We start from the raw sequence: 72,089 nt of genomic DNA, 5'->3' as shown, positions 1-72,089 counted from the left end.
TACTCGGATTTAATAAATCTATATTATAATCCCCACAGAAATAAGCAACCTTCTGCTTGGCATTCAAAACCAAGGCCTCAAACACTTCTTTAAAGCTTTCAATACCAGAGTTGGGTGCTCTTTAAACACACCTAATGACAACATTCTTCATTTTACCCATATCGATTTCCACCGTTAAACACTCACAAATATCATCAATAGCAGTCGTCATACTTTCAACAATCATATGCTTTAAACTATTATCTACAAACATTGCAACTCCCCCACCTCTTTTGTTTACTCTATTCACATAATGTAATTGATAACCTTCTAGTTCAAGTTGAATTCCTTTATCATGACTGAGCCAACTCTCAGAAATAGCAATTATATTAAATTGCATGGTATTATGTTGCAAGTAGTCTCTGATCTTATCAAAGTTTGCATATAGACTCCTGCTATTGAAATGTACAATTGATATACCATTCTCAAAGTTAAATTTTTCCTTAAATTGGTGTTCAGTATAATAAAAACAATTTCTAGTAACTTAGTCAAAAAGATTACTTTCCGGGTCTATATCTCGTTCCTGCATAATAATTGTTCAATATGATCGCAAACTTTCTTCCCAATCTCACACATCCTGATCAATGCATATACACACCAGTTAAAGTGATAATAGAGCAATTCATCCAAGAAAAATCCAACAACAATAACAAAAAAAAACAAAAAAAAAAAAGATTTTTTTTTTTCTTTCTTTTCCCTTAGAAGATATAATATTAAGTTCCGACAGGTAGGCATATTGTAATAGGAAAGTGGGTTCAATATAAGTCTCTGGAACACGAAAAAAGGCACTTGGAAAAACAGTAAGTCAACCATCAGTCTCAACCAAAAAGGAAAAAAAAATACCTTCATAGTTTGTAGCAGGGTTGTTCCAAATAAATGTAAATCTGCTCACCACCACCAAGTTGGACGCTTTATGTCTGAGACAAACCTCTATCAGATAGATCTGGGCCTCAAGAGAATGTTCTTGTTGGCTAAACAATGCCATATTTGTCCAGAGGGGTATTGCACAAAAGCAAGATAAGGGATTAAGCTGGGATTTTCCAGTTATCCTGGCTGAATTTAGCCCTGACTCGGTTGCATGAAGGGAGGCTAAATGAATCTACATTCAGTTACTATGGAGATTTACACTTTGCAGCTAGCCTGCTCCGGAGCAGGCTAACAACCAGGCTAAGATTAATCCAAGTGATTTATCGGCTAGTTCCACCCTAAATCCTACTAGATATTAATGTGTTTTAGTCACTTCATGGTCCTGCATTAAAATACTAGATATACTGTCATTCATCTAAGTATGCGTACTGTTATTTTAGTTATTATTGAAAACTGCTGTTCATTTCACTGTCAGAGGTTTGATGAATATATATATTATTCGAGATTTAAAGCGTTTATTGTCATACACCCAGTGAGGAAAGCAGATTTTCCTGAGCAATTATTACTTTGCTGTCCACAATGAATGCCAACACAGTGCAAAAGAACTATAATATGAGAAACAGAATATAGACTATGTATATCTATATATGCAAGTATAGAGTAGAAATGTACTGTTGAATGAGAAAAAATATCAATATAATATATTTTATTGCAGTTGATGAGATAATAATTAATGGCTCATGAAGTTGCAAATGTGGTTTCAATTAAGTCCGTAACGAGGTTACGCCCAGCACAGCAAGCTTACAACCATGCCCATGCCAAAACCAGGGCTCGAACTGAAATGACCTTCGGCCTCCTGAAATCACGATTTCAGTGCCTGCACCACCTGAGGGTCTCCCCAGACAGAGCATGTGATGTGACTGTTGCCTGCACAGTGCTGCACAATATTGCCAGCCTAAGAAAAGAAAGGGCTCCCAGAGTTGCTTTGGATGTTGATTGGGACAATGCTGCCATATTCCCAGATAACAGAAATGGTAGACTTGTTAGAGAACAATACATTGCAAATTATTTCAGTTAATTTAGTTTTGATTTAGCCCATCCCTTAATAAAGGATAATGTAGGCTATATAACTTTTTCATGTGTACATGCATTTTATTTGGCATCGGTAGCACACACTGTGGTTATCTTCCCAAATTCTAGTTCCACTTCACTGGATCAATAACTATAAAGTGTACTTGACATTCATAAAAAAAAAAAAGTTACAAGACCACAATGGTTTTGGAATATTTTTCTTGTATTATTTTGCTGTTATTACTTGTCAGCTTGGAGCTTTGGAGAGAAAAAATTATGATGTTACAGTCATGGTTACAGTATGAACTGTAGTCACTTCTCTTTCTAGTTTCTGGATTTCCAGTTCTAGTTTCCTCAGTGTCTTGCGTTTAATTTGCATCTCAAGGTCCATGTCCTGCAGCTTTCTTTTGTTCACATCAATCTTGACTTCTGACAGCTCGATCTGTCTCTTAAGATGCGTTGTGTAGAGATATCTGACAGTTTGTGAATTCTGTGAACACCTTTTCATTAGCATAGCAGAATTTTTGCATAATGTAAATTTACTTTAGGCAATACTCACTATGTTATCAGGCTGCCCAGTGTCAGGATCCTGTAACAAATGATATTTTCTATTAGTACCACTTCCCTGACTTCTTATCTATTATGAACTTAAATGTGTCCATTTCCACAAAATTGACATGATACCTCGAGCCTTCTGGAGTCCAGCGACACGGTCTCATCATCGGCAGAAGTGCACTCCACTGCTGTAGATGTGGCTTCCCTCTGCCATATTCAATACTTGTATTGATATTTTTGACAGGACATGCAAAGCCTATGATTTAATAAAGAGTACTCACCGGCGAATCATAGTCTGGTGGCTCCAAAAGTGTAAGGGTGTTGCCAGCCACTGCAAGGTAAGGCAAAGTCACACAGTCCACATAGCTAAATATATTGGATTTCAATATTTTCCATGTGCAGTAGTATGGCAATAATGTACCTTGTATGAAGAGGCCAGTATCCCTTGCTGGGCCAGAGTCAGTGGCTGTCCCTCCCTGGATCCCTTCAATCACTGGCTTCCCTTTATTTAAGTCCAGGGCCAGCTCCTCTGCTGTGGTGAAGTCTTGGGTTGGAGGGCCACCCCCCGTACCAGATATGACTTTTTTTTTTATTGCTAAAATCAGCACAGACAAAAAAATGTCAGCAAACATGTCACCTATGTTCTCCACAAACAAGTCACTTCCCAGCCTGCAAAATATTCTTGTATTTAATCTTGACTTGCTGCCAAGTCCTTTTTTGGCCATACATGTTTGTTCTTTAAGAGGAATAGATAGATACAAATGAGAAAATAGATTAGATGGATAAAAATAGAGCAAATTATCTGATTATAGCTAGATTACATCAAATCAATTAGAAACAAAACCTACATACAAATAGATAAGAGTAAAAAGATTAAACAGATTATAGACATAAAAGAAACGAAATAGATCAAATAGATGCACATAGTGGGTAAGTGTTTGCAATTATTCTTCATGTTAAATGCATGTCCACTGGTCACATTTAAGGCAAAGTATACAATTATTTTTGAAAATGACAAGTAACTCCTTGAATTGTAATTATGAGGGTTTCAGTGGAGCACTGGTTATTTGGACTACTTACGCATTCAATCGGTCCGCTATTGTTTGCCAGGCATTCTCTCTTTGTTTTAGTACAGCAGCTGTATTGCCTTTTTTACATATTATATGTTTCACTTCTTCATACGTTTCCATAAGAAGCTGTTGCTCATTAGGCGAAAAGTATGCCGCACGGAGTTTTGTCCATTTTTGCATCGGTGATTCTGTGATCGATTTCGTGATCTTTTAAGAATGCCGTGAACGTGCATTTATCCAAACTATATACACCTGGCTTGACATATCCGCGCGTTCTCATCCTGGCTCAGCAAACGTGCAACGGATTAAGCCAGGATGCACTGATTAAACTAGGTCAAGCCGCGACTGTTCTGTTATCCTGGCTTTCTTAATTCTACTTTTGTGCAATACCTCCCAGGTCTTTGAGGTCCCGGATTAACAGGACCTTCATCTCCTCACCAGATAAAGCATTTGTACGTATCCAAATTTACAGTCCCTTGTCCAAGTTGAATGGATTTTCCTTTGTTTCTTCAGTGCCCTTGCATGTTTAGCTATTTCAGCATTCCTTTTCTTGAGATGTTCATTCACATACACATGCGTGTCCTTTAGCTTTTTTCCTTGTTTCAAGAGTTCTATTTTCTGTTTACAAATCTCAAAATGATGGTTCTTTCCATTTGTCCGTTCCTTTTGGGGAGGGTATAGCAAGCAGCGATACTCTCCTTGTAAATAGAGATATCCCTTCTATTGAAGAACTTAATCACCTGCTCCTCCAGCGTCTGTTTTTCTTCCTCTGTTATATCAACTTCGCTGCTCTCCCCTCGGGTGACATTGGAGTAAGTGCGGTGTGTTGTTTTAGGCCACTAATGACCACATCTTCTTTTCTTGTATATTGCTCCAAGTCATCAACTCTTTTCTCCAACTCTGCAATTTTCTCATCCTTCTGTGCAAGTAGGTTGTTTAGTTTCTTCACATCCTCTACCAAACCGCTTATCTTGCCCACATTTTCAGCCATTCCATCAATTTTCTTTGCCAGTTCTCTCAGAGCTTTCTTGACATCCTCCATTTTGAATTTGACTGGTTTTCACAGTCTTGACAAATATTGTCAGAAGTGCCCCAAAACATAAAAATAATGGGAAATACTCATAAAAGTTAAATCCCAATATCCATATAAGCCATAGACTTCACTTATCTACTTGGATGTCAAGTCATTTTCATGATTTTTGACGGATTCAATTGCTGTCTCTCATTGCCATTCACCAATGAGAGACAGCTTGGGGGAAGAAGCTGTTACACAGTCTGGCCGTGAGGGCCCGAATGCTTCGGTACCTCTTGCCAGACGGCAGGAGGATAAAGAGTTTGTGTGAGGGGTGTGTGGGGTCGTCCACAATGCTGGTTGCTTTGCGGATACAGTGTTTTTTGTAAATGTCTTTGATGGAGGGAAGAGATACCCCAATGATCTTCTCAGCTGTCCTCACTATACTCTGCAGGGCTTTGCGGTCCGAAACGGTGCAAGTCCCAAACCAGGCAGTGATGCAGCTGCTCAGGATGCTCTCAATAGTCCCTCTATAGAATGTAGTGAGGATGGGGTGGAAGATGTGCTATTCCTCAGCCTTTGAAGAAAGTAGAGACGCTGCTGGGCTTTCTTGGTGATAGAGCTGGAGTTGAGGGACCAGGTGAGGTTCTCCGCCAGGTGAACACCAAGGAATTTGGTGCTCTTGACGATTTCCACAGAGGAGCCGTCGATATTCAGTGGAGTGTGTTCACCTTGTGCTCTCCTAAAGTCAACAACCATCTATTTTGTTTTGTTGACATTCAGGGACAGGTTGTTGGCTCTACACCAGTCCGTCAGCCGCTGCACCTCCTCTCTGTATGCTGACTCGTCGTTCTTGCTGATGAGACCCACCACGGTCGTGTCATCGGTGAACTTGATGATGTGGTTCGAGCTGTGGATTGCTGCACAGACGTGAGTCAGTTCAGTTCAGTTTCAGTTTCAGTTTATTGTCCCCTAAGGGAAACTTGTCTTGCAGCCAGGTAAACATACAGGTGACACAACAGGTAGCCTAAACACCACATACACATACCAATAAACAACACAAACTACTAATTAAAAACACTGTTACACTATTACCCATCTATGTCATAGAATTGTGCAAATTTAGCAACCGAATTGCACTTGGTATAAAAGAGTTCTTAGTCCTATTGGACTTAAAACAAGGGACTCTAAATCTCCGACCTGAGGGGAGGACCTCAAAAGAACAATGAAGGGGATGATTTACACAGTCCAATATGGCATCTGCTTTCCTCATAACCTGCCTCTCATAAATATTTGTCAAGGAAACCTGTGGACAGCCTATTCATTTACCAGCCACCTTCACAATATGGCGTAGATTATTTTTCTCCCTCAGGCTGATGCCCCCATACCAGGCAATAAAAGCAAAAGTAAGAACAGATTCAATAAAAGATTTATAAAATAAATACAGGATAACCTTATCGACATTAAAAGAATTAAGCTTCCTTAGGAAGTACAATCGTTACTTCCTAAGGAAGTGTGCTCAGTCCACAGCAGAGTGAACAGCAGTGGGGGGCCCCAGTGCTCAGTGTGGTGGTGGTGGAGATGCTGTTCCCGATCCGGACTGACTGAGGTCTCCCAGTCAGGAAGTCCAGGATCCAGTTGCTGAGGGAGGTGTCCAGGCCCAGTAGGTTCAGCTTTCCAATCAGGTGCTGGGGAATGATTGTGTTGAATGCTGAGCTGAAATTTATGATTCGAACGTATGAGTCCTTATTGTCTAGGTGGGTGAGGGCCAGATGGAGGGTTGTGGCGATGGCATCGTCCGTTGAACGGTTTGGACGATACGCAAACTGCAGTGGGTCTAGTGAGGGGGGCAGCTGGGTCTTAATGTGCCTCATGACGAGCCTCTCGAAGCACTTCATGATGATGGGTGTAAGCAGATGTCTGCTAGAGAGGTGCCATTGGCCAGTGCCCATGAGGACGCCACACTCGTAGAGTGTGCTCGAACCCGCAAGGGGGAGGGCATGGCCTGGGTCTGGTAGGCCAATTAAATGGCATCCACGATCCAGTGGGCAAGCCTTTGTTTATAGACAGAGTTCTCCTTCCACTGTACACCAAAGCAGACAAAGAGCTGCTCAGAGCATCTAAAGCTCTTCGTGCGATCCAAGTAGGTGCGCAAAGCATGCACCGGACACTTGCAGCTTCACCACCTGATCCCTGAAGGGGGTCGTGGGAACCTTGGGCACATAGGCACCTTGGATCCTCGGGGTCTCAGGATCACGTGTGAATCTGCTGAATCGAACTCCAGGCAAGAGTCGCTGACAGAGAACACTTGCAGGTCCCCCATCCTCTTGATGGAGGTGAGCGCAATCAGGAGGGCTATCTTTAAGGAGAGGGCTTTCAGCTCGACTGACTCTAGCAGCTCCCAAGAGGACCACGGAGTGATCCCATGAGGGGAAGAGGCATGGTCTGGGAGGATTCAGCCTCTGGGCACCTCTAAGTAATCAGATGATCAGGTCGTGTTTCCCTTAGGTACCATCCACTGCGTTGTGGTGTGCGGTTATAGTGGCTACATATACCTTCAAGGTGGAGGGAGACGGCCGCCCCTCCATCCTCTCCTGCAGGAAGACCTGACTGCTCATCTCTGGGGGTCTGGGATGCACAGTCTAATAGTTCTGGTAACCTAGGATCGGTGACATTAAACCAACTAACTAACAAGCAGTATCTCATATCAGACATGTTTGAATCTGTTCTGGTGCAATTACTTTCTACTTTATTTTCTCCCTGAAGTGCGTTGTGTTAGCAGAAATGGAGACTACAGGTTCAGATCCTGTGATGAAACCAGGAAGTAATCACGTTTCAATAATCAGTGATAAGTGCAAATTGGAGCTTTTATCCCCCACATTACCACATTTTTACTCCACTAATAGTTAGGTTTGGGTTTAACTGGGGGGTAGAATTCATAAAATATTAATTTCTCTTCACTGTATTGTCCCCTGTACAGCTGAAAACAACTAGCTTTTGGTGACTTCTTCTGGACATAAATGGCGGTTGCACATGCCTGTACGTCTTCGACACTTACGATTATGGGATTTTCTGTTGTATGAAGTGCATGTATTTATTACAAAATCTCTGAGATATTCTGATTGGTCAATGGCGCCATCTAGCAGTCTCATATGTCTCTATGTGGCAGCGGGGGCATGGTCAAGCGCCCGTCCGGGAGAGAAAGCGGTAAGGGCGCTTGCACCTGAGCTAAATTATGTCTAACACCTGTCTCTAATTTCAGTGAGCATGGGGAGAGCGGCATAACGTTGGCCACAGAACCTCCAGTTAGAGAGAGGAGAAACATGCGCCAGTCTAGTGTTGGCATGATATGGGAGAGTCTGTTCTTGTGAAAGTATGATATTGATGTGAAACTGTAAAGTACTGGAGATAATTAATTAAAGGCTGTACCTGTGAAACGAAGGAACCAGTTTCCGGTGTTCTCCTTGCGCTCCTGGCTTTAAGTTTGTTACACTCAGTATGTATGATGTATCCTTGTGTGTCATCATACATATATGTTCCTCTAAATCCCTCCCATAGCAGCGTGACTAGTGTCTGAATGTTTGTATACAGTATACCGTTGCTCAGCTTTTTCAATCGTCTTTTCAGCTCTGAACAAAAACTTTGAACGTGAGTTTACCTTAACGCAGCGCTACTCAACACGCAGGCCGCATGTGGCCCTCGAGCGATCTTTTTCGATATCATCATCTGAAATATATTGATCAGCAGCCTATCAAATCTGTATGAATGGTGAGGTGCACCAATCACAGACGTTTGTGATTACTGCATGCAGATTATTGTCAAATAATTTTCTGGAGATTACAGGGGCGGATTTCCATTTGTGTCTTAGGTTCAATCTTTAAAATGTCTGTGTGCAAATGTGCTCTTCAGTAAAATTATTTTGATGTGGTGTGGTGAGAAATGGCAAATGAGAGAAAATAATGTTATATTTGCCAATATTACATTCTCGCATTTTCTTAATACCTACATTTTAAACATCATCCTGCTTGCACTGTCCCCACCAACTTTCAAACCAAACCTACGTCCAAGCAGTCGACCTCTAACAAAAGCTAAAATAAAAAATACATGAAAACTATGTGTCAGTGACCAATCAGAGATGACTTTAACAAACCTGCATTTATCTTTTATGATGTTAGTCCCCTTCAGAACAGCCGAAATTTGCAATCTGATCTCTATATTCTGCAATATGTCACATTCAGCATAGAAATAGTGACAGATTGAATGATTTCAGCCACGGAAAACTCTATTCACGCATTAACATCAAAGAGCAAGTTCATAATGAACCTTTATATGGAGAAATGTCTTCCAAAACAATCATGTGAAGTAACTCTTTCACCAACTTTAACCCCAGAATGCATACGTGACTTCACCCCTGTTCAAGGCACTCCAGGTGAAATCCAGATCTTGTTTTATAAAATGATCTCTGAAGGGTTCCAGAGTAAGAGTTTTGTGTGACTGTGTGTGTAGAAAAGGTCTCGTCCTTCAGTCTGATATAGTTTGAGTCAAGTGTTCTCTTGTTCTCCAATAGTGACATTTCCCCTTTAAAATCAGAAGTGTTGTTCTGGGGTGAGAACACACCTGTACAGCTCTGATGAGTGTGTGTGCATATGAGAGTGTGTGTTCATAAACCAGTAATCACCTTCATCTGGCTTTATTCTTCAACCTGCAATCTAATTACACTTTACTATATTCATATTTAATAAAGGAGGTGATTAGTCCATATTTATAACTACACGTGACTTTTTATTTCTATTTCACCTAATTTGATTCTTACCCATTCTTGAGGGGTTTTTCATCCACTCTTCAAATCCAAAGAACAATCTACATGGAAGATGTGAGAACACACGTGACTCAAACTACAGAAGATCATAAAAACACATTTGTGTAACGTGGAGGTCACAGAGGTCAATAAAGGAATCCTTGAAGACTCTTATCCAGATGAAATATTGATTATATTATACAGATCAGGGGTTTAATCTGTTGAGCGTTGAACACTTTCAGATGTGTTTGTAGAATTAGTGAGAATGTATAAATCTTCATTCTGTTCAGTCTGAACTCTTATATTACATTTCTCTGGTTACAGTCAATCAATAAATCACAAACTCATTCATAAATAAATGTGCATTCATATTCATCAGCACGCTTTGACACTTTATATGAATCCATTTCGAGTTAAACTCTGTTGATTGATCCAGAAGAGTCTTTAACTTTAATGCACAGTAATGATGTTTAAAAGCATGACTTTATTTTAGTCTCGCTTCATTTGAATAATTCAGAGCCACATTGATTAAATGAAATGAGTCAGAGTAACTTAATAAATCCTTTAAAACTGAACACAAACTTAAGATCATTTTAATTTACAGACACAAAGTCTGATTGCATTAAATCAGAAACATATGAATGTATCAAATCTATAATCATTCAAAACAAGGATGAAGTCACTTTTACCTGCAATATTTGTCCTGGTATCAGTCCATGATTTCATTATTTAATCGACTCGAACTTTAAAGTTGATAAGATTGTGTTTTTCTGGGTTGGTTGTGTCACTCGGGTCCAGTTTAAACTGTAAAGAGATTATTTAAATGTTCATATTCAGATGAAATATCAAGATCCTTTTCATCAATCACAGATGTATTGATGACATTTGCAGAATATTGACAATGACAGCTTCTGTTTCTTCTCTCTTTATCAAACTTTACAATGTAACTGGACTTTAGACTGCTGCCATTCTGAGCCAATGAGAAACTATCTGAGGAGTGCTGACCACACCCACCTGCTTTGATTGACGTGTGGGGAATTCTCTTGCTCAAATGAAGATCCTAAAGCAAGCTCTTAAAAGAAAATGGAAGGAATTGTTTAAATGAAACTGATTCAAAGTGCTTAAATGAAAGACATGGGAGATGTATGATTTAATGATGCATTTAATTAAATATGTATTTAATCATATATTTAATGATTTAATGATGCATTTAATGAATTAAATATGTATTTAATGATTTATTTAATGATTTAATGATGCATTTAATGAATTAAATATGTATTTAATGATTTATTTAGTAATTTAATGATGCATTTAATGAATTAAATATGTATTTAATGATTTATTTAATGATTTAATTATGCATTTAATGAATATGTATTTAATCATATATTTAATGATTTAATGATGCATTTAATGAATTAAATATGTATTTAATGATTTATTTAGTAATTTAATGATGCATTTAATGAATTAAATATGTATTTAATGATTTATTTAATGATTTAATGATGCATTTAATGAATTAAATATGTATTTAATCATATATTTAATGATTTAATGATGCATTTAATGAATTAAATATGTATTTAATCATATATTTAATGATTTAATGATGCATTTAATGAATTAAATATGTATTTAATTATATATTTAATAATTTAATGATGCATTTAATGAATTAAATATGTATTTAATCATATATTTAATGATTTAATGATGCATTTAATGAATTAAATATGTATTTAATTATATATTTGGTGATTTAATGATGTATTTAATTAATTAAATATGTATTTAATTATTTATTTAAAGAATGTTTTTATCTAATGATGAAAATAATGAATACACTATGTATTGAATGATTTAATGTAATATGTATTGAATGATTTATTTAATTAAATATTCAAATGTATTTTCTTTTATTCATTATGCATGTGGTGTTTATTTAAATATTTAAATATGCATTTATGTATTTAATTTCATATTAAATAAATACAAATATTGTTTGTGGATGTTCACCCTGTTTTTATTAATTTATTTCATGTTAGCAATAATAATTAATAATAAAAAACACAATAAAATATACATTGATCTAATTTCTAATCTATTTAAGCACTTCAATTTCTAAACAATTTTCAGTTCCACAAACATCATTTTTGGGTATTTTCAGCGGTTCTCTTCTGTTTTAAACTGTAACTTCATCTATATGTTATTTATTTGCTGTTTCTGCTATTTATAGTTCAGTCGATATAAATATAGACGTGTCAAAATAAAGGTGCATCTTTAAAATCTATATTAAGATCAATGACATCACATTATTGATTTATGGATCGATCAGTTGTTCCAGAGATATTGATACCCATAATTAATATAGATAGGATAATGAACTACATTAAGAGGTGAAAATAGTTTTTCTGGATATTTAATAATAATAAATTGAAGTGTTTGTTGAATATTTTTGTATGTTATAATTTAATAAAAGTAATGATGCACTTGATGTGTTACAGAAATAAAGTGTTACTTTGGTAAAATCACTGTAGTTCATGACCTCTTGTGAATTATTGATTTAATGTTTTATATTATAAGAGTTTATTGAAATGTGCATTTTATTCTCCAAACTGTGTACTTAAGAGTTTTCTTTTCTTGCTTTAGTGACAGGAAATCATGCTCATCTCAGATTTGAACAAGTCTTCTGTCTGCAGTTCTTGTCAAGTTCACTAAAGAAAGAAAGAAAACTCTAAATACACAGTTTGGAGAATAAAATGCACATTTCAATAAACTCTTATAAAGAGCATAAAACATTAAATCAATAATTCACAAGAGGTCATGTCAAGGTCATGGGTGTGGAGGGTAATGAGGAGGCGGATGAGGTGGCAAAGAAGGCGGTGCAGGAGGAAAGTGTTCAAATGAAGTTACAGTATGGGTCACCAGATTACACAGAAATAATAAATAGGTCAGTAAAAGAAATGTGGCAAAAATCATGGGAAAATGAAAGGAAAGGGAGGGCATACTATTCAGTACAAAGAATTGTAGAGAAAGGAACATGTGTATTTAGAAGTAAGAGAAGACATGCAGTAGTCTTATCCAGATTGAGGTTTGGGCTGAGCAGTGGGCTGGCTCTGATTGGTAAACCTCCTGATGGAAAATGTGGAGACAAGGAAACTGTGACGCATGTATTAGTTCATTGTAGAAAAGTTCTCTCGTCAAAGGAGGAAATTGTTCAGAGACGTGGGAGCAATTGGAGAAACTATATTTAGCCTACTGTTGCGGGACAAGGGTGGAGGGCAGAACTATTACTTTAAGATTGTAAGACTGTGGTTTTTGTAGTCCTAACGGAGTGTTTTATGGGAAAAAGCGTGGTCGTAGTGTTGCTCTGTAAAATATGGGAGAGCCATAGAGTTGTTCTGTTACATTCTCTTGAACCACCCGGGAATTTATGTTCACTGCAATACAGCAGATTTATTGTATGGATATGTGCTGAAGAAATAAAAGATAATCCGGTCCAACTCATCATTTACACGAACATGAACTAAATGAACTGTTACACACAGCTGCTGAGAAGGTAACACTACGCACTCTACTTAATTTGGATAGTTGGAACAAAATGAAGAAACTGATGGAGTATCTACATGAAACTGGATTATACCAAATATATAGGCAATCACCATTAATATGTGAATGATGAATAACGAACAGTGGAGGGCAGCAATACACCATAGATGCATCTAGTCTGCAGGAAACAACTACAAGAAGAAGAAGAATTATGGGTTTGGTTGTACAGAGTGTGAAACGAGAAGTTAAACTGTTATCAGGTTTGTGGAAAAATAAAGTTAATAGTCACATGAATTATTGTGTGTTCAGACATTTTGTTCTTTTAGAAAAATAATGACAAACTTTAAGAAGACAAACTATAAAGAGTTGAAAACTTTAAACCAGAGGTGGGGGACTCGAGTCACATGACTTGACTCGAGTCAGACTCGAGTCGCAAATTTGAGGACTTGAGACTTGCTTGACTAATACAGATAAAAGACTCGACTTGACTTAGACTTGGTATTCATGACTTGAGACTTGACTTAGACTTGAGACAGATGACTCGAAAGGACTTTTTTATTATTAAATATTTGTATTTTTCATATCGAGAAGCCTATGTAAAATCTTTGGTTACGTTTTGTTTTTGGAAAATTATTGGGTGATTTCTATTACAATGCGCGGGGACCTGGCAACCTGAACCTACCAGGATGTGTCAGACCAGCAGAGGCAAAGGCATGAAGAAGCAATCATGGAAGGGGCCGTTCCAAAAATAATAAAGTTTGGGTTCAAGGAGTACGTTGTAGATGACGGTTGTAAGAAAAGAACAGCGGTATGCAAGGTCTGCAGCTCAAAAATCAGTGACACGACCACCACAACATCCAACTTCATCCGTCACTACAAAATCCACAAAGAAAGGTAAGTTATATGATGGTGTGTTTTTAGCTAACTGGCTGGTCGGTCAAACGTAAGCTAGAAATCTAGCGTTAATGTTACACCCAGTTGCTACCGGTAACGTTAGTTTATTAAGACCACAGAGATAAACGCAGTCTAATACACCAGTCCTGCAATAAATTAAATATTCAGTATTGGTTTAAACAAATTTAGAGAGCTGTTGATTAAACTGTGTGCTCATTTTATTTAGCTGCAGTTTGTGGTGCTGTTGTAACTATCGTTACGTTATTGACACGTGTTTCTATTATTCTAACATTAACGTTACTATTTACCAGCCATTTCAATCATCAGTGAAGCTAGTAGTAGGCTAAATAACAGAAACACAAACTACATGTTCCAAAATGATCATTCAGTTGAATCGCCACCTTTCAAACTGTTTCAACATAAACTGAACATTACATGAAGTGGGATTTATTGTAGGACTGGTGTATTAGACTACATCCGTTTTAGCTAGGAGTAGCCTTATCTTACCTAGTCAACTGCATGTATTCTAAAGCCAATTCACACAAAATTGGACTTCGATATGTGAAATGGCAACTTCCACATGATTTTCTTACCTCATCTTCTGACTGTTATGCTGTTAATATTTTGAACAAACTTCCTGATTAAGTCCAAGCTATTGTTGGCAGTTCCAGTGTCAATATAAATCTAGTTTGATTCTCATTGGTTTAAACTCTCTAATTATTAACTATGCAATGAAGATCATAATCAGACCTTTTCTCTCTCTTCTGTTTACTGTCTACAGATATGAAGAGTACATCCATACCAAAATGACTTTTGATCTTAACCAGCCTTCGATCTCCCAATTTGTAGAATCGAGGACTGTGCCGTTATACAACTGCAACCATCCCCAGCAGAGAGCCATTACAAACTCAATATTGTCTGACCTCATTATAAATTGCAACATGCCATTGTCCATCATCGAACATCAAAGCTTTATTAATTTTTTGTCATTAATGGACAACAAGTACTCTCCAGTGAGTCGAAGAACGATCACTTCCAAGCTTGACAGTCTGGTGGCAGATAGGCAACTGAAGCTGAAAAATGAACTAGCAAAGGCAGACAATGTGTCAGTGACTGTAGACATATGGTCAGACCGTAGGATGAGGGGCTTTCTCGGAGACACAGCACACTGGATCAACATTGAAGATGACAGTCTTCAGTTGAAATCCCAGTTACTTGCGTGCAACCGCTTCAAAGATTCCCATACAGGGGAAAGAATTTGTGAAGAGTTTGAGCACATATGTGAAGAGTACCAGATAAAGAAAAAGGTTGAACACATAACTTGTGACAATGCTGCAAACATGAAAAAAGCATTCACTATATGTTTTCCAGGACTGGAAGATGAAGAAGATGACCTTGATGATACTGACATTTGGAATGATCTGATAGTGGAAGAGCAAGAGAGGGTTGAAAATTCCTTCACTGCAAAATCCCAGACAAGACTTCAATGTTTTGCACACACTCTTCAATTTGTTATAGGAGATGGCCTTAAAGACACTAGATTAGTTAGTGCAGCTCTCGCCAAAGCTTCCAGGTTGAGCTCCTTGCTCCACACAAGCACTTCTTTCAAGGAAAAATTTTAGAAGTAATTTGGACAGCGTAGAATCCCTGCCTCTGTTACCACACGCTGGAATTCTACACTGAGGCAACTGAAATCAGTGCTCATCTGTGACCACTTGAAACTGTCTACAGTTCTTGAAGATGGGGGACACAAAGAGACAGTATTCACAGCTAGAGAGTGGAGTCAGATTAGGGAACTAGTGGATGTCCTTCAACCTTTTGGAGAAGCCACAGACCTTACACAAGGAGAATAAATTGTGACCATAAGTGCTGTGGTACCCTGTATCCTTTCTCTTAATCACCACCTGGAAAATCAAAAACAAAAAGTGCGCTACTTGGGTGGTTTGATCAGCAGCCTGCAAGGATCACTCCATAGAAGATTCAGAGGGATATTTGTCAATGTGAGGATGGCAGAGGAACAGATTGATAGAGCAACCTTACCCTTCTCTGACCCTCTATACTTAAAAGCTGCTCTGCTGGATCCTTCATTTGGCAACATGTGGTTGACCCATGATGTTTTGGCCCCCGAAAATATCAAGGAGGATGTGTCTGTGATGATAAAAAGTATGTTGTGTTTTTGGTAGTAGTCCAATTTAAGTCAGACCACAGAAGAAATAGGCTACACAAATTGTTTTCAGTATGTTGATATAGATTGTAATGACATGGTTGCTTATGATAAACCAATTTTGTGTTATAACTATTAGTATGCAGTATGAGTGCATGTTGTGACTACTGTTTTTGCTCATCATTTGTCAGACTTGATTCTCAAAGAGGTGAGCAAGACCACCCCAACCACCAGTGAGCAGGACCAAATGACAGTGGCAGAGCCAGAGAGTCAGACTGGGCTGTTCTCAGCATACCGCAAAAAACAGAAGAGAGACTCATGTTCCAGTCCACAAATTCAGCTGAACCACTATTTGGACATTTGTGATGGACAGAGCTGCCTTCAATTTTGGTCCATGAACAGGCACACACTCCCATCTTTGTTCCAGGTGGCGGTAAGAGTTATGGCAGTCCCTGCCTCAAGTGCACCTGTTGAACGTGTGTTCAGTCATGGCGGGGTGATAATGCGACCACATCGCTCACAATTGAGCGACAAAGTGCTATCTAATTTAATTTTTTGCAAATGCAACGCATTGTAATTGCCACCAGCTTGCTGCTTGTGTAATTCCACTTCCCATGTGTATGTGATGCAGTATCTAGAAATGGTCCTTTTAAGGTCCGTCTTTGAATGAAAAATACACACACATACACACACACACACTCACTAGCTCACACACAGGCACACGCACAATCAATTAAAAATATATACATTTGCAAACAGAGGAACATGCACACACTACCCCCACCCTGCATCCATCCCCCCACACACACACACACAAACATGCATACACTCTCACAAATATCTTTATGCATACAACTAACATTAGAACATGTAATGTCCTTTCCACCACACTCACACAAAGGGACTGACTCACACAAACTGTCTCACACTCTTCCACCTCTTTCTCTCTCTCTCACCTCCCATGCACTAAGTTACACAAGGATGCCTTCAAAGTCCATCAGTTTTGAATGAAAAGAAAATCTTCTTTGTTTGTTAAAAAGAGAATGACCCAAACTAAGCAGTCTTGTTAATATAGATATATGGTGTGTTTGGTTTGGACATTTCCACACTAGCTAATATCTCAAAGTTAAAGGGGATGTTCATGTCAAAGTCAGGCATGTTTGAAGAATGCCATTTACTGGCATACTAAAACAATTATACTTGAATTGTTTGAATGTTTTCATGGTTTGATGTAATGTCAAAAATGTTAATTTATTTTGTATTTGTTTTTATACACTTGATTTTATTTTCTACTCCATTCTGTTTGTATTTGGCTTTGATGTAGTACTATTTGGGTACAGTGCACAGGAAAACAATGACACAGTGTCATATGAGAAGCACTTTAGATGCCTTAATAGGCCAAGGAGAAATGCAATGTTCGTAAATGTTGAAAATAAAAGTCAGCTTTACATTACATGTACTGTCTTTAAACTGATGGAAACTGCAGTAAATCATCAGAATTTCATATGACTTGACTTGTGACTTGCTTGACCTAAGCAATGACTTGACTTGACTTGCTTGATTCTCACCACAGTGACTTGGGACTTGCTTGAGACTTGGAGGTTAAGACTTGAGACTTGCTTGTGACCTGCACATGAGTGACTTACTCCCATCTCTGGAAAATGGACAACCAAAGTAATAGAAACTAAGGCAACAACACCAAAACAAAAAGTTAAGTTGCAAAAACAAAGTAAAGAAAATGAAGTGATTGTTGATAAAGGGTCATTCGTAGCATTCTTGGCAGAAGTGGTGAATTATTCTGCCCAAACCGAAAGAATTAAAATCATTATCAGAGCTGCTGAAAAATACTTGGAATTAGACAGCATCTGGTGGTTCATAATGGTGTTTACTCTTTGGATAAAAGCGTCTGCCAAATGCATAAATGTAAATGTAAATGTTTACAATCCTACAATGAAACGCAAGAAGTTTAATTGCCAATGGACAAGAATTCAAGAAATTCTTAACAAGCCAAGAAAATTATCTTGACATTATTTATGTGCAAGAAACGTGGCTAAAACCACAATTAAATCTTTGAATGCATGGATACACTACAATTCGAAGAGATAGACAAAGGAAATTGTGGTGATAGATATTGGGTATAGAATAGTTTAGGTAAATGAGGAAGAAGAGGTAGTGGTGGAGGAAATTTGGAGTATTAGAATAATTCATCTCTAAAATGCATGTGACGGGTTAAGTGAGGATAAGTTAGATAATATTGGAGGGAATGGAAATTATAAAGTAGTGTGGTGTGGTGACTTTAATGCACACAGTACATTATGGGGTAGTACGATAACAGATCATAACAGACAGATAATAGAAGACATGCTAGCATGGAGAGGGTTAGTATGCATCAATGATGGAAGCTATACAAGAAAGGAGTGGTGGTGTTGTAGTGGTCTAAAGCACATAACTGGTAATCAGGAGGTTGCTGGTTTGATCCCCACAGTCACCACCATTGTGTCCTTGAGTAAGACACTTAACTCCAGGTTGCTCCGGGGGGATTGTCCCTGTAATAAGGGCACTGTAAGTCACTTTGGATAAAAGCGTCTGACAAATGCATAAATGTAAATATAAATGGTGTAGTGGGCTAAAGCACAGAACTGGTAATCAGAAGGTTGCTTGTTTGATCCCCACAGTCACCACCATTGTGCCCTTGAGTAAGACACTTAACTCCAGGTTGCTCCGGGGGGATTGTCCCTGTAAGTCGCTTTGGATAAAAGCATCTGACAAATGGTTTTGGACCATGTTTACTTATACCATCATGAAAATTAGACCTTTCCTGAATATGCTACACAGATCCAGGCCCAAGCTCTGGTCATTTCAAGACTGGACTACTGCAATGCTCCGTTGAACACAATTAAGCCACTACAGATGTTGTTGAACTTTGTAAGACAAATCACTTGCCAAGTTCCTCAATTATAAGTCACTTTGGATAAAAGCGTCTGCTAAATGACACATTTTAATGTAAATGTATTTGTAATGTATGCACCTACAGAGCTGAAATATTCTTCTAGAAATCTTCATTTGTGTTCTGTAGAAGAAAGGAAGTCACACACATCTGGGATGAGGGTGAATAAATGATGAAAGAATTTCCATTTTTGGGTGTACTGTCACTTTAAATGTGCTGTAAGCGATTTTGGCTATTCTAGCATTTCCACAAATTGGGCCATTGGATTAGGCACCACCCCTCTTATGCATAAATGTAAATGTAAATGTAGAATAGATTTGGCACAGGGAAAATATGTTAGACTTGACACTTGTTTCTGAAAATGTAGCTAGAAAATGTGATTGGAAAGTATTAAATCAAAGTACAATAAGTAGTGACCATTTTCCCATCAGTAGTAAAATCGGTGTGGATATAATACAAACAGTGGTGGAAAGATTACCAAGATGGAAATATAAAACAGCTGACTGGGATAAATATAAGGAATTATGTCAAAACAAAATGGCTGAAATGAGTAACTCTATAGAAGATGTAGAAGCTTTATAAGGTAAGTGAAGTTCTTTGGATACAGCTGAAGAAGTAATTGGTAAGAAGAGGTCAGGAAGCAGGAGAAAAGATGTCCCATGGTGGAATGAGGAGTGCAATGATGCAATTATTAAAAGAAATAAAGCGCTTAAGAGAGTAATTATACAATTATAATTATTTTATTAATTATAAATAAGCACAGGTTATAGTGAGGAGAGTAATTCGGACATCTATGAAAAGATATTGAAGGGAATTTTGCAATAATATTGGAGAAGAAATTGAAATGAATGAAGTATGGAGTATGCTAGGACAGATTGGAGGGAAACAAAGAAACAGTAACATAACTGTCTTAGTATATAACAACAGATCAGTGATATCAGACAGTGAAAAGGCAGAGGTGTTAGCAGAAGCATTTTCTGTGCATACAGATATAACTAATGAGGAGATATAGAGATCAGAGCTTGAGTAAGAACCCTCAAATGTTGGGGGAAAAAGGACCATCAGGACCAACTGAAGAAAGCGCTTGCAGGGGTAAAACAAACTTCTCAAGGTAGAGATGACATCTGTTATGAGATGGTAAAACACCTAATTAGATTCCTGGGAATGTGGATGATTCAAATTTGAATTTTAAAGTACAAAAAAGCAATTAATGTAATGAGGTGTTTGGCAGGAATTGTGATGCCGTCAGTCTCTTTAAAGTATTTATTGTGCACTAATAAGAGCTGCTATTGATTATGGATGTATGGTGTACAGTTCTGCATCTAAAACTCTACTTTAAAAGGTTGAGGCGTTGCAATCACAAGCAATGACAATACTTTGTGGAGCAATAAGATCATCTCCAGTAACAGCAGTACAAGTAGAGATGGACGAAATGCCTCTAGAAATGAGAAGGCTCAAGTTAAAGATGAGATACTGGACTAATTAGGATAGTCATCTAGTTAAGAAAGTCTTGAATGATTGCTGGGAATATGAGTGTAAAAAATCAACAGACTTTGGATGGACAGCCAATAAGGAGGCACAGAATATAGGAATAAGAGATATCAACATTGCCGCTTCTGTGGCTATGTCAGCAATACGTCCGTGCCTTTCCCTATGCCTCTATACAGATGGCTCAAAGGATCCAAACTCTGGATTTACAGCAGCAGCTGTTTTCATACCCCATTTAAAGTTAAACTTTCAAAGAGAATCTCTGATTATATTTCTGTATTTACTTCAGAATTAATAGCAATATTCCTCGCGCTTCAATGGTAAGAAATACAACCTACAAGGTCAGTGATATGCACAGATTCAGTTTCAGCTATCAATAGTTTGTCAAGTGGAATATCGGTAGCAAGACCAGATTTGATATATGAAGTGATGCAGAGTCTATTTAGAATAAGACAGTCTGGAGTAATTGTAAACTTATTGTGTGTACCATCACATAAGGGTGTAAAAGGAAATGAGGAGGCAGACCATCTGGCTAAGCAGGCTTTAAAACATTCACAAATTGACAAACGTGTCATTAAGTAAAACAGAAGTTATAGGATTAATAGTGAGTGAAATAAGAAAGATATGGCAGAAAGAGCATTATAGTGGAATTAAAGGTGGACACTTGCATCACATTCAAGAAAAAGTTGGTCTAGAAAGAAGAAAATTTAGAAACAGGAAAGAGGATCTTTTAATTTCCAGAAATGCATTAAAAAAGTGTTTGTGTAGAATAGGGAAGCATGAGAATGGTAAATGTGGTAAATGTGGTCTAGAAGAATCAGTATAACACATAATTATAAAATGTGATGCAAATGAAAGAGCAATATTTCATCTAACTCAAGCTTTAAGATCTCTGGGAGTAAATAATGTGTCACTTCAGGTTTTGTTAAGAAATGGCCGAAAGCAATCAATAATTATTTAATTACTTAAAAGATACAAAATTAATCAATAGAATATAAGATAGTGTTTTCTTTTTTTTTTTTTACTTTCCAAACATTTAGCGCTCCACTCTCCAATCCAGTAGGTGGCGGGAATTGTTACGAATGTGTGCAGCAGGAGAGGGCAGACGGGAAGTGCGGATCCAATAGCGGTACTTAATTCATAAACAATAGGAAAAGACACAAACACTGGAACAAAGTAAAGATCCACGAGGGGAAAAACTAAACTAAACACGAGATACATGCAACGACTAACGAAGGGCAATGGAACCTCAAACAAATGAACAGACAGCAGGAAACATGAGCAGGGAACATTGAACTTAAACATACAACGATCGACGAGGGAAAGGAAAACAAACAGGGTTTAAATACACGAGGTGATGGAACTAAACGATAAACAGGTGAAAACAATGAGTGAGTGCTGGCAGGTGGTGAGGGCAAGGAAAGATGGGAAGTGTAGTTTTCTTAGACAAGGACTGGTAAAAACACGGGCCGGACAACAAGGAAACGTGACATGGAGTGTGACGTGCTGATTGAAAAAGAAAACACGGGGTGGACAACAAGGGATCGTGACAGGAATGCTCCATTTAAGTTGGATTGCCAACCGCCATAAAACAACAGAAGAAGAAGAAGAAGAAGAACACTGGGAGCTCGCTCTGCATTCAGATTCTTCCGAATGCTTTTGAATGTCTCTCTTGATGTTTCGACTGACTGTGGGGGTTTTGACCGTGTAAACTGATTGTTGGACTGTTTCAATGTACTTGTGCTGGCTGGAGGAAAAGGAGGAGGTAAGTTCTGTCACGTGATATACATTTTGCACACGTAGAACAAATTTCTGTATAATCACACTAGGTTAGGGGCAAGTGCCACCCGCTGTATTTCGACTTTGGTCAGTTAGTATAGTATAGATACGACGTCACGGATGTTGAAGGTTTTTGTTTCTACATTTTCTTTTTTCTGTTTTAGGTAGGCGTACTGAACCAAAAGATTAGGAAGACTGAATGTTTTGTTTTATTCATTTCTTTGATTTGGCATTGTCCAGTTCCTTTTCCTCCCCGTCTGCAGTGTTCGATGTGCAGTGAAATATTAGCAAAACACATTCTGGATGGTGTTGTATTGTAAACGGTACACGGTTGGTATTGTAATAAATCTGTGAATATACTTTCACTACACTGTGTCCGTCTGCCTCATTCACCCTCTCCCACTGTATAAACGTGTGTTTTGTGCTTTGGGTGGGATAATGTCGCTCTCCTCACTACCTAGACAACGATAAACAGAGGAGGGTCGTAACAGTCATGAAATCTCATTTACATGAGGAGGAGGACCACATTTGCATCTAAAGATAAACAATAGAGCACTTGAAGTTCTGAATTTACTGACGTCACAGTCTGTCACAAACTCGACTGTGATCGGGTATTGCTGAGGCCTATAGACCTATCCGATGTTTAATAGTACATATAAGACTCATAAGTTGTAGTTTATTGTTGTTTTAATAATAGACAGTTCTTCAGATTAAGATATATAATTACATATTTTAAATTGTTAAATCTCCAGGAAGTTCTTTATTTCGTTTCATTTGTTTTTAAGATATGCTCTGATTCATACAGTATAAAGACACAATGCACTAGTAATAAATGCTTATTCTGTGCATTGTGTACTTTTTGTGTCATTTTTGTGTAATTAATAAGCATTAATTATAATCAGAGAATCTTTAATTCATAAAGTTTCACATAATGACACAATATGACTTATTTCTCAGTTCATTAATTTCTTCTTTAAGCTCTTTCACTTCTTCACTTTTTTCATCTTTGAAGTGTTGATGCAGTTTTTCCAGTAATTCACGTTGTTTTTGATGTTCTTCGAGCATCTCTTTGAGTTCTTGAACATGTTTCTCTTTTCTCTCTCTGAAATCATTCAATTCTTCTGCTTGTTTTCTGGCTTCATCTTCATGTTTCTTCTTGATCTTCTGCATTTCTTCTTCATGTTTCTGTTTCATTTCTTCACGCTGTTTTTCTTCTCTTTCTCTTCTTTCTCTCTCCTTTTTATCTCTTCTCTTGATCTCTGTCTCTCGCTCTTGTTTCAGATCTTCAATCTTTTTCTCCCATTTCTTTCTCTCTTCTTCTCTCCTCTCATCATCCTCTCGTTTTCTTCTCTCCCACTCCTCTTTCATCTTTCGTTCCTGCTGCTCATAATGTCTTTTCATTTCATCTTTCATCTGTTCATATTCTCTCTCTTTCTGTTCTCTCTCTCTTCTCTCTTGTTGTCTCTCGTCCTCTCTCTTCTGTCTTTCTTCTTTTCTCTCTCTGCCAAATTTCTTTCTCATGTTCTTCATTTCTTCTTGTTTTTCTCTCAGCTGTTTCTCGTGTCTCTCTCTTCTCTTTCTTTCTTCTTCCTCTCGTTTACTCATCTGTCTTTTCTTTTCATCCTCCCATTCTCTCTGTTGTCGTTTAATGTCCTCTTGAAACTCTTTTCTGTCATTTTCAGCCTCTTTTATTTTTCTCTCCCATTCTTTTCTTTCTTTCTCTTCTTGTATTTTCCTCTTTCGTTCCTCTGAATCTCTCTTTTTTGTTTCCTTTTCTTGTTTCATTTTTAATTCTGTTATGATTCGTTCTTGCTCATTTTTAATCTTTTCTTGATCGTGTTTGTATTTCTCTTCTTTCTTTCTATCTTCTTCTTCTCTTTCTTTCTGCTGTTTTTCATACTGTGATCTCTGATTTTCAATCTCTCTCTTCATGTCTCCCATTGTTTTATTATATTCATCTTTCTGTTGTTTTTCCTCTTCTGATCGTTTCTGATCCTCCATCTCTCGTTTCTTCTGTTTTGTTTTTTCTTTCTCTTCAAACTGTTTTCTGAGACTTTCCTCTTTTTCTCTGAACTTGTTCTCCATCTGCACTCTTTCCTCTTCTTTCTTTTGTTTCTCTTCCTCCAGTCTCTTCATCATGTCTTTCATTTCCATCTCATATTTGACTTTTAATTCCTCTTTCTGAGCCTGAATTTCTCTCTCTTTCTCTTCTAATATTTCCTCCATTCTCTTTTTAATGGACATCTCTGCCTCATCAAACATGTCATTAGTGAAATATCTGCCTGTGTTGTTGCTGATTATCTGCTCTATCATGTTCAACAGATGTGAGACTTGAGTTCGGTCTCGTTCTTCTCTGTTATTAAAGACCAGGTATCTGTTTCCACAGTCTCTGATCAGTTTCTTGAGATCTGCACTCTTCTCTATGAATGATTGTATAGATGTTTTTCCCAACTCATCTCCTCTGGTGAACAGAACAATACTGAACTGAGCAGCTTTTGGACCAAAGATCTTCTTTATCAGATGTAAAGTGTCCATCTCTTCCTTAGTGAATCTTCCCAAACGCAACACGATGATGAAGACATGAGGTCCAGGTGCTGACAGTGAAACACATTTCACTAGTTCATCCATCACTTGTTCATTTGACAGTGACGTGTCAAACAGTCCTGGAGTATCTACAACAGCTACTGATTTACCATCAACTTCACCAACTCCCTTCTGACAAACACTCGTCACTGAAACTGAGCTGAATTCAGTATCAAACTCTTTTCTCCCTAGAATAGTGTTTCCTGTCGCACTCTTTCCACTTCCTGTCCTCCCGATCAGCACAAATCGCAGACACTTCAGATCTTCTGGTTCACCTTCAGCACCTGAAACACATGTTGAACTGAAGAATTAAAAACATGTTTTGAGATTCCTGCAGATTCATATTCATGATGTTTTACTCATTTGACAGAGGGTCTTCCTGTAGTTTAAAGGGAAGGGTCTCTTGGATCAATATCCTTAAACAATCATGACTGGACATGTATAATTAATGGAAATAAAATCCTGATGAATATAATTCATGTGATTATTCTCAAATCATAAACTGCTAACACACATTTATAGTTTACTATAACAGAAAATAGGTATTATATTTTAAATCTCACATTATATCTCTCTGATATTTTGGTGGATATATTTGGCTAGGGCCAGAACCCCAGGGTGGTGTGGATGGTTGCCATAATGTTGCTATGTGGTTGTTTTGTGGTTCTCACTATTACAATCCCAAGATATTGATGGGGTCCTTTTCAGTTTATGAATTGTTTAGCCTTCATCTCTCAAAACAACAATAAATGTCATGGTTACGGTCATAACCTCCGTTTCCTGAGGAAGGGAATGAGACGTTGTGTCAATTGTAGTGACACAAGGGGTCTTTCTTGAGAGCCTCATGTGCCTCTGAACTTGATAAAAGGCCAATTGTCAAGTTGGCAGACAGAATTTGCATGCCCTGCACCTGGACATACGGGTACTGCACTGAGGAGCCAAGAATAAGGTTACGGCGCATTGCAGTGGTAGGAATAGTGTAATGGCAAGGGGGACACAACGTCTTGTTACCTCCCTCAGGGAACGGAGGTTACGACAGTAACCATGACGTTCCCCTTCTGACACTCACTAAAAGTTGTGTCGATTGTAGTGACACAAGGGGTCCCATTTAAAAACGGCATGCACTAAACCATGTTACGTGGACTGCTGAGACAGGTGCAAGCAGGCTTGTTGCGTGCTAGAAGCAGCTGTGTCAGCCGCACATAACCCTCCCCAACGCCCCCAAAAAGTGTCATAACCGCTCTTAGGTTCCCAGTACCTGCACAGGAAGGTGGTGACCAGCCATGGGAGCAAGCCAGCCGTGGCCTTTTCTCTCTCTATGTTTCTTGTCATAGAGTTAAAAAGCTCTGCAGAGATAGGCTAGTGCAATAGTGTTGTCGACCCAGTGGGCTAACCCCTGTTTGGAGACAGCGTTCCCTTTCCGCAGTCTGCCAAAGCAAAAGCCGCACTTATCCCAAGCTCGGACGGAGCACAATGGTTCGTGGGGATTTACCCGGCGAAACCGAGCACGTCGTGCTACCCAAATTGCCTTCATCACCAGCCGGGTTATCCTCAATCCCATGGGAAGAAGGAACGACGTGGGGGGCGGATGAAGTGGCTTTCTCTCGTGAGAAAAGAAAGCCGCGACCGCAATGTTGCCATGGCTATGTTCTCGCATTGAGAACATGAACCATTCATAAGAACGCTGCCTGCATGTGATAGCAACCCAGGCACACGAGGCAGCTTTTATTATCATCAGAATAGAAGACATGCTACACATGGCAGAGGGAAACCCATGAGGGAAAAAACACACAGACATGCAGGAATAAGCAGATAACTATGACACAAAGTCTACGATAATTCAGATCACCGCTCTGTATAATTGTGGTGAGAAGAATATAATTCTTTCTCATAGCGCACGGTCTTATATATAAGGAGCAGTACTGCTGCTCCCTACATGCTGAATGCAGACTTTGTAGAGCACCAACTCCCTAGGGGGCACCATCTTACCCGTGGGGGCCCATAAAAAGTCCAGTGACTGCCCTTCCCCAGACATTATAAGTTATTGATGGGCTGATAGCGGTCGTGTAACACAGCTCACTCCCGCACATCTCCCGTCAGACAACTGCTTTGTACCCAAAATACAATTGTTCTGGTGGATATGAGTCTGATATTCCTATATCTGGGACTTTTTGTGTAGTTTTCAGTGGAATGAAAGTTTATGTTCATCCCATGATACCTCTATGCCAAGCACCATATGGACACCGTTTATAACCATAGCAACAGCTGCGACTCACACTGAAAGACTTTTATATTATACATTTATAAATTATATGGAGAGTTATGAGCTTAAGTTTACATAACCTGGCAAAATTTGTGAGATGTGATTCATATTTTTAAGAAAACATTCGTTTGTGAAATCACACAAATGACCCTGATCTCATTTTGACAGCACAGGACATATTCAATCTAGTGAATATAATGACCTGAATATAACAGGCTAGATGTAAAAAAAAAACATTTTATGCACAAATAAATTTCTTTAAATACTGACTAGGTTATTTATGCTCCTTTTTTAAATGCATTCTTACCAGATTATTATTGATTTTATTTATGTTATTGATTTATAAATTATTGGACTCATATAATAGAAAAGAACATGAGTTTTTGGAAGTTTGTTTTTAATGACTTTAAATGACGAGAAGCAGCAATGTCTCTATGAAACCTCTCGTGTTACTTTGCTGTAACCCTTGTTCCCTGAAAAAGTGGAACGAGATGCTGCGCTTGATTCAGCGCTTTGGGGACGTCTTTTAGGAGTGACCAGCTGTGAATATGTGTGCAACACGTCAATGAAATTGACTAGAATTTATAGCCTCTGTTGGTGACATCATCAGAATGCGCCAGTACCAGGGCTATAAATTGATGTGCCACTGGTGCATCGTCAGGTATTTTGTCTGAAGAGCAGTCCTGGGTCATCCTGAGTGTGGCAATGAAGCGCAGCATCTCGTTCCACTTTTTCAGGGAAGCTTGATTCAGCGCTTTGGTAATGAGAATACCCACAACGCCGCTCTGTGGGTGTCTGGACCCCTTACGGTTGTGTAGTTGTTCTCACAAGAACGCGAAAGGTCTCAGACATGAGCTTGTGATGTTGACTCAAGGACGTAAGAGCCCGGAGTGGCATGAACATCCAAGCTATAAAATCTTATGAATGTGTGCAGAGAGGACCAGCCTGCCGCATTACAAACATGCTGTAGAGGGACACCCCCAGCCAAAGCTTTAGAAGAAGCAACCCCCCTGGTAGAATTAGCCCTGATGCCTGCTGACAAAGCTTGACCATGTGCCTCATAGGCCAGGGCAATAGCATCCCTAACCCAATGTGACATTGTCTGCTTTGTGGCGGCCGCCCCCTGTTACAGCCCCCATTGCAGATTAATAGTTGCTCTGACTTATGCCCCTGGCTAGTGCGGTGGACGTAGGCCTGAAGAGCATGGACTGGACACAGTCTGTGAAATTTCTCCTGATCCGTTATAAATGGCGGAGGACAGAAGGCTTAAAGAGTGACTGGATGGTCGAAAAAGGAACCTTAGGCAGGTAGTCAGGATGAGGATGCAATATTGCTTTCACCATTCCTGGGGCAAAGTCTAAGTAGGATGGCAAGACAGACAGAGCCTGCAAATCCCCAATTCTTTTTAAAGAAGTAATAGCCATAAGAATAGCCATCTTCAGAGTAAGAAGCTTGTCGGACAACGACTCTAGAGGTTCAAAAAGGGGTCTCAACCAGACCCTCAAGGACAATAGCTAAGCCCCATGAAGGGATCCTGGTCCAAACGGGAGGCCTCAGTCGCATAGGATGTTTCCCCAGTGGCACCCTGTCAATCAAGGCATGTCAAGCCGATAGTGCGGCCACATAAACCCTGAGGGTGGCGGGGCATGTGCCTGCTGATAATTTTCCTGCAGAAAGTCCAGAACTGAAGAGACAGCTGTGCTGAGCGGAAATAGATAGGTTCCACTGGGGTGTCGGGAAGGTCCCGGCAGATTTTTTGTGTGCCCCGTCCCGAGGGGGGCTACCCCACGAGGCTGGATGGCGCAAGACCATCAGGACTTTCTCATTTTTTAAATAAAGGTCCTGAGGTCTTGATTTGGAGATTGCTGAGGGCGACAAGCTGATCCCCACGCTTACCGGGTGGCTGGGTGGCTGGCAGCCTCTCCCTCTGAGTGTGGCAAGGAAGGAATTGCACAAAGGCTTCCTCATTTCTTTTTACCTCCCGAAACCTGGTAATGACTGTATTCATCGAGTCACCAAACAGGCCAGAAGGTGAAATCGGGGCACCAAGAAGGAACACTTTGTCCTTATCATTTATGCCTAAAAGGTTTAGCCACAGATGCCTCTCTGTGCTGACCAAAGCGCAAGGAGAGATAAATCTGTGGCTCGATGATGCTCTGAGAATGCTTCCTCGTCGATAGTACTCCCCGCACCCAGGTCCTTCAATAGATCAGCCTGGTACGCCTGTAACACCGCCATGGTGTGTAGGGCGGCACAAGCCTGACCTGCGGCTTGATAAGCTTTCCCCACAAGCATTGAGGTGGTCCTACATGGCTTTGAAGGGAGAGTTGGTCCTTTTAATGATGATGCCGAACCAGGCGAGAGATAGCCCACGAGCGTCTCTTCTACCCGTGGCATTGTCATATACCCCCGAGCCTTAGCACCCACGATAGACAAATATATTGACGTCGAGGGCACAAAGATACAGGAAGTATAAGGTTTCCCCCATGAACGAGTCAACTCGTCATGTAGGTCATCAAAGAAGGGGAGAGACTGATTTTGAGTTCCCTTTCCCTGGCCACCAGACAGAAATCTGTCTTCTAATTTTGATCACTTGGGGGTCTCTTGTTCATGCGGCCAGTCTAACTGTAATCTGGCCACTGCACAAGTAACCACCTCGAGCAATTCCTCAACCAATTTGTCATCACGCGAGGAATACTCAGAGGTAGGCAACTAAGAGTCCGCGATCCCAAGAGATTCATTGTCCCTCTCATGAACTGAAGAGGCGCCGAGGCACGCTTCGAGGTCATGCGAGGGACCAGTTGGATCTGGAGAGAGAGCGAGTGATATGGATGAACCCGTCTCTCGCTCCTTAGCCAGATCCATACGTGAGCCCCACAATGAAATGGTGGGGCCTGGCTCTTAAAAGTACGCGAGACGAGAGCGCAGCATCTTCACTGTGAGAAGCTCACAATGCTCACACTCACCTCGCTCCAACGTGCTCTTCCCCCAAACAAACAAAACAAATCTGGTGTGTGTCCGATTCAGCCATATGACGTAAACAGGGAAACACACACTGTTTGCTTTGTTTATTGCTCATTTTTCACTTTGTCTTTCACACTTAAGTGACAGAAGAAAGAAGAAAGAAGAAAAATATTTCTGCACACTGCCTGACAAATCTAACTCCTATCAGAGGAAAATAAAGAGTTTGAGAGGCTTGAGAAGCACAACACATCACAGTGCGGTCTGAAGACGAAAGACCTGACGATGCACCTGTGGCGCATCTATTTATAGCCCCTGGTACCGGCACATCGTGATGATGTCACCAACATAGGCTATACATTCTAGTCAATTTCATTGAAGTGTTGCACACATATTCACAGCTGGTCACTCCTAAAAGACGTCCCCAAAGCGCGGAATTGCGCAGCACTTCAGTGATCAGAAACTAATATAATATTATCCTAGATGAGATTATTTGAATGTTTCTTCTGTTTTTAATGTCAATAAATTCATGATTTTAAAAACCCTTGACTGTGTTGAAGTTAATTGGAATAATTTCCTTCAATATCTGCATTTTAATTTCCTATGCAGAGGTAGTCAAGGAAACGCAAAAATCAAGGCTCCGTTTTCAGCACAATACAATGTTGGATAAAGAATAAATGTTCCTGCAAATCTTACATATTAATGGAAGAATGACATCGTACATGTTCATTTAATGCACCTGTTAAGAGTATTTTTCTGCCTTAATTCACCTGGGATAGGCTCCAGTACCCCCCGCCCCCCAAACTTACATACTGTAGGATAAACATGACGGCTGTGCAAATATATTTTAAATGCCAACCAGTTTCCAATTTTTATTGTATTTTTTTTTATGTGGATTGTAATTTTTGGGAAGATAAAAGAAAATGCACTGTTGGGGGCCTGGGTAGCTCAGCGAGTATTGATGCTGACTATCACACCTGGAGTCATGATTTCGAATCCAGGGTGTGCTGAGTGACTCCAGTCAGGTCTCCTAAGCAACCAAATTGGCCCGGTTGCTAGGGAGGGTAGAGTCACATGGGGTAACCTCCTCGTGGTCACTATAATGTGGTTCTCGCTCTCGGTGGGGCATGTGGTGAGTTGTGTGTGGATGCCGCAGAGAATAGCGTGAAGCCTCCACACGCGCTACGTGTCTGTGGTAACACGCTCAACAAGCCACATGTTAAGATGCGCGTCCTCTGCCACCTGGATTGAGGCGAGTCAGTACACCACCACGAGGATTTAGAGCGCATTGGGAATTGGGCATTCCAAAAAAATAAAAAATGCACTGTTAATGTCATTTTTACAACATATAATTAAAATAGACAAATAATTAGAATGCAGGACACTGCTTATGGCTTTAGGGATGCAGGACAAAACTTCCAGTTTCGGGACAGTTTTGCAAAATGTGTGACAGGTGGTCATTGACCTGTAGAGGAATTATCTCATAGGGCACATCCTCTTTTCCTTCCATCAAAGTGCCTCCCTTTATTAAATCCTCCTTCAGTATTAAATGAGCACAGAACATTCAAATCAATATATATCTGTAAAAGGGAATGTCTTTGCTCAATCAAGCATCACTTTAAAGTGTAATCTTTTCACAGTTGCATTACATTACTGCACTGAAGAGATCTGACATTATGTTGAAGCTTGATTAAAGCTGTTGAAGTGGGTAACATTTATCATTTACTTAAACCACACGTGCAAAATATGAATTTAAACTGTTGTGCCAGATGTGAAGGTGAATTTATGTACATTTATCAGAATCCATAGTATTCTCAAGCTGATGAGTCACACAGAACGAACAATGCTTACATAAGCAAAGAGTGAAAAAACAATCCCCAGCAGACAACAGTTATCCTCCCCCTAGAACATCTATATGTACATCGGCCATGTCATGTAATTCATTTGATAAAAATGTAAATCAATTGACAGCCCTATTTATCATTATGAATGATCAGCATAAAAGTTGTAAACCTGTTGATTATGATATCCAGCATGTGACGGGTTTGTTCTGTTTTGAATCAAGGCTTGTTGATTCATATAAAATCAGAAATGGTCCTATAGAAGAAATGTTATATAGTATATCTTCTCACCGTATCTCAGAAGCTTCTCTTGTAGTTCTTTGATTTCATTCTCCATTCTCTTCAGTTCTTCTTTATATTTCTCCTCTGTTTCATCTATTCTTCTCTTCTCTTGAGCTCTCACATACATCTGAAGTGAATAGGGTTCAGTCTTCATGTTCTCTATATAATCCAGCAGTTCTGGGATCTGTTTGGTGTTGTCATGTTCTTTTAACCCCATCACTTTGTGTCGACCTCCACAGAGACTCTGAGAATTTATGATAGATTTAGCAAAATCAATCAAAGGTTCATTAACAGGGATTCTAGAGGTGAAAAGCACCATGAAGTGATCTCTTGAATAAAATATCTTCTGGATCTTCTCTATTTCTGCTCTGTCTTCATCAGTGAGTGCACCAACAGGAATAATGAGGATGAAAACATGAACTCCAGGATCACAGAGAGACACACAGTGGAGAGATTGACGCATCACTTCCTCTTCTGAGATCTGAGAAAGTGCTGGAAGCTCCACCAGAGTGATCAGACGTCCACACACCTCCCCTTCTCTCTTCACACACTCTGAGCTGGACCTTTGTCCTGATGTTGAAGTCTTTATCCCTCTTATGAGTTTTGATACGGAGGTCTTCAGATCTGCATCACTTCCACACAACACCAGATTCAGTTTGTGTTTTTCAGACCTGCTAATCTTCGACACTGAAAAAGATAAAAGTCAATTATTTGAATAGATGAACAAAAGTTCTTCATGGATTTATCTTGTAATAATCTCTAGACTGTGTCACTCCACTCAGAGATATACTGACTACAGCTAATGAACTGATATCATTATTAGTAACAGACTGTTATTTACTCTTTGTATTAAAGTGCGTTCACATCAGACTAACTTACATTTAAATCAGTGACGTTACACAGATGCCATCCTCATGAGGTCATTAGATATGTCAGGTGTGCAACTAAAGCAATATTATAAGAATATATTTCAAATAAAATGTGAATGTACATAAACTACCATCACAATATAAAAATAGTTGAATACATGGCTGTCGTATGTATTTTTTATTTTAAAAGTGTTGAATAGGGATGCACAATATATTGATTTCTGAAATATTGCAACAGTTGTGATACACATATCTCAAGGGCTTGTGAGGTGCTGCAGGGTCGAGATATTCCCCGTTCATTTTCTCCATTGTCATATCAACATTTTTACTTCTATCCTTTTATTCAGTATAACAGCACTCTTCATTGTGGAATTTGGCTTAATTTTTATATTATCATTTAATAATTTTTATTATATTTTTACTGCAGTGAATATTGCATTTTACTATACAGTTAAAATATATTTCTGTGACAATTTCTTTGATTTTGTGCGTCAAGCTTCTTTTTTTTCCCTTTTTTAAAGCATGCTGTTGACCGAAGCGTGACTTCTCCAGATAAATATTAAGATAAATGGTGCAGTGTGATCATTAAAGCACACATGATATGATTTAATTCTACATTTAGTTTACATGTGCTGCAGTCTTCACAGTGGATGAGCGCTCTTCTCTGTTTTCTGTCACAGCACAAATGATTCTCATTGTCTGTGTAGTTTGGGAGTTATGAGTGGTGGTCAGATTTACACATTCACATTCATTAATTATTTTCATCTGGTAACACTCATTACAATGCAAATACATCTCTGGCTGTCAAGTGAACTCAAACATATAAAAAGAATAACTAGATGGGTGAATGTTCTGAAGAGAATGTGAGGGGTGCTTTCAGTGGCAAAACTCGTCTCCACAATATCCCACTAATGGCCACAGTACACTTTATTGAGTCCACCCCTATATGTCTATGATGTCCTGGTGCCACAGCCTGATATCATATTTATACAAACCTATTTTAATGTTTAAAAATACATATGTGTACACTTGGACAGATGCTAAAATATGGACATATTGACAGCACTAAAATATAAACATGTTCATGTATTTACAGATTTAGAAATGAAAAATATTTACAAATCCATTAACACTTATATATTTATATATTAGGGCTGTCAATTGATTAACATTTGTAATCGAATTAATTACATGATGTCCCGATTAATTAATCGCGATTAATCATATATACAAATATTTGCTGAGAAAGCCCCTCATATAACAATAATTCAATATATAATGATGAAATAATTATACATAGTTATCTTTGAATATTTAAAAATTATATATATATATATATATGTTGCTGGTCTTTCTCGCCCCTGCTCCAAACGGGACTCGACCTACGTCTCCGGCGTGGGAGGCGGGTATGCTAACGAAGAGGCTAAAGACTACAGCCTCTAGCATCAGTCGCTAGTGCACCTCTTCAGGTCAGGAGAGTGAGGTTTATACACACTACACACTATCTACCAGCTGTCTCCCATTACATATACATGTATATATAAAATAAATAACATTCAGATAAATAAAATTCATTACATTCCTGCAGCAGAAGAGTTCATCATTGATAAGACAAAAAGCGGCTTTAAAACACAATGTATTGTTTATTACCATATTATTGATCATAAGTCAATCATTGACACACAGTTCACAGTAATCCATTACACAAGTGAATTAATCAATCAGAGATTTATTATGAGGACTTGTTTAAGAACCGTCAATGTACACCTGCGTTTAAACACATTTTGAGTGTTATTTTTTGTAAAATGAATCGCACGTTATTAACATGTTAAATCACATCTTGAGATCTATTAGTCAGATTTGTGCTCCATCAAGTGTTTTGAACACAAGAATGTAACACATGTTTGTGTTGTTCTGCTGAAGTGTTTCTTCACTGTATAAACTGTGTGTTGCTCACACAGCTGAAGTGTCACTTACTGCCCTCTGGAGTAATCAGGTGGTACTACAAGCATTTCTCAGGAATCTTCCTTATTATGGTCTGTGGGCATGCGATTAATTGCATAAATATTTTTATCGCTTTGTTTTTTGTAAAATTAATCGCACTGAATTAACGCATTAAATCAACAGCCCTAATATATATATATCATACCTGTCAACATTTTGGTAACAAACTCCGGGAGACCTCTTAGTGGGGGGGTGGTGTTAATAGCTGGATGGCAGAGGCAGGCTAAATACACACAAATTGTGTAGATATCAACAGCACAACTGGGTTGTAGGTTGCCAGGTTGAGGTCACAAATGAAATGTGTATCATGTGTCGATTGTGTGAGTAGGATGCATTTCATACAAGATCTGGCAACTGGATAATCTTTGAATAATATATTGATGTGATTATTCATATAACGAGGTTTGGGCCATACAAATTACGGGAGTTTCCCGTGAGAAATAACAAAATGGGAGGGGGGCGGGAGATGGGTGTGGACTCCCGGGAAATATATGTATCCCGGGTATGATATATATATACAGTATATTTTGTATTTTTTCCAAATACAATAAAAAAATGGTTTCTAGATATTTTAGATCTCTTTACCGTACCCCAACCTCTAAACATAACCACTATTCAACATTGTATTAATGTCACAGGCAGATTCATGTACAGTGACAAGAATTTGTTGTTAAAATATATAAATGTATTTATATTAGAGCCGCTAATCCCACACGACTCCTAAACCTAACCCTAATTTATCCCATGCGTTTAATACATTATTAAAATGATGCTGAACAAAACAACAATCTCTCACAGACGTCAGACATTCGCAAGCTTACCGCTGGAAACACTTGAGGGGAAAAACATGACAAATGTCCTTCATCAGCTACCATACAGCCACACACTATGACTTCTGGGACATCAAACAGATTCAGTGAACACAAGTATGGATCTGATGTATCAAGAACACATCCGGGTAATTTCATGTGTCCGCTTGCGTTCTTGAGGACTGGAACTTAACTTTTGCAGTGGATGATGACGTTAAACGAGTCCACGAGAACGTAAGAATACTTAAGAATGCACATTGAGAAACAGCCATTGAGCGTTCGACATTACTGATGTAAACTGGTGTCGTAACAAGACTTTTGTGACATTGTTTTAAAGCAGGTTGATGTTACAGCGGGCACTACAGGGGATTGAGATGGAGATTGTTGAATAAAAGGCTTAAATGTGGGTGTATTCCTCACACAGAGTGATCTGAAGATGTGGATTATAGAACATGAATGGAACGGATTACTTTTATAATTCTTTATGGTGATTTCTGCTGTATTTTATAGTGTTTCTTTTTTTAAACTCTTTATATTCTGAAAACTCCTGTTGTGTCCCATGTCCCAATAACAATTAAATAGATTAGAGGTGTTTTATTCATTTTATAATTTTAAGTGTAGTGTTGGTAAAAGTGATCAATCTTTTGAAACGAGTGGAATATGGCAGAACAGAATGAATCATAATGTCATATTAGTAAATGATGTTTATCTGTTGTTTTTGTTGACTCTTTATTGACATGTTTTTTCCTGTTGTTTTGTATCTCCATGTGTTTCTGTTTCCTGTCTTTGCCCCGCCCATCTGTTTATTCCCCTCACCTGACTCCTGCTTTATATTTCTCTTGTGTGTCTTGTGTGGGGTTTATCATGTGCTTCATGTTGGTTTATCGTGTGCTTCATGTTGGTTTGGTTACTTCATGTTTTTGTTTTCTTTATTAAGAATTACTTAAAAGTTTTTTCTCTGTTGGTTTCCCTATCATGGGAGTTTTGACTGTATTTTGTGTTCTTGTTTTCTATTTTGCCCCAATTCATATTTTCTTGAGCTTTTAACTGTCTGCATTTGGGTTTTATTCTCACCACCATTTAAACATTTAAATAATCTCACTGATTATAAATACATTAAAATCAGCAGATCAATTCCATGAATTCAGTATTCATTAATTAAATCAGTATACATAAACATGTGTATGTTTCTAAAGGTGTTAATATGTATAAATGATTATGTTTAGACACGTTTCTGTGTCTGTGCAAACGTAAGCAAGTTTATGTCTGCTAGAAACACTCTTTATGTAAGAAAACATACAAACTCTCATGAGATCACACTGAAAGTTCTTACAACATGAAGAGTTTGATGAAAAGTTCATTTGTACGATTTTGTTTCTGGGGTCACTGAAAAATCCTAAAGGTCACACTAAACAGTCAACCCCTTGTGAAATGTCCATGATAATCAGATTTTCTCTCAGTTTAAATCAGACACATTTGTTTTTTTATGTAATTGTGGGTATTTTAATGTATTCTTGGTAATTTTACTGACTTACCCCCAGATTTCAAAGCTCTCGTAAGTATGCTGCCTCCATGATGCACTGAAGTGTCCGGTTGTGTCTCCTCAAATCTTGTTAGTCTGTTGTCTCCTTGATCCACTGAAGTGTCCGGTTGTGTCTCCTTAAATCTTGTTAGTCTGTTGTCTCCATGATCCACCGAAGTGTCCCGTCGTGTCTCCTCAAATCTTGTTAGTCTGTTGTCTCCTTGATCCACTGAAGTGTCCCGTTGTGTCTCCTTAAATCTTGTTAGTCTGTTGTCTCCTTGATCCACTGAAGTGTCCCGTTGTGTCTCCTTAAATCTTGTTAGTCTGTTGTCTCCTTGATCCGCTGAAGTGTCCCGTTGTGTCTCCTCAAATCTTGTTAGTCTGTTGTCTCCTTGATCCACTGAAGTGTCCGGTTGTGTCTCCTTAAATCTTGTTAGTCTGTTGTCTCCATGATCCACCGAAGTGTCCCGTCGTGTCTCCTCAAATCTTGTTAGTCTGTTGTCTCCTTGATCCACTGAAGTGTCCCGTTGTGTCTCCTTAAATCTTGTTAGTCTGTTGTCTCCTTGATCCACTGAAGTGTCCCGTTGTGTCTCCTTAAATCTTGTTAGTCTGTTGTCTCCTTGATCCACTGAAGTGTCCCGTTGTGTCTCCTTAAATCTTGTTAGTCTGTTGTCTCCATGATCCACTGAAGTGTCCCGTTGTGTCTCCTCAAATCTTGTTAGTCTGTTGTCTCCTTGATCCACTGAAGTGTCCCGTTGTGTCTCCTTAAATCTTGTTAGTCTGTTGTCTCCTTGATCCGCTGAAGTGTCCCGTTGTGTCTCCTCAAATCTTGTTAGTCTGTTGTCTCCATGATCCGCTGAAGTGTCCCGTTGTGTCTCCTCAAATCTTGTTAGTCTGTTGTCTCCTTGATCCGCTGAAGTGTCCCGTTGTGTCTCCTCAAATCTTGTTAGTCTGTTGTCTCCATGATCCACTGAAGTGTCCCGTCGTTTCTCCTCAAATCTTGTAAGTCTGTTGTCTCCATGATCCACTGAAGTGTCCCGTCGTTTCTCCTCAAATCTTGTAAGTCTGTTGTCTCCATGATCCGCTGAAGTGTCCCGTTGTGTCTCCTCAAATCTTGTAAGTCTGTTGTCTCCATGATCCACTGAAGTGTCCCGTCGTGTCTCCTCAAATCTTGTTAGTCTGTTGTCTCCTTGATCCACTGAAGTGTCCCGCTGTGTCTCCTCAAATCTTGTAAGTCTGTTGTCTCCATGATCCGCTGAAGTGTCCCGTTGTGTCTCCTCAAATCTTGTTAGTCTGTTGTCTCCATGATCCACTGAAGTGTCCCGTCGTGTCTCCTCAAATCTTGTAAGTCTGTTGTCTCCATGATCCACTGAAGTGTCCCGTCGTGTCTCCTCAAATCTTGTTAGTCTGTTGTCTCCTTGATCCGCTGAAGTGTCCCGTTGTATCTCCTCAAATCTTGTTAGTCTGTTGTCTCCATGATCCACTGAAGTTTCCCGTCGTTTCTCCTCAAATCTTGTAAGTCTGTTGTCTCCTTGATCCACTGAAGTGTCCCGTCGTGTCTCCTCAAATCTTGTAAGTCTGTTGTCTCCATGATCCACTGAAGTGTCCCGCTGTGTCTCCTCAAATCTTGTAAGTCTGTTGTCTCCATGATCCACTGAAGTGTCCCGTCGTGTCTCCTCAAATCTTGTAAGTCTGTTGTCTCCATGATCCACTGAAGTGTCCCGTTGTGTCTCCTTAAATCTTGTTAGTATGTTGTCTCCATGATCCACTGAAGTGTCCCGTTGTGTCTCCACAAATCTTGTGCTGCTGGAATATTCACACTTTATTATTTCATCTACTTTTCTAAGTATTTCAGAGCGCTGTAGTGTTTGAAGATAAAGATGTCCTCCTCCACATTCTGCAGTTATTTGGTGAATAAATTTATTCTCTTTCCCAGATGTCAGTCCAGCACCGCGTGTCTCTCTGTCAGTGGTCAACACCAGTGAGTGGTTCCTCAACTGCTCACTGAAGCAGCTCAACACAAAAGATAATCTCCCTCTATTCTCCTGACTAAAATCATAATGCTGCAGCACCAGTATCATCACATCAGGTTCTGGAGAAGACAGCTTTGACACTTTCTGTAAGATCTGTGATACTGTGTGTGTTGGGTTCAACAGGTCAGTGTGGATGATGACTGTCATATTTCTTCCCTCCACTTTGCTACTGTGCTCCTCTTCATATACACTGAATATAGTATTTGCCCCGCTTAAATACCCGTATGTCCGGGGGCGGGGTATGCAAATACTGACTGCCAACTCCCATTGGCCCTTTTCAATAGGTCAGAGGTGAATATCGGCGCTCAAGAGAGACCCCTAGTGTCGCTTCTCCGACACAACGTGTCGTTCCCTCCCTCGGGGAACGGAGGTTACATACGTAACCAAACGTTTGTTGGCTGTCAACCTTTGCTAGTGTTATGGATGAATGTGTTGATTTGAGACATGAATAAAGTGTTTTGGTAGTTTTAGTGCATTTTGAATTTGAAATTAACTGCTGTGGTGAGCTGAAAGTTGGTTAGGAGAACTGTGTGAAGAGTTTTGAAAAAGTGACCTAAGTATTGAGAAATGTGTCCTAGCGACTGTAAACAACTGTAATAATAATAATAATAATCATGTGAATGTAAACAAAGAAAATAATAAGCAAAATATTTACAACTCAAAAGATACCAGATAAATAGTTAACCCAAGAGAATAAAGGGATGTAATTAGTGAAGCCAAATGAATAAAAAGAACAAAACACAACTCAGTCTGACTTGTAAATCAAACCTCTAATCTAACTAATAAACAAAAGTAAAGTAAAGACAAACCTCTTCAGCATCAAACGCCCTCTCTAAATTACACTGACTAACAAACACAAAACATACAAGGGTGGCATTCATTTACTTACCTGATGTGTATATACATAGTTTTCCTAGGTGTTGTTTTGTGTAAGTCACGTGACATTTTTACCTGTCCACATTACTCTTGGTAACCTCAAACCACGCCATCAAAAGGGCAAAAATAAGAACATAAAAGGGAACGTGTCACAATAATATTCAAAACGAGATGGCAAAGAAAATAACAGAACATAACGAACGTACAGGGCAACAAAGCAGAGCGACAGGAAAACAAGCTGTCCACGCGTTCTTTGCAGCTTCCCTTTAACTGCTAGCGGGAAACTTGAATGGCTGCCGGGGGGGAGGTGACGTCACGTCATAGATAGAAATTGACAGCTCTCCCAGCCAACAGCAGACCAGTGGCTGAGCGAGCCTAAGAATGTGTGTGAGAGAGAGAGAGAGAGAGAGAGAGAGAGAGAGAGAGAGAGAGAGAGAAACATCCACGCGCAACCACAGGGACGTAACACACAACTTGAAGCTTTTGTTACCATACCTCAAACACATGTACCCATACCTTAAACACATGTACCCATACCTCAAACACATGTACCCATACCTCAAACACATGTACCCATACCTCAAACACATGTACCCATACCTCAAACCCATGTACCCATACCTCATAAACATGTACCCATACCTCAAACAAAAGCGCTGCTTTGCACTCTAGTTGCAATTCTGCAACACACTTGGTCCTTTATGCAACACACTTGGTCCTGCATACTACACTCTATTTCATACATAAGACACTTCGTTCAAAAATTAAATCTCAGGGTGCCATTTGGAAAACACATGTATCCAAAATAAAAAACACATCGGGTAATTGCAACACACACCTGAAGGCACTTACTTGCAAAACTGAACACCAATCAGCCAGCTACAAAAAGCCCTCAGTTTAGCCATTTCAAGAACTTTGCAAGTATGGATGGAGGGATAGCAAGAGGCAGAGGAAGAGGCAGAGGAGGAGGAGGACAAGGTCAAGGTCAAGGTCAAGGTCAAGGTCGAAGAGGCCATGCACGGACCCCTATTTCTGATGATATAAGAGCAACTTTGGTGGACCATGTCATCAACCATGACCTGACTATGAGGGAAGCTGGGCAGAGAGTCCACCCACATCTAAGCCGCTTCACAGTGGCATCTGTAATAAGGACGTTCCGACTAGAAAACAGGTGAAAACATGTCTTCACCTCTCTACCTTCTACTCTACTCAGATGGTATTTACAGCACTGTACTACAGTAGATCACATTACCACATCACGTGTACAGGGTATTGCAGGGTGCTAATGCTCCTTTTGCAGCCAAAGTGGTAGTTTTTGTGAAACATACCATGATTCAGGGGTGTTGGACTGGGGGTAAAACCAGTACTGATTACCAGGGCCCCAAGGGGAGAGAGGGCCCTTGAAAAGTCTGGAATATATTTTATTTGGAACATGGGGGCCCATCAGGACTGCCTATACATAGGGCCCGGGATCTTGTGCTATGCCCCTACCATGATTACTTACAGTATATTGAGATGTTTCAGTACAGTGGATGATACAGTATATACAGTAATGTAAGAAAAAGAAGCAAACCGATGACAATTTGTGGTTGTATTTCTCTAGAATGACTAGAAGACCTTCTGGGGGAGGACGCCAACGCATGTTCACACAACAGCAGGAACTTGCCGTTGTGGACCTAGTGAGGGCAGACAATGCCATCCGTCTCCAGCTACGACAGAAAATACTTGCAGACAGGCAAGTGTTCAACAACATAAACCATGTGAGCATCACCACCATCAGACGCATCTTGGGAAAACACAACATCACCATGAAGCAGCTCTACAGGGTCCCATTTGAGAGGAACAGTGTCAGGGTCAAAGGACTTCCAGCTGAATATGTACCGGTAAATGTAACTGTCCTTTACATTTACAATACAGTATTGGTGAAATCCAGTAGCAGCTGAATATGTACCATATCAGTACCACATGGATCCATTCGGAGAGCTACACAGGTACCTGTGTGATGGGGTGAGGGTTCTGTATGTGTAGCACCGTAGTGCAGTAATATGTTTTTTGTTTGTTACAGAGAATCAGAGTAGTGTTTTATATAAAAAGTGTTTTGTAGACTAGTGTGATCCCCCTGATCTGAAAGTGTATTCATATGATGCAAGTATGTGTCATTTTGTCATCAGAGTTACATTTTGACAAAGGATTGTTCGGTTTTAATAGCAGAGTTTCAATTTGACACAGATGTGAATGGTTTATTTCCCAATGTTGTGTCATGTTTACTTGTGTGTAAAGTTTTGGCACAATGAGCGAAGTTTTGCAAAATGTGTTCAAGCAACGGGCAAAAACTGTAACTAGTGTACTTCTAAACGTTGACAACATTCATTTTCAGAAGCATTAAAAATCTGCAATATCTCTTTTAGACAGATTTTCATTGTTTCCCACAGGATTTTGTGAGACTAGGGGGTCCCTCTGGGCTGGTTATGTATGGAGTTTTTTTTATGTTAGATCATCGATCTGTTGCCGGTATTGAGATTGTTTCTCATGTTTCCCCTGCTCTCATATGTGCAGAACGGTGGAAAGTGATGTGTATGTGACTGTAAACACATAGGCTATTTTGTTTTTTAAAAAGGGAGGAGTTGTTCGACACGTCCCATATTCACTTCCTGTTTCAGTAGGAAATGTATGAAAACACCAAATCAAACTGTGCTCATCAAGGCCTTTAAGGGGGACTTTAAGAAAAGCCTTCACAGGAAGTTACACAGGATAAAGCACATCTGTTCAACTGACAATTCATTTAATGTTAGAAAAACTTGCTTTAAATTTGCAATAAATTTAGAGAAAATATTTATAGTCTGAGTTAAAATGGAATTAAAAAGTGAATACAGAGGTGGCCAAAAATATTGGCACTCTTTTCTAAATGTGAGAAAAGAAGGCTGTGAATTTTTTTTTGTTTATCCTTTTGATCTTTCATTTAATAAAAATCACCAAAATCTAACATTTAATTGAATTAAAACAATGCAAGTGTCACAGAACGCGCTACAACACCTCCCTCTGGCGTCATTCGATCCCTTTCTCCTGAGTATTAATACCTCATCTCCCAGCTCCCCTCTCTGCACTCATCACCATCCAGCCCTGCTGAATTCCCTCGTTATCTTCAGCATTATCACCTGTTGCTCCCTATCCTCGCTTTATATGTACTGCTTACTCTTTTGTACTCTGTGAAGTATTGTTTGCCTACCCGTCTGTGCCACACGGAACTCTGTTATCTCTGGACCTTCAATCTTTGACCTGGACTGTTTAATGAACTCTCGTACCTTCTCTGCTTGTCCTGACCTTGGCCTGTGTTTCACTTTGAATATTGGATCGCCCCTCTACTAATTCCAGCCTGAGTATTCTACTTATGCCTGCCTGAGTTGTCTTCGATTACCAGCTTGAGTTTATGTCATCTGAAGTATATTGGCCATCATATTTGATATTTTTAACACACCTGGGTGAATAGGAACATGAAATTGTTCAGCCATGACTTCCTGTTTCACAGGGGTATAAATATGATGTAACACAGGCAACTTCTCTTAATCATCACAGTGTGTTAGATTAAAGAATATAGTTCTGATGTGCGGCAAAATGTTGTTGACCTTCACAAAATGGGAAGTGACTGTAAGAAAATAGCCTTGCAGAAGCACGTGTGAAAATTTGTGAAAAGCACTTTATATATAAAAATGACTTGATTATAGTAATAGATATAATAGATAAAGTCAGGGGTGATTCTGGGATTTAGGGGGGGATCACTTTATTGCATAATTCCAAATATTGCAAACAATTCATATTTAATAATTGCATTTCATATTTGCAATGATTGAATGTCTGAGTTGTTATTGATCATCTGGAACATTTTGAATTTGACAATTTTTGTGCTGTGTGAAATCAAACGCTACAAATGAACACCTTATTTATAAAGGACTAGTTGTAAAATACTGACAGTAAAACCTTGAAATCTGTTTTGAACACTTGACGTTGAGACATTAGACTGAATTTGTGCTGATTGGATCAATTCAGACTGTGCATTGAGAAACACACATTATTGAATTAATTCTACTCATTTCATCCATCACTTCATCTGCTATATTCTCCTGCTGACTCATGTGCTGTTAAACGAGTGATCATGATAATGTGTAAAAGTAGACTGGTTTTAAATATCACACAAAACTCTGATAACTCTGATTTAATATCTTCTGATGGAGAGAGAGGTATATTAAAGTGACTGGATTCAACACCACTGAGTTAGATTCTGAAACATATTATGTTACAACACTCCAGTGGCACAGATAGGATATTTTAACTGGGGGGGACCAAGCTGTCAGCAAATGATTTAAACTCAATTCGTTATTTTGCGTAATTTGGGCTTTAACTAGTGCTCAAGTAGTTACTTTGCCTAATTCGGGCTAATGATTTGCACTAAAATGCCATTGGGGGATTCTTATTTGAAATCATGGATAAACAACAATGAACAAAGGTAAACGAAGGCCTACCTGATCACCACTAGCAATGCATGATCAGACTGTTATTTGACTAGTATGCCAATCACCTACCAAAACTTCTCATACCATGATTTTTGGAATGTCAGTGTCCGGTCTTTCATCACTTGCTTTTGCAAAACTTTAGGGTCAGGTTGATTTGGCTTTGTATATGTCATTATCATGTCAACATCCTCTCCCTCTGTGTTGCCTCCTGTCCCTCCTTGTTGTTCTGTCCCTGCTTCTTCTGTCTGTAATTCTACTGTCTCTCCTTCCTCATGCTGTCTTTTTCTACTGTGGCTGCCCTCCTGCAGATCCTCACTTGACTGACTAGGGTCTGCCTCACTGTCATCAGAAATTGCCTGCAGGCCAGGAGGATAACATTTTAAATCTTATAATTTCAGTTAACCCTCTATACCGCTATAGAATTTCACAACAATGTGAAATACAACATATTCCTGAGAATTAATGGCTAAAACTACTATTTCAAATGTCTAAGAATAACTCAAAATTTTAAATTTAAGTGTTAATTACAAGTTTTTGCAATTTATAGATTAGAAATATCTTTCAAATGATGTATGACATATTAAGAAATGTTTTTCATAGCCCATAATTTAAGAATCTATATCCTCCGTTGCTCTGTACAATAAAAAAAAACATGATTTCCTGCTATAAGAGGATGTCAAAAGTTTAGGCCTTTATTTGTTGTTTGCATAAACCTTGCACCACACAAATTTACTTATTATAATTATTTTTATAGTGGCTTACACACGACAGTGAACATACCTCAGTCAATTTATACAGTACAATGGGTTAAATGATGAGATAAAATATTATTTCCTGACTGACGATAAATTGTTTGATTTATCCAACCATTCTTTTTATGTTCATTCATTATTTGCCTCTGTCCACTCACCTAAATGCATATTTATGGTCTCCACATTTTGCTGTGTTTGCTAAGTGCAAAAGCCTTTTTGCCATTGTTGTCAGACTAGCTATTCCCTTAACAAATCTAATCTGCCACATCTGGGAAAGTCAACAGCCATAGGATACTTACATTGTTTGGTTTTTGAAAAAACGAGGTGATTGTTTTTTGTCTCTTCATTGCCTTTATGTGGCATTTACAGTCGATTTTTCTCAGTTCAGAAAATCACCGACTCAGCTCAGTCATAGATGGTATATGATCACTATGGTTACCGGTCCGCTCCTACAGGCACGATTGAGGCAGCTACCTCCTCATAGGACCCCGGCAACGTCACTCAGGAGTCGTAGCACACACACACACAGAGAGAGTGTAAACGTCGGTGGCGTGATGGCATCGTGTGTTTATTGACAACAGAACAGCATGTAGTGAGAATGTGGGTACAAAGTAATGGTGACCGCCGACCGGTGTAGATTATTATTGTGTTTCAGCCTGCGTCTGTCCCGACCCGATTCTGAAGCAGCGGCAGGCCGTAATCCTCTGTTTTACCAACACATTCTCACACCCAACTCATCACATATGGATGCTTCGCCAGGACCCCTTGGCGTCACTTATTGACGCACTGGGTATAGCTTTGGCGTCATTTTTCAACGTGCAGGGTAGTCCGATAGACTTCTATATTGTTAAACTCACCGATGAATGCGGTTAAACTCACCGATGAATGCGGTTGCCTATGAGCACGCTAAACCTTTGCTGAGAGGGCACTTTGATATCAGATTGTGAGGGTTTTTAAACATAAAAAAACAGTTGGAGGGCCAGATAAAGATGATCTGGGGGCCACCATTATACTAGCCCTGGCATAGATCATTTATTGTAGCCTATTCCTTTTTATTTTTATTTATTGCAGTCTCGACTCTCGACCCATTCGCAGCCCAAGACGTCAAATTTCAACGCTACAGGCTCCGGTTCTATTGGACTACCCTGCACGTTGAAAAATGACGCCAAATGTATACCCAGTGCGTCAATAAGTGACGCCAAGGGGTCCTCGCCACGCGTCCATATGTGACGAGTTGGGTGTGACAATGTGTTGCGATTTTTGTCGCCTTTCGTAGGGATAGTGAGGGCGGGGGACGAATCGGGTCACTATGAATCTGGGGGGGGTCATGTCCCCCCCGTCCCTAGTGCCATCTGCGCCCTTACAACACTCCCCAGTTTCCTTTATATATACTGTTTTATTTACACCAGTTTTATTGACTTACTGTTGGGACGATCATCAGGTGGACTGTGGTTTCTCTTCATTTCTATAAACAGAAGAACAAAACACACACAATATTTGATGAGTATTACTGCATTATGATTCTGATTGATTAGAGGAAGTTCATTATTAGAGTGACAAATCACATCATAGTGTTGACTGATGAACACAGATCAGCTTTTGGGGAAATATTGACATGCATTCATGTTCAGCTGTCGGTTTCTTGAAATGATAAATTACACAGAATGTTCAGGGAGCACTTCAGCTTTACAAACCAAGACAAAACACAGGAAACAAAAATCAGCTGATCATGTTTAATCAACCCAAATCCCCCAAAATATTAGCCCCTAATTTACTTACTGTAGCTGCTCAATATCAAAGAATTTACTATTAAGATTCAAGATTAAGATTCAACTTTATTGTCATTGTGCAGAGTACAGGTACAGAGCCAATGAAATGCAGTTATTTTCACATATCTCAACTAAACTGGGGTCAGAGTGCAGGATCAGCCATGAAACGGTGCCCCTGGAGCAGATAGGGTCAAGGGCCCAACAGTGGTATCTTGGCAGTGCTGGGGCTTGAACCCCCGACCTTTTGGTCAGTAACCCATGTTTATATTAGAGTTATTGGAAAACTTTGATTTCATCTCCTTGAATAAAACTGAAAATGACATAATTATTTTGTCTCTAAATTCAGTAAATGTGATAATTTCAGATCAAAGCAGCTAAAAATAAATCTTTAGACATTACACAAAATATATCAGATCAGGAACAGTGTGCAGTGCACAGAGACAAACATGTGTTTAGGAAAGTACTAATGTAGTTTTTGTTTTAGTGTTTTGGGAGAAAAAATTAAATGTGATTTTTATACTCTTCAGACTCACATGATGGAAATTTGAAATGGTCTGTTCTCCCTCAGTTAAAATGCTTCTGATTTAATTATTCACATCTCGTTACTTTAGACTCACTCAAACTTCTTATTAAAACTCCTCTGTGGAATTAAAACATGCAAACAATTTTTTATACCTTGTGGCAGGGCGGAGGGCGGGGCCGGGTCGTGATCCTACACACCCGGTCCCGTATTAGGCTAATTATGCCTCCGTGAGGTTTAAAGGTCGACTGCAGAGGGCCGTGCGGGAGAGAGAGATCGTTAACGAACATGTGTGTTTATGTTGTCTTTTAAGTTTACCATTAAACTATTATTTATATCGTCAAGCCGGTTCTCGCCTCCTCCTTTCCATTGATCCCTTTACAACCTTTTTTTAAAATGTGGAAGCAGCCTACAGTGAAATATATTTTAATAAAGAAAACAAAGTAGCCAAAATAAGTATTTGAAGAAACATTTAACCTGGCAAAACATCCGTATTTTATTTTATTTTAACCTTGATAGTCCGTCATCTCTGCATTTAGTTTCTAAATCGAAAGCCAAAATCTGCTTGATAGAAAAATGCATATATCATTGTACTGTCCCATTATAAAATGCATTTATTTTATTGTCTGAGCTCTGTAAAATAATTTACTGAGGTCAAACATAAATGTTCTTAAATGTAAATATATATATATTTTCTATGTGTGTTTACATCCAATGTTGTTTGTGAAAAATGACTAAACAATGCAGACTGCAAACACTGCACATTTACATTTACATGACATACTGGATGTTTTTAATGTGCACACGCACAGTTGAATGTTACACTGGATGTTTGTTACAAATTGTTAAATTATATTATTAAGTGTTATCAATACCTTTGCATATACCTAACTTGCAGCTTTGTTTGATAGGATATATTAGTGTTAACTAAAAGTTACATAAATAAAAGTTTTCATCTTTTTATTCTTGTCATCTCAAGTAAATGTCATATTTAATAAGAATGCACAGTTGAAGTCAGAAGTTTATATACACTTTTTTAACCACTCCACAGCTGTGCCTTTAAGCAGCTTGGAAAATTCCAGAAAATGATGTCAAGCCTTTAGGCAATTAGCCAATTATCTTCTGATAGGAGGTGTACTGAATTGGAGTTGTACCTGTAGATGTATTTTAAGGTCTACCTTCAAACTCACTTTCTCTTTGCTTGACATCATGGGAAAATCAAAAGAAATCAGCCAAGACCTCAGAAAAAACAAGTGTGGACCTCCACAATCTGGTTCATCCTTGAGAGCAATTTCCAAATGCCTGAAGGTGCCACGTTCATCTGTATAATCAATAGTACACAAGTATAAACACCATGTGACCACGCAGCCATCATACCGCTCAGGAAGGAGATGCATTCTGTCTCCTAGAGATGAATGTAGTTTGTGTGAAAAGTGCAAATCAATCCCAGAACAACAGCAAAGGTCCTTGTGAAGATGCTGGAGGAAACAGGTGGACGAGTATCTAGATCCACAGTAAAACGAGTTCTATATGGACATCACCTGAAAGGCTGTTCAGCAGGGACAGATTCCATAAAAAAGCCAGACTACAGTTTGCAAGTGCACATGGGGACAAAGGTCTTACATTTTGGAGAAATGTCCTCTGATCTGATGAAACAAATATTGAACTGTTTGGCCATAATGACCATCGTTATGTTTGGAGGAAAAAGGCTGAGGCTTGAAAGCCGAAGAACAGCATCCCAACCGTGAAGCATGGGGGGTGCAGCATCCTATTGTGGGGGTGTTTGCTGCAGGATGGACTGGTGCACTTCACTAAATCGATGACATTATGAGGAAGAAAAATTATTGACCTTCTTCCACGCTATATTCCAGCATGTTCATTACGATCACAAAATTCTGGCCTGTTAATAGTTCCTAGAATATCAAAATCCACAAAAGAAGGAAGATCCTTTTCATATTTGGCTCCTAAACTATGGAATAGTCTCCCAAACACTGTTCGAGATGCAGACACACTCACTCAGTTTAAGTCTAGACTAAAGACTCTTCTATTTAGCCAGGCATACACCTAATTTATCCTCCAACCCACAATTAGGCTGCTTTAGTTGGGTCTGCCGGAACCAGAAACCAGAAACATTGAGCATGATCTCGAACTCTGCAATAAATTTAATGGCATCTATGCTTACATCTTTTTATTTGTTTCCCTGTCTCAACCTCGGGACTCCTATCCTGAGGTCACCAGAACCGGCTGGATCCAGCACCATTCCTGCTTCATGTTGGACTCCACTGCTACATGATGAATGATGATGACTAAATGCAGCCGGTGCCAGCCAAACATCACTTCAGTCTATTATGATGGACTTCAGAGGATGAACCGATGCCAACTCCGGCCTGCATCACCTCGGTCTATTGATGGACTACGTTCTTGAAATGGAATATATAGACTAACAATTGCCAACAAAAGCCTTCATCAGCCAATTAACAAGGACAATTGCATCTATGTGAACTTCTGCAGTTAATCCAAGATGGACTTCAAAGACTGTGGTCATTAATCTTACAGTTCAAACACAATCAATGTTTAAACACTGACCCTTAACACTTACTTAGTTTAATAATTTTAAACCACAATTTTAACTATACATAAGTAATATTTACATTATACCTTTGACCTGGACTGTTTAATGAACTCTCGTACCTTCGCTGCCTGTCCTGACCTTGGCCTGTGTTTCACTTTGAATATTGGATCGCCCCTCTACTAATTCCAGCCTGAGTATTCTACTTATGCCTGCCTGAGTTGTCTTCGATTACCAGCTTGAGTTTATGTCAGCTTTCCTTGTTTTGTTACCTATGTTAATAAACCTCTGCAAATGGATCTAACTGCCTCAGCCTCTACATCACAGCAAGAGGGGAAATATCTCATTATTAAATAAATGTTTTTCTCCAAAAACACTTTGGCCACAATTATTGGCACCCCTAGAAATTCTTATGAGTAAAATACATCTGAAGTATATTGGCCGTCATATTTGATATTTTTAACACACCTGGGTGAATAGGAACATGAAATTGTTCAGCCATGACTTCCTGTTTCACAGGGGTATAAATATGATGTAACACAGGCAACTTCTCTTAATCATCACAGTGTGTTAGATTAAAGAATATAGTTCTGATGTGCGGCAAAATGTTGTTGACCTTCACAAAATGGGAAGTGACTGTAAGAAAATAGCCTTGCAGAAGCACGTGTGAAAATTTGTGAAAAGCACTTTATATATAAAAATGACTTGATTATAGTAATAGATATAATAGATAAAGTCAGGGGTGATTCTGGGATTTAGGGGGGGATCACTTTATTGCATAATTCCAAATATTGCAAACAATTCATATTTAATAATTGCATTTCATATTTGCAATGATTGAATGTCTGAGTTGTTATTGATCATCTGGAACATTTTGAATTTGACAGAATTTTTGTGCAGAGGGAAATCAAACGCTACAAATGAACACCTTATTTATAAAGGACTAGTTGTAAAATACTGACAGTAAAACCTTGAAATCTGTTTTGAACACTTGACGTTGAGACATTAGACTGAATTTGTGCTGATTGGATCAATTCAGACTGTGACACATTGAGAAACACACATTATTGAATTAATTCTACTCATCTTCACCATCACTTCATCTGCTATATTCTCCTGCTGACTCATGTGCTGTTAAACGAGGGAACATGACAATGTGTAAAAGTAGACTGGTTTTGAATATCACACAAAACTCTGATAACTCTGATTTAATATCTTCTGATGGAGAGAGAGGTCTATTAAAGTGACTGGATTCAACACCACTGAGTTAGATTCTGAAACATATTATGTTACAACACTCCCCAGTTTCCTTTATATATACTGTTTTATTTACACCAGTTTTATTGACTTACTGTTGGGACGATCATCAGGTGGACTTTGGTTTCTCTTCATTTCTATAAACAGAAGAATAAAACACACACAATATTTGATGAGTATAACTGCATTATGATTCTGATTGATTAGAGGAAGTTCATGATTAAAGTGACAAATCACATCATAGTGTTGACTGATGACACACAGATCAGCTTTTGGGGAAATATTGACATGTATTCATGTTCAGCTGTCGGTTTGTTAAAATGATAAATTATACAGAATGTTCAGGGAGCACTTCAGCTTTACAAACCAAGACAAAACACAGGAAACAAAAATCAGCTGATCATGTTTAATCAACCCAAATCCCCCAAAATATTAGCCCCTAATTTACTTACTGTAGCTGCTCAATATCAAAGAATTTACTATTAAGATTCAAGATTAAGATTCAACTTTATTGTCATTGTGCAGAGTACAGGTACAGAGCCAATGAAATGCAGTTATTTTCACATATCTCAACTAAACTGGGGTCAGAGTGCAGGATCAGCCATGAAACGGTGCCCCTGGAGCAGATAGGGTCAAGGGCCCAACAGTGGTATCTTGGCAGTGCTGGGGCTTGAACCCCCCTCATGAAACAAATATTGAACTGTTTGGCCATAATGACCATCGTTATGTTTGGAGGAAAAAGGGTGAGGCTTGAAAGCCAAAGAACAGCATCCCAACCGTGAAGCATGGGGGGTGCAGCATCCTATTGTGGGGGTGTTTGCTGCAGGATGGACTGGTGCACTTCACTAAATAGATGACATTATGAGGAAGGAAAATTATTGACCTTCTTCCACGCTATATTCCATCATGTTCATTACGATCACAAAATTCTGGCCTGTTAATAGTTCCTAGAATATCAAAATCCACAAAAGAAGGAAGATCCTTTTCATATTTGGCTCCTAAACTATGGAATAGTCTCCCAAACACTGTTCGAGATGCAGACACACTCACTCAGTTTAAGTCTAGACTAAAGACTCATCTATTTAGCCAGACATACACCTAATTTATCCTCCAACCCACAATTAGGCTGCTTTAGTTGGGTCTGCCGGAACCAGAAACCAGAAACATTGAGCATGATCTCGAACTCTGCAATAAATTTAATGGCATCTATGCTTACATCTTTTTATCTGTTTCCCTGTCTCAACCTCGGGACTCCTATCCTGAGGTCACCAGAACCAGCTGGATCCAGCACCATTACTGCATCATGTTGGACTCCACTGCTTCATGTCTCTGAATGATGATGACTAAATGCAGCTGGTGCCAGCCAAACATCACTTCAGTCTATTATGATGGACTTCAGAGGATGAACTGATGCCAACTCCGGCCTGCATCACCTCGGTCTATTGATGGACTACGATCTTGAAATGGAATTTATAGACTAACAATTGCCAACAAAAGTCTTCATCAGCCAATTAACAAGGACAATTGCACCTATGTGAACTTCTGCAATTAATCTAGATGGACTTCAAAGACTGTGGTCATTAATCTTACAGTTCAAACACAATCGATGTTTAATCACTGACCCTTAACACTTACTTAGTTTAATAATTTTAAACCACAATTTTAACTATACATAAGTAATATTTACATTATATTCATGATGTTAGTCAGAGGGGAACTGGCCCCCACAGTGAGTCTGGTTTAGGGTTAGGGTGGGGTTGGCCAGAGGGGAACTGGCCCCAACAGTGATTCTGGTTTAGGGTTAGGGTGGGGTTAGCCAGAGGGGAACTGGCCCCACAGCGAGTCTGGTTTAGGGTTAGGGTGGGGTTAGTCAGAGGGGAACTGGCCCCCACACTGAGTCTGGTTTAGGGTTAGAGTGGGGTTAGTCAGAGGGGAACTGGCCCCCACAGGGAGTCTGGTTTAGGGTTAGGGTGGGGTTAGCCAGAGGGGAACTGGCCCCCACAGTGAGTCTGGTTTAGGGTTAGGGTGGGGTTAGCCAGAGGGGAACTGGCCCTCACAGTGAGTCTGGTTTAGGGTTAGGGTGGGGTTAGCCAGAGGGGAACTGGCCCCCACAGTGAGTCTGGTTTAGGGTTAGGGTGGGGTTAGTCAGAGGGAACTGGCCCCCACAGTGAGTCTGGTTTAGGGTTAGGGTGGGGTTAGTCAGAGGGAACTGGCCCCCACAGTGAGTCTGGTTTAGGGTTAGGGTGGGGTTAGTCAGAGGGAACTGACCCCCACAGTGAGTCTGGTTTAGGGTTAGGGTGGGGTTAGTCAGAGGGATCTGGCCCCCACAGTGAGTCTGGTTTAGGGTTAGGGTGGGGTTAGTCAGAGGGATCTGGCCCCCACAGCGCAGTCTGGTTTAGGGTTTGGGTGGGGTTAGTCAGAGGGAACTGGCCCCCACAGCTGAGTCTGGTTTAGGGTTAGGGTGGGGTTAGCCAGAGGGAACTGGCCCCCACAGCCGAGTCTGGTTTAGGGTTTGGGTGGGGTTAGTCAGAGGGGAACTGGCCCCCACAGCGAGACTGGTTTAGGGTTAGGGTGGGGTTAGTCAGAGGGGAACTGGCCCCCACAGCGAGTCTGGTTTAGGGTTAGGGTGGGGTTAGTCAGAGGGGAACTGGCCCCCACAGCGAGTCTGGTTTAGGGTTTGGGTGGGGTTGGTCAGAGTGGAACTGGCCCCCACAGTGAGTCTGGTTTAGGGTTAGGGTGGGGTTGGTCAGAGGGGAACTGGCCCCCACAGTGAGTCTGGTTTAGGGTTAGGGTGGGGTTAGTCAGAGGGGAACTGGCCCCATAGTGAGTCTGGTTTAGGGTTAGGGTGGGGTTGGTCAGATGGGAACTGGCCCCCACAGTGAGTCTGGTTTAGGGTTTGGGTGGGGTTGGTCAGAGGGGAACTGGCCCCACAGCGAGTCTGGTTTAGGGTTTGGGTGGGGTTGGTCAGAGGGGAACTGGCCCCACAGCGAGTCTGGTTTAGGGTTTGGGTGGGGTTAGTCAGAGGGGAACTGGCCCCCACAGTGAGTCTGGTTTAGGGTTTGGGTGGGGTTAGTCAGAGGGGAACTGGCCCCACAGCGAGTCTGGTTTAGGGTTAGGGTGGGGTTAGTCAGAGGGGAACTGGCCCCCACAGTGAGTCTGGTTTAGGGTTAGGGTGGGGTTAGTCAGAGGGGAACTGGCCCCCACAGTGAGTCTGGTTTAGGGTTTGGGTGGGGTTAGTCAGAGGGGAACTGGCCCCCACAGTGAGTCTGGTTTAGGGTTAGGGTGGGGTTAGTCAGAGGCGAACTGGCCCCACAGTGAGTCTGGTTTAGGGTTAGGGTGGGGTTAGTCAGAGGGGAACTGGCCCTCACAGTGAGTCTGGTTTAGGGTTAGGGTGGGGTTAGTCAGAGGGAACTGGCCCCCACAGTGAGTCTGGTTTAGGGTTAGGGTGGGGTTAGTCAGAGGGAACTGGCCCCCACAGTGAGTCTGGTTTAGGGTTAGGGTGGGGTTGGTCAGAGGGGAACTGGCCCCCACAGTGAGTCTGGTTTAGGGTTAGGGTGGGGTTAGTCAGAGGGGAACTGGTCCCCACAGTGAGTCTGGTTTATCCCACAGTCGCCTACAGCTTGCTCACTGGGGTTATTAATACAATTATTATTTAATTACTTATTTTTAAACACAATTCACAATCTTCTTTTATCTAATTACACAATGATGATTCATCGACGTTATAGACATTATTTTATCAGATTTGTACATTAAATGCCTGATCTTCTGTAAAGCTGCTTTGAAACGATGTGTGTTGTGAAAGGCGCTATACAAATAAAATTGACTTGACTTGTGTTTCTTCAGTCTTCACTTCATCATCTTCTCTATAACTGATTATCAGAGATGATCTACTGATATTCCTGCTGTTATACACTATTAATAACACTGATATAGAGAGTCTGACCTGTGCTGTCTCTGCTGGACATGTTGATATTGTGTTCAGTGTGTTTCTTCAGTCTTCACTTCATCATCTTCTCTATAACTGATTATCAGAGATGATCTGCTGATATTCCTGCTGTTATACACTATTAATAACACTGATATAGAGAGTCTGACCTGTGCTGTCTCTGCTGGACATGTTGATATTGTGTTCATTGTGTTTCTTCAGTCTTCACTTCATCATCTTCTCTATAACTGATTATCAGAGATGATCTACTGATATTCATGCTGTTATACACTATTAATAACACTGATATAGAGAGTCTGACCTGTGCTGTCTCTGCTGGACATGTTGATATTGTGTTCAGTGTGATTCTTCACTTCATCATCTTCTCTATAACTGATTATCAGAGATGATCTACTGATATTCCTGCTGTTATACACTATTAATAACACTGATATAGAGAGTCTGACCTGTGCTGTCTCTGCTGGACATGTTGATATTGTGTTCAGTGTGTTTCTTCAGTCTTCACTTCATCATCTTCTCTATAACTGATTATCAGAGATGATCTACTGATATTCCTGCTGTTATACACTATTAATAACACTGATATAGAGAGTCTGACCTGTGCTGTCTCTGCTGGACATGTTGATATTGTGTTCAGTGTGTTTCTTCACTTCATCATCTTCTCTATAACTGATTATCAGAGATGATCTGCTGATATTCCTGCTGTTATACACTATTAATAACACTGATATAGAGAGTCTGACCTGTGCTGTCTCTGCTGGACATGTTGATATTGTGTTCAGTGTGTTTCTTCAGTCTTCACTTCATCATCTTCTCTATAACTGATTATCAGAGATGATCTACTGATATTCATGCTGTTATACACTATTAATAACACTGATATAGAGAGTCTGACCTGTGCTGTCTCTGCTGGACATATTGATATTGTGTTCAGTGTGTTTCTTCAGTCTTCACTTCATCATCTTCTCTATAACTGATTATCAGAGATGATCTGCTGATATTCCTGCTGTTATACACTATTAATAACACTGATATAGAGAGTCTGACCTGTGCTGTCTCTGCTGGACATGTTGATATTGTGTTCAGTGTGTTTCTTCAGTCTTCACTTCATCATCTTCTCTATAACTGATTATCAGAGATGATCTGCTGATATTCCTGCTGTTATACACTATTAATAACACTGTTATAGAGAGTCTGACCTGTGCTGTCTCTGCTGGACATGTTGATATTGTGTTCAATGTGTTTCTTCAGTCTTCACTTCATCATCTTCTCTATAACTGATTATCAGAGATGATCTACTGATATTCCTGCTGTTATACACTATTAATAACACTGATATAGAGAGTCTGACCTGTGCTGTCTCTGCTGGACATGTTGATATTGTGTTCAGTGTGATTCTTCAGTCTTCACTTCATCATCTTCTCTATAACTGATTATCAGAGATGATCTACTGATATTCCTGCTGTTATACACTATTAATAACACTGATATAGAGAGTCTGACCTGTGCTGTCTCTGCTGGACATGTTGATATTGTGTTCAGTGTGATTCTTCACTTCATCATCTTCTCTATAACTGATTATCAGAGATGATCTACTGATATTCCTGCTGTTATACACTATTAATAACAATGATATAGAGATTCTGACCTGTGCTGTCTCTGCTGGACATGTTGATATTGTGTTCAGTGTGTTTCTTCAGTCTTCAGCTCATCATCTTCACTATAACTGATTATCAGAGATGATCTGCTGATATTCCTGCTGTTATACACTATTAATAACACTGATATAGAGAGTCTGACCTGTGCTGTCTCTGCTGGATATGTTGATATTGTGTTCAGTGTTTCTTCAGTCTTCACTTCAGCTTTTCTGACTGCGGACATCACTCTGTTCATTGAAGAGATATTCGTCATATTACTACAATAAAACTCTGTTCAGGTCACTCTGTGTCAAATATATATTCTAAAATGCTTGAATACAGTTTGACTTCATTTGTTATGTTTTATAATGTATTGTATTTGTTAGTTGAGATTATTATAATCCCATCACTCACACATCATATAATCAAACTCTATAAAACTATTAATCACATTCATAATTAAACTAAACTCAATCAAACTAAATCTTGTATTTTACATGTTTGATATATAAGATCTTTATAAATAAATACCTGCGTGTGATGTGTGCGTTCTCTTCATGAAAGCAGGCGGGATACAGTTACACAGGTCTTATGATCAGATCAGGTCAAAGATCAATATATAATAAAGCCGGTTAATCTTTAACACAGAACTGTATTTCCTGTAGCTTATTGAAGTGCTTTATTTGATTTATGTTTCTCTAGTTATGAAATAAAGAAATGTTCCACTGTATATATTATTATTTCATGTAACTGTATATAAAACACGTCTGAATGGTGTTTTAATGTTTCATTATTTGTTTCCTTCTCTTTCTTAAAGTCAGTCTCTTATTTTAAAGTGTTTATCTTTATTGATGTCAAAGTACATTCAGATAATTTTAATGTTCATTATCATTTATAAGTAAGCCATGCATGGGTTCACCTCCCCCAAAGTGCCTCCAAGGCACTATCAAAACACTTCTTCTTCTTCTTCTTCCTTCGGCTGCTCCCGTTAGGGGTCGCCACAGCGCACCATCTGTGATCCCATATTTGACCTGTCACAGGTTTTACGCCGGATGCCCTTCATGACACACCCCCCAGTGTCTGGGGCCTCTCACTCACACCTACGGGGCAATTTAGAGTCTCCAATCAAAACACTGATGTTTAGATGTTCCACCCATCATGTTGTACCTCAAACTATAGTGAAACTTTATGTTTGTAATTCCGTTTGGCACCACTAGTGCCTATTCACCGCTTCAGGGGCGCCGATCTACAGAGCCAATAAGTACGTGTTCAATCTGTGTCCAACAAAATGTATCTCAAGCCAAGAGTGTCAGAATTACAGTTTTAATGTGTTTACATCAAAAACTGCGTATTTCACGGTGTTCTAAAATGTCACAGAATAAAATATACCGAAAACACGTTACAAACGTGATTTGACAACGTTTCTGTGTTTGTGAAAGCGCCACTTTTTATGCTGTTTGGTTTTCCATGTGAAGCTGTAAAAAAGATGTTTTAATTGCACAAAAGCAGCACTTTCACAGTGTTTTCTCTGTAGTATAATGAGACCTGCCTGCTGAAGTTTGTAATGTTCTCACCCAATCAATGATTAACAGACCAGATCAATTCACTGCTGATCATTGTGTGCTGCTGAATTCACAGGAGATATGTTGCTCATTTCAAACATTTGTGTAGCAAGCGGACAGTGAACTGGACAACTAATCGATGATGCTGGACCAGGTATGCTTCATTAATGTTAGTGAGGTAAGTGTAGTCTTTTTTTACTTTTGAAATAATATTATTTTAAATTACAGATCACAGTTTCTGGTACTTAATGTTGTATGTAAACTGTCTCTGGAAAAACAGTGGACCTAAACATTATGGATCAACAAGACCAAAAAATAATAATAATTGTATGTGGGTCAAAATATAAATAAATGTAGAAGCTTACTCTATATAAACAACTATATTTAAATTGAAAATGTATTTTAATGACAATTTTATGAGATAAATATGAATATGTCTCAACGACACACACAAACACATAAATATAAGTACATTGGACAAAGATCATTTATTTTATTATATTATTATATTTTTATCAAAAATAAAAAAAAGAACAAAAGAACAAAAGCACACACATCCAACAGCAAAAAACCTCAATGTGGGTGCCTGACCAAAGGGTTGTTTTGACCTACACAAGATTAGACAGGGGGTTTTAATGGTGGGGGGGGGAGGGGGGGGTAATATTGTGGCTGATATATTGGGAAATTCACACATACACACCCACACAACCACACACACACACACACACATACACTCACACACACACCCACACACAATGAGTCATGAAGTTCGCTATCCCAAGAATTTGGCGGGAACCCACTGACCACTCAAGCAACTGCTGCTTCTGCATAATGGACCTTCCAAACATCAGACTGGCAAGAATGCACCAGACCTTCCTTCATCCATCACCCGATGCCACACTGCCATGAGCTCCCCGTACCCACTCCTCCGGAGAGAGAGCAGCCATCTTTAGAAGAGAGCAGCAAGTCAGAGAGCGAGGAAGATGTTGTAGATCCAGATGACCATTTCAGAAGTGGAGCTGAAGAGAGAAACCCAAACTACCAACCAAAAACACCTCAACGACTTGATTACAGATCTTGGTCTCGCCAAGTCCAATGCCGAGCTTTTGACGTCTAGGCTCAAGCAGTGGAACTTGTTGGATGAAAATGTGCAAGTCGCAGATCAGAGGAAGTGTCACCAAACTTTTTCCAGCTTCTTCACCCGTCAAGATGGGCTCTGCTTCTGCCACAATGTGACCGGACTGTTTGAGTGACGCGTCTTCATTGAACGCTCATCCAGGAGCCTCAAATCCATGCTGCTCCATAATGAGAACAAGTGCCCGTCACGTCCCCTGGCACACTCGGTGCATCTCAAAGAGGATTACAACAGCATCAAGACCTTCCTGGACGCCCTGAAGAATGATGAGTACATGTGAGGGCTGATTTACAGTATAATCATAAATCTCAACAAACTCTAAATCTTTTCTAGTCATTTCTGTATTACTTTAGTGTAAATACATGTTCATTTGGATTATATGTTGTTTTTCTGACTTCATGTGAACAAAAAGACACAAATTCGTCTGTTTTCTCATTTCAAAAATGTCAAAATATCACATTAAATATCACTGTCCTGATCACAAAAGCAAAGTCTGTGGGGAATAATAGGCATGTTCTTTTGAGACATAAGCAATTAGGAAATAACAGGAATAAAATCTGTGTTACATAGTGAAATTAAAGCACATTCGAGGTGTTCATCCACAGGTGCGCTTTAACTTTCAAAACTTGGACGGTTCTGATTCAGTTTTTCTGCTTTTGTCTGTTTTCTCAACACATTTTCAAGGTTTTCATCTTGGGTTGATCACTTTCTGTAAAGCTGTAAGTATTTCTTACACTCTTTTATAGCGTTAAATAAGCTGTAAGTACTTCTTTACACTCTCGTATAGCGTTAAATAAGCTGTAAGTACTTCTTTACACTCTTTTATAACGTTAAATAAGCTGTAAGTACTTCTTTACACTCTTTTATAACGTTAAATAAGCTGTAAGTACTTCTTTACACTCTTTTATAGCGTTAAATAAGCTGTAAGTACTTCTTTACACTCTTGTATAGCGTTAAATAAGCTGTAAGTACTTCTTTACACTCTTGTATAGCGTTAAATAAGCTGTAAGTACTTCTTTACACTCTTGTATAGCGTAAATAAGCTGTAAGTACTTCTTTACACTCTTGTATAGCGTTAAATAAGCTGTAAGTACTTCTTTACACTCTTGTATAGCGTTAAATAAGCTGTAAGTACTTCTTTACACTCTTGTATAGCGTTAAATAAGCTGTAAGTACTTCTTTACACTCTTGTATAGCTAAATAGCTGTAAGTACCTTTACACTCGTATAGCTAAATAAGCTGTAAGTACTTCTTTACACTCTTGTATAGCGTTAAATAAGCTGTAAGTACTTCTTTACACTCTTGTATAGCGTTAAATAAGCTGTAAGTACTTCTTTACACTCTTTTATAGCGTTAAATAAGCTGTAAGTACTTCTTTACACTCTTTTATAGCGTTAAATAAGCTGTAAGTACTTCTTTACACTCTTGTATAGCGTAAATAAGCTGTAAGTACTTCTTTACACTCTTGTATAGCGTTAAATAAGCTGTAAGTACTTCTTTACACTCTTTTATAGCGTTAAATAAGCTGTAAGTACTTCTTTACACTCTTGTATAGCGTTAAATAAGCTGTAAGTACTTCTTTACACTCTTTTATAGCGTTAAATAAGCTGTAAGTAATTCTTTACACTCTTGTATAGCGTTAAATAAGCTGTAAGTACTTCTTTACACTCTTGTATAGCGTTAAATAAGCTGTAAGTACTTCTTTACACTCTTTTATAGCGTTAAATAAGCTGTAAGTACTTCTTTACACTCTTTTATAGCGTTAAATAAGCTGTAAGTACTTCTTTACTCTCTTGTATAGCGTTAAATAAGCTGTAAGTACTTCTTTACTCTCTTGTATAGCGTTAAATAAGCTGTAAGTACTTCTTTACACTCTTGTTATAGCTGTTAAATAAGCTGTAAGTACTTCTTTACACTCTTGTATAGCGTTAAATAAGCTGTAAGTACTTCTTTACACTCTTGTATAGCGTTAAATAAGCTGTAAGTACTTCTTTACACTCTTGTATAGCGTTAAATAAGCTGTAAGTACTTCTTTACACTCTTGTATAGCGTTAAATAAGCTGTAAGTACTTCTTTACACTCTTGTATAGCGTTAAATAAGCTGTAAGTACTTCTTTACACTCTTGTATAGCGTTAAATAAGCTGTAAGTACTTCTTTACACTCTTGTATAGCGTTAAATAAGCTGTAAGTACTTCTTTACACTCTTGTATAGCGTTAAATAAGCTGTAAGTACTTCTTTACACTCTTGTATAGCGTTAAATAAGCTGTAAGTACTTCTTTACACTCTTGTATAGCGTTAAATAAGCTGTAAGTACTTCTTTACACTCTTGTATAGCGTTAAATAAGCTGTAAGTACTTCTTTACACTCTTGTATAGCGTTAAATAAGCTGTAAGTACTTCTTTACACTCTCGTATAGCGTTAAATAAGCTGTAAGTACTTCTTTACACTCTCGTATAGCGTTAAATAAGCTGTAAGTACTTCTTTACACTCTCGTATAAGCGTTAAATAAGCTGTAAGTACTTCTTTACACTCTCGTATAGCGTTAAATAAGCTGTAAGTACTTCTTTACACTCTCGTATAGCGTTAAATAAGCTGTAAGTACTTCTTTACACTCTCGTATAGCGTTAAATAAGCTGTAAGTACTTCTTTACACTCTCGTATAGCGTTAAATAAGCTGTAAGTACTTCTTTACACTCTCGTGATAGCTGTTAAATAAGCTGTAAGTACTTCTTTACACTCTCGTATAGCGTTAAATAAGCTGTAAGTACTTCTTTACACTCTCGTATAGCGTTAAATAAGCTGTAAGTACTTCTTTACACTCTTTTATAGCTGTTAAATAAGCTGTAAGTACTTCTTTACACTCTTTTATAGCGTTAAATAAGCTGTAAGTACTTCTTTACACTCTTGTATAGCGTTAAATAAGCTGTAAGTACTTCTTTACACTCTTGTATAGCGTTAAATAAGCTGTAAGTACTTCTTTACACTCTTGTATAGCGTTAAATAAGCTGTAAGTACTTCTTTACACTCTTTTATAGCGTTAAATAAGCTGTAAGTACTTCTTTACACTCTTTTATAGCGTTAAATAAGCTGTAAGTACTTCTTTACACTCTTGTATAGCGTTAAATAAGCTGTAAGTACTTCTTTACACTCTTGTATAGCGTTAAATAAGCTGTAAGTACTTCTTTACACTCTTTTATAGCGTTAAATAAGCTGTAAGTACTTCTTTACACTCTTGTATAGCGTTAAATAAGCTGTAAGTACTTCTTTACACTCTTGTATAGCGTTAAATAAGCTGTAAGTACTTCTTTACACTCTTTTATAGCGTTAAATAAGCTGTAAGTACTTCTTTACACTCTTTTATAGCGTTAAATAAGCTGTAAGTACTTCTTTACACTCTTGTATAGCGTTAAATAAGCTGTAAGTACTTCTTTACACTCTTGTATAGCGTTAAATAAGCTGTAAGTACTTCTTTACACTCTTGTATAGCGTTAAATAAGCTGTAAGTACTTCTTTACACTCTCGTGATAGCGTTAAATAAGCTGTAAGTACTTCTTTACACTCTCGTATAGCGTTAAATAAGCTGTAAGTACTTCTTTACACTCTCGTATAGCGTTAAATAAGCTGTAAGTACTTCTTTACACTCTCGTATAGCGTTAAATAAGCTGTAAGTACTTCTTTACACTCTCGTATAGCGTTAAATAAGCTGTAAGTACTTCTTTACACTCTTTTATAGCGTTAAATAAGCTGTAAGTACTTCTTTACTCTCTTGTATAGCGTTAAATAAGCTGTAAGTACTTCTTTACTCTCTTGTATAGCGTTAAATAAGCTGTAAGTACTTCTTTACACTCTTTTATAGCGTTAAATAAGCTGTAAGTACTTCTTTACACTCTCGTATAGCGTTAAATAAGCTGTAAGTACTTCTTTACACTCTCGTATAGCGTTAAATAAGCTGTAAGTACTTCTTTACACTCTTGTATAGCGTTAAATAAGCTGTAAGTACTTCTTTACACTCTTGTATAGCGTTAAATAAGCTGTAAGTACTTCTTTACACTCTTGTATAGCGTTAAATAAGCTGTAAGTACTTCTTTACACTCTTGTATAGCGTTAAATAAGCTGTAAGTACTTCTTTACACTCTTGTATAGCGTTAAATAAGCTGTAAGTACTTCTTTACACTCTTGTATAGCGTTAAATAAGCTGTAAGTACTTCTTTACACTCTTGTATAGCGTTAAATAAGCTGTAAGTACTTCTTTACACTCTTGTATAGCGTTAAATAAGCTGTAAGTACTTCTTTACACTCTTGTATAGCGTTAAATAAGCTGTAAGTACTTCTTTACACTCTTGTATAGCGTTAAATAAGCTGTAAGTACTTCTTTACACTCTCGTATAGCTGCTAAATAAGCTGTAAGTACTTCTTTACACTCTCGTATAGCGTTAAATAAGCTGTAAGTACTTCTTTACACTCTCGTATAGCGTTAAATAAGCTGTAAGTACTTCTTTACACTCTCAGTATAGCGTTAAATAAGCTGTAAGTACTTCTTTACACTCTCGTATAGCGTTAAATAAGCTGTAAGTACTTCTTTACACTCTCGTATAGCGTTAAATAAGCTGTAAGTACTTCTTTACACTCTTTTATAGCGTTAAATAAGCTGTAAGTACTTCTTTACACTCTTTTATAGCGTTAAATAAGCTGTAAGTACTTCTTTACACTCTTGTATAGCTGCTAAATAAGCTGTAAGTACTTCTTTACACTCTTGTATAGCGTTAAATAAGCTGTAAGTACTTCTTTACACTCTTTGTATAGCGTTAAATAAGCTGTAAGTACTTCTTTACACTCTTGTATAGCGTTAAATAAGCTGTAAGTACTTCTTTACACTCTTGTATAGCGTTAAATAAGCTGTAAGTACTTCTTTACACTCTTGTATAGCGTTAAATAAGCTGTAAGTACTTCTTTACACTCTTGTATAGCGTTAAATAAGCTGTAAGTACTTCTTTACACTCTTGTATAGCGTTAAATAAGCTGTAAGTACTTCTTTACACTCTTTGTATAGCGTTAAATAAGCTGTAAGTACTTCTTTACACTCTTGTATAGCGTTAAATAAGCTGTAAGTACTTCTTTACACTCTTGTATAGCGTTAAATAAGCTGTAAGTACTTCTTTACACTCTTGTATAGCGTTAAATAAGCTGTAAGTACTTCTTTACACTCTTGTATAGCGTTAAATAAGCTGTAAGTACTTCTTTACACTCTTGTATAGCGTTAAATAAGCTGTAAGTACTTCTTTACACTCTTGTATAGCGTTAAATAAGCTGTAAGTACTTCTTTACACTCTCGTGATAGCGTTAAATAAGCTGTAAGTACTTCTTTACACTCTCAGTATAGCGTTAAATAAGCTGTAAGTACTTCTTTACACTCTCGTATAGCGTTAAATAAGCTGTAAGTACTTCTTTACACTCTCGTATAAGCGTTAAATAAGCTGTAAGTACTTCTTTACACTCTCGTATAGCGTTAAATAAGCTGTAAGTACTTCTTTACACTCTTGTATAGCGTTAAATAAGCTGTAAGTACTTCTTTACACTCTCGTATAGCGTTAAATAAGCTGTAAGTACTTCTTTACACTCTTGTATAGCGTTAAATAAGCTGTAAGTACTTCTTTACACTCTTGTATAGCGTTAAATAAGCTGTAAGTACTTCTTTACACTCTTGTATAGCGTTAAATAAGCTGTAAGTACTTCTTTACACTCTTGTATAGCGTTAAATAAGCTGTAAGTACTTCTTTACACTCTTTGTATAGCGTTAAATAAGCTGTAAGTACTTCTTTACACTCTTGTATAGCGTAAATAAGCTGTAAGTACTTCTTTACACTCTTTTATAGCGTTAAATAAGCTGTAAGTACTTCTTTACACTCTTGTATAGCGTTAAATAAGCTGTAAGTACTTCTTTACACTCTTGTATAGCGTTAAATAAGCTGTAAGTACTTCTTTACACTCTTGTATAGCGTTAAATAAGCTGTAAGTACTTCTTTACACTCTTGTATAACGTTAAATAAGCTGTAAGTACTTCTTTACACTCTTGTATAGCGTTAAATAAGCTGTAAGTACTTCTTTACACTCTTGTATAGCGTTAAATAAGCTGTAAGTACTTCTTTACACTCTCGTATAGCGTTAAATAAGCTGTAAGTACTTCTTTACACTCTCGTATAGCGTTAAATAAGCTGTAAGTACTTCTTTACACTCTTGTATAGCGTTAAATAAGCTGTAAGTACTTCTTTACACTCTTTTATAGCGTTAAATAAGCTGTAAGTACTTCTTTACACTCTTGTATAGCGTTAAATAAGCTGTAAGTACTTCTTTACACTCTTGTATAGCGTTAAATAAGCTGTAAGTACTTCTTTACACTCTTGTATAGCGTTAAATAAGCTGTAAGTACTTCTTTACACTCTTGTATAGCGTTAAATAAGCTGTAAGTACTTCTTTACACTCTTGTATAGCGTTAAATAAGCTGTAAGTACTTCTTTACACTCTCGTATAGCGTTAAATAAGCTGTAAGTACTTCTTTACACTCTTGTATAGCGTTAAATAAGCTGTAAGTACTTCTTTACACTCTCGTATAGCGTAAATAAGCTGTAAGTACTTCTTTACACTCTTTTATAGCGTTAAATAAGCTGTAAGTACTTCTTTACACTCTCGTATAGCGTTAAATAAGCTGTAAGTACTTCTTTACACTCTTGTATAGCGTTAAATAAGCTGTAAGTACTTCTTTACACTCTTGTATAGCGTTAAATAAGCTGTAAGTACTTCTTTACACTCTTGTATAGCGTTAAATAAGCTGTAAGTACTTCTTTACACTCTTGTATAGCGTTAAATAAGCTGTAAGTACTTCTTTACACTCTTGTATAGCGTTAAATAAGCTGTAAGTACTTCTTTACACTCTTGTATAGCGTTAAATAAGCTGTAAGTACTTCTTTACACTCTTGTATAGCGTTAAATAAGCTGTAAGTACTTCTTTACACTCTCGTATAGCGTAAATAAGCTGTAAGTACTTCTTTACACTCTCGTATAGCGTTAAATAAGCTGTAAGTACTTCTTTACACTCTCAGTATAGCGTTAAATAAGCTGTAAGTACTTCTTTACACTCTCGTATAGCGTTAAATAAGCTGTAAGTACTTCTTTACACTCTCGTATAGCGTTAAATAAGCTGTAAGTACTTCTTTACACTCTCGTATAGCGTTAAATAAGCTGTAAGTACTTCTTTACACTCTCGTATAGCGTTAAATAAGCTGTAAGTACTTCTTTACACTCTCAGTATAGCGTTAAATAAGCTGTAAGTACTTCTTTACACTCTCGTGATAGCGTTAAATAAGCTGTAAGTACTTCTTTACACTCTCGTATAGCGTTAAATAAGCTGTAAGTACTTCTTTACACTCTCGTATAGCGTTAAATAAGCTGTAAGTACTTCTTTACACTCTCGTATAGCGTTAAATAAGCTGTAAGTACTTCTTTACACTCTCGTATAGCGTTAAATAAGCTGTAAGTACTTCTTTACACTCTCGTGATAGCGTTAAATAAGCTGTAAGTACTTCTTTACACTCTCGTATAGCGTTAAATAAGCTGTAAGTACTTCTTTACACTCTCGTATAGCGTTAAATAAGCTGTAAGTACTTCTTTACACTCTCGTATAGCGTTAAATAAGCTGTAAGTACTTCTTTACACTCTCTTATAGCGTTAAATAAGCTGTAAGTACTTCTTTACACTCTCGTATAGCGTTAAATAAGCTGTAAGTACTTCTTTACACTCTTGTATAGCGTTAAATAAGCTGTAAGTACTTCTTTACACTCTTGTATAGCGTTAAATAAGCTGTAAGTACTTCTTTACACTCTTGTATAGCGTTAAATAAGCTGTAAGTACTTCTTTACACTCTCGTATAGCGTTAAATAAGCTGTAAGTACTTCTTTACACTCTCGTATAGCGTTAAATAAGCTGTAAGTACTTCTTTACACTCTCGTATAGCGTTAAATAAGCTGTAAGTACTTCTTTACACTCTTGTATAGCGTTAAATAAGCTGTAAGTACTTCTTTACACTCTTTTATAAGCTGTATTTGATGATGGACTAACACACCACAATATGTTGTGCATTCAAAGGTCTGGAATCAATCATCCAAAGATTATCACATTCATTTATTTGAGCTGTTCTTTAAGGTTTTACTACATTAATATTCTTGTCTTAACAACAGTAATACTGCAGTATCCTAATAGTAACCATAGTTTTAATAAAATGATATTGTAGTAACTGACTGTAGTAATCATGATTCATTTGTGGTTCTGGTTTTTCCTCAAATACCACAATTAAACTATGCTGACTAAAGTTTTGGGTAGTTTTGGCAAATATCTGACAGTGTTTGTCTTTTTTCTTTACATGATATCTAAAGACTTTCTCAGTTTTGAATCCTGACTCCAGCTCACAGCTCGAGGAGAACCGGTGTGTTTCCCGCACAACAGAGAGAAGCGAATCTTCATCTGTTTCTGACACTATCACAGCAGGTATTGAGATAAAGAACAGTATCTGTATTTAAGAGAACGGCAAGACTGTCATTCAGGTTTAACTAGTTCAATTATATGAAGGAAATCGTTTACCCCAAATGAAACATTCTGTCATTACTTACTCACACTCATGCCGTTACACACCAAAGCAGGAACTGCTTTTATGTCCTTTTTGGTGGTTGACAGATTGGTCACTATGTCCTGACATCGTATGGGACAAAAATGAAGTTGAAGAACATTAAAACATTTTTCTATTATTGGTCCATTGAAAAAATAAGAACATACAAGTTTAATACGGCATGAGATTAAAGTAAATAACTAATCACGAGTAGGATTCATACTAAGAGTAAGTGATTAAATGTTCATCTTGGGGTGAACTGTTCCTTTAAGATATTTACATAAATTAATTTCACATCACACATCCAAATGTCATAGCAGTCACATTTTATTAACAAGACTTTTTTAGTTTACATTGAACAATCGTACGTTCTGGTTTTATTTCAGACAAACAAGATGACGTCATCTTTCTGGTCTGTATTGAATCATGATTGGAAGGAAAATGTTTGGACCGATCTTCTCAGGAACCAGGAAAGCATTCATTGACATGTACGTTCACACAGACGTTTCTAAAATCATAGAATGAAACACACATTTGCATGTGCACATACCCACGCTCCGCTACATGAGGCCCCACCATCTTCATTTAGGGAAACCTTCAGAAGGAAATACAGGTACAATAATGTTCTAGGTTTATTAACATTAATAAATGCATTTCTTGCCCTTGACCCATCTGCAGGTCACTGTGCATGTGTAAATGTCTGATAAATCGCATTAATATTCTCCTACATAGTATTATATTTATATTTTAATAAGACATTGTAGTTCTACAGTGTCACCTTGTCTGTTCTGCTTTTATTTTGAAAAGCGCCGTTTTCTTCTGATGTATTTTTTTTGTGACGCTAAACTTCCTGCTACTCTCTCTTCAAAATGTGGCGCTCACGCATCGTCGGAAGAACGGTAAAAAACTTGTAAACACGTTACTTATTTATCAGGTTCATCCATTTGAATCTTGTAAAGAAAGAGTTTACATTGTGATTTTCATTATTTTTGTATTGTTTGTACATGTAATTTCTAAGAGCTACGAACTGTGAGGGTGTGTCGAGCTAGAGAGCATGATAGCTGATGGCATAAACTATTTGATTAGCGTCCTTGGAGAGCGGAATGAGGTATGAAAGAAAAATGTGTCTAGTGTATTATTATCAGAAGGGATTTTGTTTAAGGAAAAGAGAATGTCATTACTTCATTTGTTTATGGGTTAATTGCACATGTCATCAATATAAAAGCAATATATTCTTTCTGTGAACAATTATAATATATTGTATTTCATTTAAAAGCATGTGATATTTATTTGTCATAAAGGCTTAAAAACATTTAATTTCATATTCATATTGGTTATTAGTTAAAATTATTTTATTGGGTGTAAACATGATTAATATGTGAATACAATTTATGTGCAAATTATTTGTGAAGCTACATAGAAGCATTTTGTATTTCTTCTGTTTTATTCTGTAGTTTTCACGGTGTTCATGGTGTTCATGGTGCTTATGGTGCACGTTGAGAGGAAGAAATAAATAGACACCCGTTTGAAACTCTCTGCGTCTTGATCAATAAATCCAAGGGGCCGCTACAGTGAAAACTCATCGCTGCACCAGCCCTGTCATCCCTGGTGAGAAGCTGACGCCATCACATCCGAGGTCCAACTACCAACCTGATACCAGCCAGTTTACTTCGCTTCCATCCAACTCCTGCACCCAGGCAAGACTTGAAATGGACAGCATGCTTAATGTACAACTAGAGATACAAAAAGTGACACTGGATGCCAAGGAGCAAAAAGGCTAAAAAAGGGACAATTTCTACACACGCAAGCTTACAGCATAACTGAAGTAACTTAAATAATAACGTGGTATTATAAGGTCAAAATAACTTGAGAGCTAATTCTCAGTTCCTAACGCTTCTAAAATTGTGACTATTTTTAGAAACTCACCAATGTGCTTGTGTCATGTCTATTTATGAAAAGTTTGAAGGGTGAATTTTGTTGTTACTGTTTATGCAAAAATCCTTTTGGATGTCCATAATCTGTTAGTGCTTGGTATTAACATTACTCTGTGGTAAAAGATAACTACAGCTTACAAGTGTAAATTCAGGCGTAGGACAATCAAAGGCTACACTCGACTTAAAGCAGCAGCACAAACAAACAAGATGTCACGTAAAGACACACCATGCAGGTCCAGCTCACGTGAAAGAAAGCTAACAGAGAAAGGCCAAGAGATGCTTGACCAAGACACCAGCAAACGTGAGAAAGCATTTAACAAGACCTATGACTCTTGGAAGCTGGTAGCAAGGGAGACTAGGAAAAAATTAAAAAACCTCTGTTCATCAGAAGACCTTAATGAATTACAGCAAGATATTCAAGTAACCGTTTAGAGACTATTAATCAAGATTATAATGACCAACTTGAGAAGGAAAGGGTAAGAGAAACATTAAACAAAGATGAATATGGGTCTGTCTTTGGCCACACTAAAACTGAAACGGTAAGCTCAGCGGAGTCACCGGAGAGATTGAGCAACCACTCCAGCTCAGCCAGTACCCACAGCAGTAGAGTAGATGCACAAGCAGAGCTTGCGGCTAAGCTGGAACAATCAAAAGCCATGAAAGAAATCCAAACACAGCAAGCACATCTTCACAAGTTAGAGAATGAATGGAAACTTAAAGAGGCAAAAATGTTAGTAGAAATGAAACAACAGTTGGAACAAGAGAGAGCCAAATTGCAGCAGTTACAAGCAGCAAAAGACGTTGCCATAGCAACAGCTCGTGTGAGAGCATATGATGATTTTGAAGGTTTTGAGAACCATGATGAGGAGATTGACAAAACTAACTCTGTTTGCTACAGAACGGAAACTGAACCTCGATTAAATCCTGATGCTGCATCCTTCCAACCTCACCAAGCTGCTCCTGAAGTGACAATGACCCAGGAGTCTGTCAGTCTAACCCAAGCAATCGCCAGCTCATTAAGCATGAACCGCTTGCCAGTCCCTGAACCAACCACGTTCAGTGGTGACCCTTTACAGTTTACAGATTGGAAGATGTCATTCATAGCTCTTATTGACAGAAAACCCATCCCACCAAGTGAGAAGATGTTTTATCTAAAAAAGTATCTTGCTGGAGAGGCGCGCAAGGCTGTAGAAGGTTTCTTTTATCGAGATTCAGAGAGCGCATACAATGGAGCATGGAAAGTCTTACAAGACAGATATGGGAACCCGTTCATCATACAAAAGGCTTTCCGAGATAAGCTCATGAGATGGCCAAAAATCAACACAAACGACCCACTAGCACTACAAGCGTTCGCTGACTTCCTTCAAGGCTGCACTGAGGCGATCCCACATGTCAAAGGACTAGCTATCCTTAACGATTGTGAGGAAAACCACAAGTTGCTCAAAAAACTACCAGAATGGATTGTGCGCAAGTGGAGTCGAATTGTTGTAGAGGAACTTGACACATCCGGCAGCTATCCAGATCTTGCATGCTTCACAAAGTTCCTGAGCAAAGAGG

At 38.6% G+C, this 72,089-nt stretch overlaps 1 protein-coding gene across 7 annotated transcripts; it reads right to left on the bottom strand.

Moving 5' to 3' along the window:
• Positions 1-22,991: 22,991 nt before the first annotated feature.
• On the bottom strand, positions 22,992-57,813 carry LOC127647576 (golgin subfamily A member 6-like protein 22). Of its 7 annotated transcripts, XM_052131906.1 has the most exons (6): positions 57,775-57,813; positions 57,407-57,491; positions 51,753-51,794; positions 46,966-47,007; positions 32,179-32,856; positions 22,992-25,106 (listed from the first exon to the last, which is right to left on the bottom strand). In XM_052131906.1, the coding sequence occupies exons 3-6, from the start codon at positions 51,790-51,792 to the stop codon at positions 23,164-23,166; spliced, it is 2,703 nt and encodes a 900-aa protein (XP_051987866.1). In that variant the 5' UTR covers positions 51,793-51,794; positions 57,407-57,491; positions 57,775-57,813; the 3' UTR covers positions 22,992-23,163. The 7 variants fall into 7 exon arrangements, with proteins under 7 accessions (XP_051987866.1, XP_051987860.1, XP_051987862.1 ...); XM_052131900.1 differs by lacking the exons at positions 57,407-57,491; positions 57,775-57,813 and adding an exon at positions 57,255-57,367; XM_052131902.1 differs by lacking the exons at positions 57,407-57,491; positions 57,775-57,813 and adding an exon at positions 56,654-56,705.
• Positions 57,814-72,089: the final 14,276 nt, after the last annotated feature.

The sequence above is a fragment of the Xyrauchen texanus genome, chromosome 8 (genome assembly GCF_025860055.1).
Source record: "Xyrauchen texanus isolate HMW12.3.18 chromosome 8, RBS_HiC_50CHRs, whole genome shotgun sequence".
Lineage (NCBI taxonomy): Eukaryota > Metazoa > Chordata > Actinopteri > Cypriniformes > Catostomidae > Xyrauchen > Xyrauchen texanus.
Note: the sequence above shows the minus strand (reverse complement) of the source record. Positions and strands in the feature narration are given on the sequence as shown.

Excerpts from the sequence above, each read along its gene's own strand:
- LOC127647576 (XM_052131900.1), bottom strand. The coding sequence starts at position 57,276 with ATGTCCAGCAGAGACAGCACAG. Across the intron at positions 32,857-46,965 it reads ACCTGATGATCGTCCCAACA|TGTCGAAGATTAGCAGGTCT; the intron begins GTAAGTCAATAA and ends TATCTTTTTCAG. Across the intron at positions 25,107-32,178 it reads AGAGAAGCTTCTGAGATACG|GTGCTGAAGGTGAACCAGAA; the intron begins GTGAGAAGATAT and ends CATGTGTTTCAG.